This window comes from Seriola dumerili, unplaced genomic scaffold (genome assembly GCF_002260705.1).
Source record: "Seriola dumerili isolate Sdu_G_001 unplaced genomic scaffold, Sdu_1.0 BDQW01000017.1, whole genome shotgun sequence".
Taxonomy (NCBI): domain Eukaryota; kingdom Metazoa; phylum Chordata; class Actinopteri; order Carangiformes; family Carangidae; genus Seriola; species Seriola dumerili.
The window spans coordinates 6,060,039-6,129,478 of record NW_019174272.1 but is presented as its reverse complement, the minus strand read 5'-3'; the positions used below and the strand labels follow the sequence as shown (position 1 = coordinate 6,129,478).

The window sequence follows — 69,440 nt, the reverse complement described above, 5'->3', positions numbered from 1 at the left end:
AGGCTCAAATTATAAACTTGTGATGTCTTACAGCTTGACTGGGTTGCACGGCCTTGGCAGATGATCAGGCCCTTCGTATTGTTGTACACAGATGGGGAGCTTACATAGTCTTGTCAGATCAGTCATGTCAGTCTTGAAAGCACAATGTGTTGTTGAAATCATCATAGATTCTGTTCACTTCAATTCACTTACAGTAAATACAAATGTGCTTCCTGTTTATGCAGAAGAGTCAAGTATAGGCGTATTTAATCAGCAAGCATTAGTTTACTATTAACAACGACAGCCCATCTGATAATACTTCAATCAATTTATCAATGACAATTAAGAGGCCACCTCACACAAATAATATAAAACATATTTTCTCTATCACATTTAGTGGTATCTAGCCATGTAGATAGTTTTGGTTTTAGTTTTCCTGGTTTTGAAATGTTCTTTGAGATTTCTGCCCTCAGCTCCGTTTGTGCCGGTCAAAACATCGATACACAATGTTAAAATATTTCAGCAGCATCTTTAGAGAAATAATGTCCACATCACTTTGGATAATCCATGGAACTCCCTGTCAATAGTTTTCTTTGGGACAATTTTTTTCAGTGGAAAGTCAGAGTAACCATTGTTATTGGAAAGACGCTTCTTAAAGCTGTAAGAATGGATCCTAGGGTCAGTGGAAATAAGACGTATTACTACAACACTAACAGATTATCACCTTGGAAAGGGGAACATTGATTTTATTCATCAAAGTTTGTTTACAGGTCTTGTAAAGTGCTACTGTATATGTGAAAAAAGTTATATAAAGCCTTACGTGGCTCCAGAGGAAGCTGCATGAAATTGCCTCAGTCTGCGTTGGTTGGGTCTGAAGTTTGAAAATGAAACAAACCCGAGGGCGAGGAGTGAGAAAGAAGTGAACTTACCAGACCTCTGCAGCCAGCTCTTCATCTCTGATTGAGGCTCATTGCTCAAGGTTACAGTAGCCACTATGAGCACAACACCCGAACCACTGACGTTGTGGGTAATGTAGGTGCCAGGTTTTACTAGGGGAGGGAAAAAAAAAAAGCATGAAATAAAATAAAAAAACTCAGATTTTGCTGCATCGATTTTTATCCTTTTTTGTAACTGTGCTGTGCTAAATCTGTTAAGTTTTTTTTTTCATAACTGAAAAATGTAAGTCCAATATTCACCCTCCTTTTTGCTGTTTTTGTCACCACCAACTCTGGCTCTTTAGCTGCTAAGTTCTCTTGCTAGTTTCTGTCTTTGTCTGCAGTGTGGAGAGGGCTGTTAGCTTACAGTGGGTCTATTTGGAAAGCAGCTGCCTGCTGCGGCCTAAAACAACACAATGAGAGCAGTGAGACTGAACTATAATATTACAATTGCGGGCCAGACAGTAACCGGCCAAACAATGATCTGTAAAGCGATGGGGGGCTCACTATGATTGCCCCCTTTCATATTGGACAGACTCATTTGACCCATTGTAAATACAAACTTACTGATAGGGGCTTTTATTCAAGTTTTCATAGCTTCAAACACCATAAACTTTATATTTTTCATGACCATTTATTGGGATAAAGGCAGAAATGTCATAGAACATTATCTCAAACAAAACTATAACTGTCTGCATGGCTAGATGTTACTAGAGGTAAGTGAAATCTTTTAGCCCTTTAATGCAATGCAAAACTTATCTAAGTAATCATTGTCAGATGCATCTTATTGTGTCATTAATGCGATGCAAATCTGTTTATTTTTTCCTTCAAATTAGGATGGCAGTCTTCAGTGCCCAACATGCAAAACCATCTATGGGGAGAAAACAGGCACTCAGCCTCCTGGGAAGATGGAGTACCACGTCATCCCCCACTGCCTGCCCGGCTACCCAGACTCCAAGACCATCCGAATCGTCTACGACATTCCTGCCGGGATCCAGGTCAGAACCGTTTCACTTCACTACATCTACCATGCTGCTCTTGTGGCCTGATCCACTGTCTCTCCTTCTCTAAATCTGTGCCCTCTCTACAACTGCTGCCGCTTATCTGCTTAAGTCTGATGGACGGTTATTCGTGCAGGAAGGCGAAGTGTCGGGGCTGTGTGAGTCACTGACGAAACAGCATTTTCAGGAATCACACAGTAGTTCTGGGCAAAGACAGACAATTCAGGGTCTGAAATATGTGAGAGATATTATGACCATATAAGGTCATTTTCATCATCTTTTCATTTGCTTTTTTTGAGTCATTTATATAGATAAATAAAACCGAGCCTAATCCAATAAAGGCTGCTTCAAATTTACGCCACATGTGCCGTGGAGAGGAGAGGGTGTTTTGCAGTCTGGTTTTGTGTTGGTGGAGATGAGAGTGCTACATATTTTAATAGAGTCAATAAACTGACCCTTTTCCACCAGAGGAGCAGGCTTATTCTCCCAGGGGGAAGAGTATACTGGGGGGGAGGGGGGTCACCTGACCATGCAGGTCAGCACAGCAGCACAGCAACACTATTGTCAGTGAGCATTACTGTAGGTCTCCTGCCTCTATTTTCCTCTCATTCCTCAGTCCACATTATACATCCTAACAGTTTTAGCCAAGTTTAAAAAGGTACAGCAGGGTAATGGGCTTGATGGACAACAGTAAAATAACATTGGGATGTGTTGATTGGTTACAAAGCACCTTTTCAAGGTTCAGTATTTAACGATGTAATAGGATATTTACAGAAGCATATCTCTCCGATGTTTTTTTTACAAAGGGTCATTGCAAGCAACGTGAAGAGTAAAGCTCTCCCTGTGGTTGCTGTTGACATTTCTCCTACAATGAAGTCATAATTGGAAGAGAAGCAGTCATAACATTTGTTTTTTTTCTTGACATTTTCTCCAGACCAATGAGCACCCCAACCCCGGGAAGAAGTTCAGTGCGCGAGGGTTCCCTCGACACTGCTACCTCCCCGACAACGAGAAAGGCAGGAAGGTAAGCACTCACGCCTCTCTCCCAGAAAACAGTGAGCTGGTGAGAAAGCTAAAAACACGCTGGGAGTTTCTTAATTCAAAGAGGAATATTTCTCACTGTCTCTGCAGTCTGTGCTGCACAAACTGTTTGTGCTTTGAAAGATTTTGCCTGCTGATATTGTAATCAAGGCTGTTTCACCCCTGACGTTTTGTCACTGGACCATGACTGTTTTGGTTTGTTGTCATAGGAAATCATATCATTAAATGGATTAAAGTAACACAATCATGTATTACTTTCTGTCAGCAATGGTAAAATGTTTATATACTACATCTACAATTACCACAAAATCAGCTGTTAAGGCTTTGTTTACCTTCAGGAACAGGAACTGTGATGCCCAGCATTATTGTATTTCTTCTTTTCAGTGAAATAAAATGTTCTTCCACAGACTTCTACTTTCTCTGACACAAATAAACTGGATGACTCAACTTCAGTCTGATGTTCACATATTTGTTTCATTATTTTTACTTGTGTAACCCGAGTTCTCAGAGTAGCACATATGAGATGTCTAACCAGTCAACAGTGAGACATCAAAACAATGAAAGACATTATGAAAGACTAACGTTATTATAAATTACTATCGACATTACTCACCCAGATGTGCTTCATACCCTCTAGTCCTGCATGTGGGTTCTTGCTTCCTTCTTGCGGTAGAGAGATTATCATAACCCGTCCTTCCTCTCTTTTTTTTTTTTTTTTTTTTTTTGTCTCCAGGTCCTGAAGCTTCTGATCATGGCCTGGGACCGACGCCTCATCTTCACCATCGGCACGTCCAGCACCACGGGTGAGTCGGACACAGTGGTGTGGAACGAGATTCACCACAAGACAGAATTCGGCTCCAACCTGACCGGCCACGGCTACCCCGACCCCAATTACCTGGACAACGTCCTGACAGAGCTGTCGGCCCAGGGGGTCGGCGAGGACAACCTGAAGGACTGATGGCCGGCTGAGCTGGTGCACAGGAACACAACCCTACCATGCCCCGCCATCTCCCAGAGAACAGGGACACTGCATGACGGGCCAACATGCAGCCGACAACTCTTTACTCCAACACAAAAACAAAAATATCCGACAGAAGTGGTGGCACGAGAGCAACGGAGGCAGAGTAGATGACCTGATTATGATCAACATTTTGATTTGTATAAGCTAAGACCCCCTCCACACGCCCCCACCCCTCCGTGCTGTCTCTTGATCTCTTGATCCATGCCTTGAGCATGTTGTGTTGATGCCAAATTTTCTCAGAGGTTTGAGGAATGTAAAGAAAAGGTGTGGTTTCTGTCTTGATGTTGGCTGCAGGTCAATGGTATTTAACCCCTTTTAGATTCAAACTAAAGCTGTTCCTCTGCACTTGGAGTAAAATGACGAGGGGCCACAACTATACAAAGGCATCTTTGTAAATGCTGAACTCCAGAATGCATGGCCCAGACTAACGCTGCATAATGAATGTTGAGCGAATATCTGCGATGGGGTGGGCTGTCAATGGATCAGTTGCTGTTTGATATTGTGATGATACATTTAAGAGAATTTCAGCTTTACAAGTTAATCAAAATGAATTGATTGTTTGCTTCCTCCTTTTACTCTTAATAATGAATCGTGGCCCTGCAACGAGTGGTCGCACTTGGTTTTGTGATTTGAAGGAGAGGATTTTGACTCTGGTGATGTCATTGTAAGGCTGCACTGGACGTTTCCCACCTCTGACTCTACAGATCAGTTGTTCTGTAAAGTGGAAGTGCGTGATGCAGTGCATGAAGTGGATTCCAGAGAGCTATGAAATATTAGTGTTTGGTAATAAATGTATGTTGTATGGTTAACCTTGTGGACTGTCTATGAGAGGAGACATGAAATAGATAAAACAAGCATCTCACCGTTCAGTTTGACGCTTGTTGCGAGGTGTTGTAGCTTGAAAGGCTGCGGTTGTGGAGCGGGATTTGCTGCGCTCCCAAGGTTAAACTCATTTGTTTAGTTGACACATGGATGATGCTGACCTTCGTGAATATAAAGCCCACATTATTATTCTCCCTGTTGGAGTAAACCTAGGCATTGGCGTGATCCATTATGCTGACCAAACATGAGCGGTGAGTGTGTGATTGCGTGCTCTGAGGCATTAATACGCTGGCTTCAAGTCTGTGAGGGGAACAGCTGAAAAAACGCGTCTCACAGACGGACGTTCCCCTTTCAAACACCAACAGTTTTTCCCGTGGAGATCCACCTTGTGGCGCCACTCCTGCTCGCCTGCAAACTACAAGTCTCTCATGAGCTTGTTTGCTGCGAGGCAGTGCGCTGGGCTCTACTGCTTGTATAGTGAGCAGTGAAACATTTCATGTCCTGCGTGAGCTCACTCTGAGTTGTTTGGGCCGATCCTGATGTATGGCCTTGCTTCAACAACTCTCCTCCTCCTCCTCAGCAGCAGAGCATGTCATTCTAGGAACCACGCAAATGTTGGTCTAGTTTGTGGTTCACTGGGAAATGCCCCCACCCCCACCCCCCACCCACAGATTTTATGCCTGTGAGCTGAAGACTTTTTGAAGGTCCTTGGTGGAGATCTTGTGATGTTTCTTTACTCTGAGATAAAAGATAAGCCAGTGCTGCATAATTCTCCATAAATATATCTGATCAATTTTAATGAGCGGGGGTGTTGATGTTGGGTTTATCGTGTGGGCGCCCAGCTGTGGGCTTGATTTTGGAGTGAATCATAGTCTTCCATAGCACTTTGAGGCAACAGTTTTGTTTAATCAGTTGTTTAATTTTTAGGAAAATGTCTTAAATTGCAACTAAATCTGTCTTTTTTAAGTTGATGTTTATAAACTGGCTTGCAATGCTTTGAAAAATATATATATGATATACATTTGCAGATGTGATATACCTTTAAATTCAAGCTCATTTTGAGTCAATGGTGTAAGTTTAATTTATTTTTATACTCTTCTATATAGAAAATATAAAGACTGGCCCACATATCTATACACAGGCACATATTAACATGAATACATAAAATCTGGCAAAATCTGTCAGTATGTCAGGGACTGTTGAAATATGTATGACATGTTATGGACGTCTTATATTACAAGTAGTCTTAGCGTATGCTGCTGTTGTTACCTTAATGTAGAATCTGTGTAGTTGATCTCCTGTGGGACTCCAATAAATACAGTAAATGTGTCTTTATTATTGGTGGGGGAGCCTTAGCAGCATGAAGATGGCCACCCCCTCCCCCCAAATGGGCCATTTCTCTTTTTCTACTTGTCCAGAACATGGGAATGGATGCAGTCAGCAGGTTTTTTGTTTTTTGTTTTTTTCAGTCAGAAGATGAGAACAACCTGGGTCAAATATTATCTGCAAATATTCATAGAGTTTGTTTTAGTAACTGAAGCAACAGATGGGGTGGGGTTCAACTCAAGTCAGGAGGTGTTTTTTTTGATCAGCTTCACTATGTTGTTACATCAACACACAGTCAAAGTTGTTTGCAAAAAGTTTGAACTGCTGTGGTTCTTTAACGTGACTTTTTTTTTTTGTGTTGTGGATTTTCGCCGCTCATTATCCATGTAAATTCCACCGCTGGACGTTTAGTGCAGTCCATGTTGATTCGTCTCAAACAGCCAGTGTCTGAAGGTAGCGAGTTCTTTATGTTGCTACTTAACCCCAACTCCAAATTAATGAGCATGTTGCTTCATAACAGCTGGGTGTCTAAATAAGCAACTTTTTGGTGTCAAGTCCACCCTGTCAATTTTTTTAATAGGTAGTGATATGTCAGTGTTGTGTTTTTTCTTTTTTTTGTAAAGTTTATTTATTTATTTGATAGGGACAATGCAATTTAACATAGTTTCATAGCAGGGTATGAAACTATGTGTTGCACAGAGAGTTTATAGCCATTGCTAATTCTCGACATGTGTAATGGAATCAAAACTGTCAATAGCAAAAACAACACAAAAAAGACAACACAATTGATAATACCTTACAATTAGCTAAAAACATACACAACAACAGTCTAAATAGAGACAACAACAGCACAAGAAGCTACAAGTAGTCAACACAAAAAACAACTCTGGATACAACTATCACAACTTGTTTCCACTGCCCCCTAGTGGCCAAAAACATCAGTTCACGCAGGGTTAAGTGCACAACTACTTTTCTGTTTAGTTTTTCAGTTTTTTTTTTTCTATCTCACCTTTCTGGCACCTACACAAGGTAAAACAAACCACTAAAAGTATTTGCGAGTGTGATTTTGACTCAGGTGTTGAAAACAGTCATTGTTTAGCCTGTTCCATTTCCTGTTTTTCTCCTTCACACCTTTTTGACATCCTTTATAAAGTGGGACGGCAAGAGAGGATGCTTCCGATCTATCAGGGAATTTCTTCCATGTTGACTGAATTACTAGAGAAATCCAAATGTTTGCTTCTTCGACTTTTTCTTTCCACGTCCCGGTCTTGTAGTGTGAACGATGCAGGCCCTTTAGACTTTTCAGGTGTGTACAGACTTATATGGGAATGACGAATTTAAAAAAAAGAAAGAAAAAAAAGGTATTTGTCTGATTAAGGAAGAGAGAGATGGTGTTTATGCAATTTACTATTTTTAAGATCTAATACATGATTTCTGTGTAGCAAGAAGGCTGGCTTATGGTTTAACAGATGTTTTCTTTGTAGGGGTGCTACCTCCTTGTTTCTAAACAAAGGGGTTGCGATCTGAGGATGTTCACATGCTATGTATTAGAAAACATATATTTTTGATGTCTTTTTTTTGAATGATGATTGTCTCTAAAAGAACTATTACATAACATTTTGCTGTATTACTATTATTAAAACTCATTCCATACTATTTTCCATTTGATTAGAAGTGGGATGAAGGACGAAATTACTTTTTGTCCGCACATATGAAGTATTTACAGTTGTACTCTCTCGTAGTGTCCACTGCAAACTGTACTTCTCTCTCTAAATGATACCCTAACATTGTGTGTGGCTATACTGTTTGTTTGTGTCTGTTTGTCTGTGCGAGTGTGTGTGAATGTGTGCCGAGCGAGTGTCTAGTAGACGAAGCTTAGGTTCATGTCCTTTAAAGATACAGTAATGTTCTCCTAGAGGTGCATGTTAACCAAACTGTGAGCAAGTTTATTGACAATGTGTAGCTTTTTTTGTGTATGAAAACATCATAGCTACTCTAGAAACATCACCCAGGTCTTCTGGTGATTTAGCACTGTGGTTTTGCATCTTACTCCAGTTAGTTAGGAAGGATATTTTTCCTCAATCAGATTTGATTTATCCAGATGGGGACGAGACAGCGTTTGGCCGCTCTCCCCACTCTTTTGAAAATGTGTAAAACATCTGAATGTTTTGCATTTTAAGTGCCCATTTTAATTGACATCTTCAAATCATGATTTGTGTGGTTTGATTTCTCTGAAGTGGTGTCTACATATTGCTATTTAAAATGGTTCACAACGAGCAACTGAGATAAACAAAAAGTAAGACATAGAGAGACATTGATTAAACTATAAAGGGCTTCTTAATCTATCGGTCTTTATTGAATTGTGATGACCTTGTTGCATGTTTGTGTGTTTCTTGTGGAAAAATAAATGTGCCCTCGACGGGTAGTTTGTTTGACCTTTTGTCACCTTGGCTCTTCCTGTTTTTGTTTCCCTCCACTCGGTGGCGCGTCCTCCTTCATTCAGCTCCACCATTTCCTTCTCCCTGGGCAGCTGCTCTGTGCCTTGTTATATGGATATAAATGAGCTTTGCTTGAGCTGTGGAGTGCAGCAGAAACACTTCTCACTGCCAGTAAATTTGCTTTATGGTCATTTTTTGTCAGTGGCTTCTGTATGTTGGTGCTGTGGTTGAAGAGCTGTGGTGGGCGCATACTAAAGCAGCCTGTTCACCGAGCTTCCCCTTCAGAACACCCCTCTTCCTTCCAGCACTGACCCAGCAGCTCAGGGGTCAGTCTGCTCTGAATTCTGGTACCTAACCCCCAACACCACACCCACCACCCCACCTTGCTCTGCCTCCTCTCATCACTCACCTTTCATCCCTAATGAGAGAGCCAGGGAGACTGTGCTGCATCACTGCAGGTAGGTCTGTTCTCATTAGCATTTAAATAAGGCCGGGAGGAGGAACAGATGCAAACATTGTTTGTGTGGCACGATTTAACATTAGATTCTGACTCCTGTTGGTTTGTACAGTCTGCGGTTATGGTGGTTTGATTAAATTATTCATTTGAACAAAGGGGTGGTGCGGTAACCATGACACTGAGGCTGCTCTGGGATCTGTCAGACACGTAATGACATTTCCGGTAATATCGTGAATGAATGAATGTCACTTCATGCACTGACTCAGACCTTCCACATTAAAACTAAGAGTGGAATGGGCATAATACAGAAAATTAGATACTTAGTATTAATAATTTCTGCACTTCATTCAACCCAGGTTAACTAGAATGGAAAAAGCAATTACTGCGGTTACTGTGCAGGGACATTTTTTTTTCTGAGCACAAATTTGACACTAGACTTGTTAGGTGAAATAAGAGTTTACTGAATAATACAGTTGTGTTTAGTTCACAGTAACAATCCACTTGGAACAAACCATCATGGTGTATTTGCAAAATAAAGTACAGGCAGTGTGTTTTTCCTTTTTTCTTGTCATAATAAGAGCCCTCATTCAGGGAATATAAAGTTCACAAACAACAGCTGATGTGTGAAGTGGCAAATCAATAAAACCAATTTTGGAAAGCAGCAAATACAAAAACACTTAGGAAATAACTCTGTATCAATGTAGCCTATTGATTGTCGTGTCTGGCATGTGTACTGTAGTTAATGTGGGAGGAACGTTTACTCCATACAGCTGGACCAGAATAAAATCTAAACGGCTCCAGAGGCAGGGTGACATGCTGAGGCTATCTGAGCGATCACAGATCTGATCGCCATTACACTCAGTGACCTTCTGTGTTTCAGGGAAAGACACTGAACACTACTCCCTCTATGGGAAATGGCTTTACAACATGTTCGTGTACAGTTTCTGTGTGTCTCACTGATACAGAAAATGGAATCAAAATTCTACTTTTTTTCATTTTCTAAAAACTAATTTGGCATCTCAAAAATATCCTGACACGTGTGAGCCAAATGTAGTGGCACCAAAATCTCAAGAAAATGTAAACTCATCAAATGGGACTATCTCACATAATTGTTACCTCTATTGTCTCAGTTATATCAAAGACTGATCTTTTATGTGTATGGACATTATATTTTCAAACAGGTAAATATTACCCATATGACTTCAGGAATGGCTACATCAAGTGTTTTTAAATATGCAGATTACATCAGAACCAAACATTTAAGTTGACTGGCCATAGCACCGAACAAAAGCACATTGTTTTGTATAAAGGGACCAAAGCAACACTTAAAATAATATTCATTTTGCTCACTGTACAGGCAGCGTTATACTGTGGCATGTGCACCAGCATTTCATAAACTCATGTTGGAATGACCTATAATGTTAATGTCACTGCTACATTACGGCCACGGTGATAAATTGCCTCAATAAAATACAAAACGTTGATAAAAGCAATATCAAAACAGCTTACATTCAGGTACCGTAGATGACACTACAACAAGCTCTTTGCATAAAAATGTGTGACCGAGGTCCTGTACAGTATCTCAAAATATAAAAAGCTTCTTTTCACATTTCACAACAAGTGGATGCAGGCCATGCAACAGATTGCTTGTTATCTACATAAAAAATATGAAGTCAGATCATGCTTTAAAAGTCCCTCGGCCCCCCTTTATCGTCAAGTATTATAATCTCTCCCTGGCGCTATTGAAGTCAGTGGCATTCAGAGAATACAAAAAGATTCAAAGTGGCGGAATTTCCTGTGCTCTTTACAGCAGGGAATGGACTAAAAGGCTGGAAGAGGTTGCACCCTGTGGCCACTTTTTCTCCCTGACTATCAAGAGAGTGAATATCTGATGCTCACTTGTGTTGGTACAGGATGCCCCCCCCCCCCAGGCATTAGTGGATCCTAGTCCAATGTCGAGTCTAGGGATTCAGAATGACACCGGTGGCGTCCTCCTTTTCTCTGCACTGGAATGTGGCGTGAGCCTGCTCCAGATCCTCTGTGACCGCCAACAGCCGAGCAGCGACACTCTGACCTGGCTTCAGAGGCTGAACGTTGCATTCTGCACCATCTGTGAGACAGGAAGTGTGCAGTGTTATCAAACTAAATATATGTAACCATGATGATAACAGGAACAGAACTGAAAATGTACAGCTTAGACGCAGCAGCTGCAGCCTCACCTGGGCGATGGTCAGAGCTGATCTTCTTTTCTTTATTGCTCGGTGTCTGATCAGTGTCTGGCACCTCCAGATATTTTTTCCTGCAGTAACAGTCAGAGACATTAATCATATGATCACTCACCATTCTTCAAAAGCTGCTTTGTATTTTCACGCAGTGACAGTTCAACATTTGATAGTAATGTCAAGACGCATCAGCAGCAGCAGCAGCAGCAGTCGAGCAGTGTACTCCTGTGTTGCAACATAGCCCTCTAGTGTCAGGTAACTGAACTACACCCAGGCTACTTCCTCTACTGACCTGAGTTTATCTCTGCCCTGGAGAAGCTGCTTGTATATGGTCTGAGTCTCAACGTCAGGGTCCAGCGGGTCACTCCAATCACCCAGAGTCACAGCTGAGTGGGTTCGACTGCAGCCTGTAACTAAGAACCAACCTTTTATTGAGCAGTGGTGCTCTACATATGAACCTCAAACAAATATCCTTCAACTTGACAATTTGATGGAGGTCTCATAGTACTACAAGTTTGAGTGCAAATAGCTGCAGTTGCAATCAAAAAATACCATGCAAGAAATAAAATCATGCAGCTTTCAGACAGTGACTAAATGTAATTGGTCAGACAAAATCACATTATGATTCTCAGAGCTCGTTCTCCACTCAAGCAGCAAAGACATGGCAGCTACAAATGGAGGGTTTAGTCATTAAATATGGATCGCCAGGAGCTCATTCACTCTTTGAAACCAGCTACAAGTAAAGTAAGAGAGTGTAATGTTGTGAATTAGATGTAAACCTGCATGTTCATGGAAAATACTGCTTATGCTCTGGGATGCTTTCAATTCACGAGCATCCTTCTGGGGGCGCCTTGGGGGTAATTCGACACATTCGACACACAAATCTGAGCTACATTTTCATATATACCCACAAAACGCACAATAAAAACTGGTTAGATAGTTACGCCACACACTGGGTCCCTGTAGAGGGATTTCTAAGTTTGTGCAGCGTCAGAAGTAATAAAAGCAGGATTACCAGGACGATCTGCCTGCAGGCAGCAAGTCCACTTGCCGCTGCGATGAGCCCCTGGGTGGAAAGAGGGCAGCATGCGCTCATTGTAGATGCTGACTTTCCTGATCGCTGATAGCCACTGGTTCAGCTCATTAACGTTCTATTCAGAGGGGGGGAAATGAGTTTAGTGGCCCCTGAAAGTCATACTGAAATCAAAGCAGGGGGGAAATATATCATTTAAATGAAAAATAAAACAATTCCTTTACTTTTTCTAATAAAAGACAATCATCATCAGTGTTTATTTGATCATAACTCTAATCTAAAAATCCAGCAAACTGTCACCAAAATCAAGGAAATGATGCTTTTCAAATTTTTTCAAACTGAAAAAGGTCATGAACTTGTTTGGTGACTGGCTGGTGTCAGTACCAATGCACCTTGCACTGGATGTACATGGTGTGCAGCTGTCCGTCGTTGTCCTGGGAGATGACCTGCATTACATTCTGCTGTTGAAAGGCATTTTCATCCACCCTCTCCACGGCGCACACACATTGAATAGGGATTGAGGAGCGCACCTGCAACAATTCAGTCACAAACCACAGCACCAATTAACACAAGTATGCATAGGCCAGTGATGAGGGATCATGCTTTTTGCCTCAGGCAGTTTAGACTGAGGTCTAAGTGAAATAAAAGAGACATTTGATCAAAGGGCAAATTACTTGAGCAGTGTACTGATACTGAAATATTTTTCACACATTAGGCCAGAGAGGAACAGTGTGAGGCAAGGAGGAAGTGAAGATGAGATCAGCGTGGCAGCAAAGGCCACTTTTAAGTGTAAATCAGCCACTTCCAATGGGAGCTCGCTTCACTGAGACTGGAGTGCTCCAACATGGAGGAAAGGGGCCAGGACATTGTCTGCAATCTGATTTGCAATGTTAGCATGAATATCCACAGCCTTCAATTAACCCTCGCCTTTATTCCAGTCGCACAAAGCAGAGACTGGCTCAAAGAGAGAGCTTTTTACTGGGAGAGCCTGCTCCCCTCTCTGTCTCCCTCTCTCTCTCTCTCTCTCTCTCTCTCTCTCAGTCTCTGGTTGGTGAATGAGAGGAGATCATTATCACAAGGCTAGGCACCACATGGTAATAACACTAATGATGTTCTCACAAGGAGATCAACACAAATACATTAAAGCAAGCTGGAGATGACTAAAATGTTTCCTCTTTTTATGAGCCAAGTTGATAAACGTCCTTCAAAGGACAGACACAGTGACTGATTCATCATCACAAGACCTATCAGCTTCTAATAATGGATGAGTCACTTTCACATGACTTTGATTCAAGTTTACTCATCTATTTTGTGGTCTGTATATAAGAGAAAGAAAATGATTAATCATATATATGGCATATATGCAGTAGAAGACAAATTCAAAAACACAGCTGGTAAAGTGGAAAAAAAATCACACATCAATATATATTGGTGGAATGTGGCCTTTAGCTTACTGGTTTAGTACCGACCTGCCAATCAGGGGTCTTGGCGTAGGACAGTGTCTCACTAGTCAACCAGAAGTAGCGTTTCTTGAAGGCAAAGCGGGACAACAGTTGAGGTCCCTCTGCTTTGTGTTTGTGGAGGTACCCCTCTTTAACTGTGACAGAGGGCATGAATACAGCCCTCTGAGGCACCTCGGACACTGCAGGGAGAACAGGAAATGTAAAGAAGAACTGTATTTGTAATGTACATGTGAAGGCATGTTCATCCATATAGACACAAGGTGGTGCTGTGACAATAAGCAAACAAGAGTACATTGAGTTGTTTAACTACAGTACATGTCTTTATCTTCAGCACTTTGCTATCGATGGCACCTCAGCCCTCCTTCCATCACCACATGAAGAACAGCTTCAAAGAGGAATAACAAGCATCCACTTCTGTCTAACAAATCCACCTGAAGAGCATTAAATGTCAAACTGGCCTTTAAGAAAAAAGAGTGGGTGTGATGTGCAGAAGGAGGCTGAAACATGATACGTCAGAGGGGGAAGATGTTTCACAACAACCACCTCACTGACACATGACGCTAAGAAAGCAGCCCAGACAAGTTGGGCAACCAGTGTGGCGTGTACAAGCGCCTGTAGCTTCTCACTCCAGCTCCCCGCCAGCTCATTAACCATGTCATTTCTTTTCTAAACTCCAAGCTGCTTATGAATATTTCATCACAGGGCTACAGTATTGTTTTGCCTAATCCTGATATCAGCTGGAAGCCACTAGCAGCTGGCCTGTGGTTGATTACCTCAACAGCTTGACCTCTGAACTTTCCTTGTGATTACAAGTTTAACGGTGTATCCACTGTTATCAGCCTTACCAATGTCATGATCTATGTCGATCAACTTGTCAAGGAAGTCTTTCACAGAGGCCACACTGCGAAGGATGATGGGATGAAGAGGCGCCATCCACTGCTCCTTTCCGTGACCCAGCTGAAGGCCCAAGTTCCCGACACTTTGTAATGCCTGGCAACCACAAAAAGACACAACACCCACTCAACGCTCACACCTTCAGCACATCAACTCTCTGGCAAGTGACAGAACTCAGTGTGAGTGACTGCATATCTCAAAGTCAGAGATCAAAAGGGTCCATGAGGCCAAGCATGCTGTGAGGCCCTTTGTCCGGCCCACACCTGGCCTAGGGCGAGGAGGAAGTCCCTCTCGACACCCCTCTCTGATGCTCGGCTTTGAACCGTAGTCTGGTCGCAGTACACACAAAGGTAAAAATAGCCTGTTCCCTCTCTCTGTAGAGGACCCATGGCAACAGCCCTTCAGCACCACGGACAGCAACCACAGTAGCCACACGTGGGAGAGGAACGAGGTTTCACTTTTCTTCTAATATGTGACCATGACACCGTTGCTTTTAATGACATCAAGGTTGTTTTCTACAGTTGGTGGTCTCTTCAATTCAAAAGCATGGTGAGCTCTTTGTTCCTTGTTACTGGCCTTTCTTGCCAGTAACAAGGAAATGTTTCTTTGGTGTCTTTCCTTTGCAATTTGATCTATTTCCGGTTGTAGCAGGATGTTTGAGCATGTCACAATGTGTGAAGGTCTTCTTCAGGTCTTGTTAAATCATGACAGACAATCACACTGAAAACCACTGCATACCTGGTGTAGTTAGTCAAACAATCCACTGCAAGGTGTGTTGTGTGTGATTTTGAGTTGTCATGAATTTACTACACACATAGAATAAACACTGTATGTTGTATTCCTGCTTCATATTTATTTGTTTTGCACAAAATTAAAAATCCTCACTGCTGGCAAACATGCAGCGTCACGTCCAGTTGCATCCACCTCTTTGCTGTTTGTTTTTCCTTCATTTAACTGTGATGACTGAAAATGAATAAATTATTCATAGCAGTATCTGCGTGTATGTCTGTGTTGTGCATCGTACCTTGGCCAGTAGTAACAGTGTTCTGCTTGTACGCGTGTCAGCGTGCTGGTCTCTCAGCTGGAACAGTTTAGGTGTGAGGATTGCAGGAGCAAAAAAACGCAGGAAGAAGAACCCACTGATGGCCAGATACTTCACATCCTGTAAAAAAAGGGGGGTAAATTTGACAGGAAAGTTAATGAACCTTAGGACTGGCTCTTAGGATAAGAGTGGTAGCTGAATGTGTAACATGCAAAGATGATGTAAAAATGATTAAATCTAAAATATGCAAGACCTACAAATACATACAAATATACTGGCAGGTTTAGAGAAGGTGTTTCCATTTTCAGTGTGTTTTGCTCCAGACTGACCTCATTCTCAGGTTCAGCAAATTGCTCCTCTACTCTCTTGTGCAGCTGTTTGAAGGCCACTCTCATGACAGGAGGACACTGATCGACTGAGCCCACGATTGATTCAGTGATGCTTGTTAAGTAGCCCTGCAGCATCTCCACACTGCTGTCCCGTACCTCTGCCTCTGACACTGCTCCCTTGAATGAAATTCGTCTTTGGAGACAAAGAAAGATTTTGTCAGTCATTGTCAGTACACAGTCCTAAGACAAGGTACCAGCCATGTTGTATATAGATTTGGTTGAATCATGTAAGGGCCATACTCAATTAAGCATATTAATCAAATATACTCAAATATACAGTGTCTTTTTTAATATAACTGATAATGTAGTCGCATGTTAGAGCATGCAGTTTCATTAATTGGACAGCGTATAGACAGGGAGTGGTGACAACTAATAAGGTGATGGCAGGCAGATGTACTGCAGATGTAGAGGATGTTAGATCCTGGATCTCCCTCCATGTCAGAGACATCTCAGGGGGCTCATGGCAGTTGCCAAGCAACAGCCTTCCCCCTTTTCACATTCCTTTTTTCCGTTTTTTTTATCACAGTAATGTCTTCCTCTCAGGGGAGAAGTGTAAAAGAAGCGGGCAGTCTCCTGTGGCAGCATTTCCATTTGACCATTTCAACACATAGGACTGTGAACTACACAGGTGAACCTACAACCCGAAATCCCCACTAGTCATTTGTGGCTTAAGACAAGCATCTGTGAAACAGATCTGGACTAGTTTAAGTCAGAATATGTTTGTAGTAATGTGAGCTCCAGGAGGATTATGTTTGAGGTGTGTTTTACCTTGTGCGGTTCAGGTCAATCTTACATGGGTCCAGCTCGATGTATTTCTTCTCTTCAAAGATGCGGTTGATGATGGGCTTCAACACCTCATGCAGATACAGCATGCCAACAGCCTGACAGCAAAACAATACCATATGTTTAAGACTTCTCATTTGCATCTATACTACAGCAATTATTTTCTAAATGTGTAAATCTGCATAATACAAAGAGTAAACAAGGTGCAGTGTGATGCAGGAGGGGTGCATAAGACATGTCAGTAACTAAGTATACATTTAATAGCAATAGGGAATGTTCAGGGGGAAAAAGATTGACCAAAATGTTGCAAAACATATCATATCATGCTGAAAAATCTATTACTTACAATTCCTCATAAAACAAAACAAGAGATACGTCAACACACCTTCATGAACTGTTCCATGGCCTTTGAGGCAAGTGAGTTAGAGCGAAATAAAGTGTTGGGATCAGCTGTGACAGCAGAACAGAAAAGAGACTAGGTTAGATTTATAGTAAATAATAACATCATTTAACCTAAATATACATTATGTAATACTACATATTAAATTATAACAGGGATGCAGCATCTTACATTTTAGGGAAACATGAACATGATCAATTTAAAGAACAAGGAAAGTGTCTGTTGTACAGAAAGATCAATTCATGTAACATCTATCATATGTATGTCTACTCTTTGCAATGTTTATTTTTAAGTTTTTTTTTTTCAAAGAAAATCTTCCACAAAACATTTTCTTTCTGTGTGATTTTGGAGTAAAAATCTTTTTGGACTAAACTTGACTTGATTTTACTTGAGTAAGTTCACTGAGTCAGCTTTCTCCACATTAAAAAATAAGAAGAAGAAACAGGGGTTAAGGTGCTGAACATGAACCACAATGTCCCTGCTTTGCCTCTGGCCAGAGGCCCTTTGTTGCATGTCATTCCCCATCTGCATCTCTCATCATTTCCTGTCTCTCTCTACTGTTGTCTGTCTAACAAAGGCAATCAATAAATGCCTAAAAAAACACACTGAGTTTGATGTATATGTGAGGGCAGAAACAGGAAAAGGATCCCACCACTGTATTAATAGCTCCCAATGAATGTAATGAGGCAGCTTTCACAGAGACCCTCATCAGGCACATAATCGTGCTTGATGAGAATCTCTGAGATTGAAACATCGCCTCATTAAATTCATTGGAAGCCATTAATACAGTGTGTGGATCCTTTGTCTGTTTCTGACCTCAGTTCAGGCGTCTGGTCTGGTGCACGACGTAAATGTTTTTGTATGTGTATGAAGTGATCTGCTTCAGAGACACACAGCTCAGAGCCACACATGAGGGCAGACTGACCTTGCTGCAACAACGCTTAAATCCTTCAAGGTGGCAATGCTAAAATATCCATGGTGACAGGACTGGGTTTCCAGGTAAAATATGTAATATATTAAATGATGAGGACCTATGGGAAAGGCTGAGTTTTCATTGCAACCCAATGGGAGTACAGTACATGTGCACAACTTTAATGTCTGGCTGCTCACTGCATCTATTCTTGATCAAGCAGTTACCGTTATAGGATCGTGTGGAGTTGCTATGGAAACTTAGGCACTATGCTTATTATCTCAAACTACACCAACAGAACCCAAAGACCAGAGCACAACTCTGTGTAATCATGGGAATGTGGTGCGGAGGCAAAAACATGACTAATCCAGACCAAAGAAGAGCCATGAAAAGACTGTAGGGTGAGTAAATAATTGGCATTGGGGTAGTAAATATAGTGCTGGTGGGCTTTAAATGCCCACACACAGACCACAGCGTTCAGAGACCTTAATGTCATTTCAGAGATAAATAGCTGCAGCCCTCAGAAGTGCTCTCCAGAGTGGAGCAATTACAGCAAACTGGCATGTCCCAAACTCTGACTAATACAAATACTGACTAAAAGAGATAAATAAAGATCTTATGCCGAATGTGTATTGTGTGGTCACAGTTGTCACAGATATGTAGGCATTATTCTATTCCCTATCTATTCTATCAGTTCATATAATAAATACAATGCAGCCCTTGAAATCATGAATATCTGAACTGCCACTGAAGACAGTTTTAATGTCTTGACATGTTGTCCCTTTAATCTTACTAGTGTGGTTGACCTCCCGGGTGTTAAGGTAATCCAGGAAGGGCACCACCAGGCCCTGGCCCAGGTAGATCTTCACCAGGGTCATTGCCACATCTTGACGGCTCTCAACAGTGGTCACCTCCTCCAGCATGGTCAGAGCGCTGCTATCCTCCACCTGGTTAGAGAGGACGGCTCAGGTTATGGGCAGAGCATCTGTGTCACTTGGATGTCAACACAGGATAAATGAGTCAAGATCTCTGTGAATTAGGTCAAAACACTACATATATACAGCAGTCTCCTGACAAAGAGCAGCATTCATCATACAGTTGAGCACATGAATATCAGTGCTCAGGAGGAGTGGTGAAGCTGACCTCTATAGGGGAGATGACCGACTCAACCAGAAGGTCAATGAGAGGCTGATAGTACACAGATGGCAGGATCCGATCCTCCACCAAACGCACCTTCAGACGCAGCGCTCCCAGCTTGCCACTGGAAAGCGAAGGAAAATAGAGTCTGAGAAAGAGGAGTTTTCCTGCACACTTTGATCTTATGCTGAGGTATGCCTCCATTAAAGATCTCCTGGTAGAGAAGGAAAAAGTGTCTGACAGCTCCCAGCACCAATTTTAAATAGTAAATTCTTAAAAAATAGAAGTTTTATGGCTTTTTTGAATGGACTGCTCCTGAATTTGTTTTTCTGTACGTGAAGATAACCAATCACTTGATTTTCCATGGCTCTGTCTACAAACTGCAATATAATTTGCCATGTTTTTGTGTGTGTGAAATCCAGAGGACATTGTAAATAAAAAGGCTGAAACCTTATTAATGATTAAAGTGTAAGTGAAACTCTTTTAAATGATCTTGTAACATGTCTATGTTATTGCAAGGTGAAACACTGATAATATCAGATAAAAGGGTCATTTGGCAAATGTCAGATTTGATATTATACCAGACTTTTATTAATGTGGGAATAACATCTCTAAACACATGTTAAGGAGTCCACATGATTTTAAAAAAACATTAAAAAAAAAACATCAGTTGAATCAAATTGTCCCAGAGGGAATATCTTTTGCTATTACGTCTCTTTTTTGTGAAAGTAGGTCTCTACCTACCACTTTCTACACAGAAGTGTGCAGTCCTAAATACAAAAAGGCTTTAACTGTGAGTCATTTCCTAATGAACCTCTGGGATTTGCTTCACTTTGACGCTATCCTTTCGCAGTTCACTCAGCCCTCTTTGTTCTAAAATTATCTCAAGGAACAGATGCTGTCACAGACCTGGCTATACACCTGCGAGTGTTCATTTAAATGCATGAAAGGGAGCATTGAGGAGAACAAATACTTTCCTTGGAAGCATTTAAAATAAAACACACACAGCGATTGCTACTCAGTTTGAGTCTTGAGAGGTTTCCAAAAACAAAATGCTTGCCTGAGTTATATAAGCACCACAAACTTATCACATTGTACAAATAAGCACACCCATAATCCTCACCCAGCATCCACCTCATTGTTTCCCAAGGGTAGCAAACGAAACCAGCCCTCTAACAGAGGTGTTTTGTGCAAACAAGCAAAAGGGATTTCCACCTGTGGAAAGAAAATCGCAAACAAGGATACAATATCATGTAAGAACAATAACTTGGAATCTCATGGTGGGTGATACTGTGTTCACAGACAAAACATTTTTTTTTAAGTAATCCTGTAATGAAATCTATAAATCTAATATGTAATATTATATTCATGGCATCCTCACCTTTCCCAGAAAGTCATTCTTTCCCACCATGTCCCAGTCCCAGACCTCCACAGTGACAGTTCCTTCCTCACTCAGCTCCTCTGGATCAAAGTCCAGCTCCAGAGTCTCTCCCCAATGAGGGAAACGAGTTTTCTTGATAATCTAAGACGCAGCATTTGGGATGATAAGAAATCCACAATACACTTCTTGTCACCTCAGCTCACACATAAATATGGTAACATCAAATAAAATGACAGACGGCTCCATTGAAACCAATACATACTGTACATGCAATGCACAGAGAGCTCACCGAGGTCTCTGCACTGTGGTTGTTGAAAATAACTCTTGCAAATGGATCAGAGGTGCCAGAGATGTCTCTTGGAGCCAAGTCTCTGTGGGCATCACCAGACCAAAAGACAAAACAACTGATCAATACTTTAAAACACTCAACAAATTCTGCAAATCAAATTAGTCGGTGAGGTGCCGCAAAGAAAAACAACCAAACCACCACTTTCCATTTGACCTTATTCTTTCAAAGTTAATTCACATTCATGGGAGCATGCCATGTCAAGCCCTGATTGACAGGCTCATTAGTGCCCTGCCTGAGAGGGAGAGATTGTAGCCTGGGCCGCACAGATGGGACAGTGAGTGGTGTGATAGTGGCAGTATGACTCAGGACGGGAGTGTGGAGGCCTGCGGGGTGATGGTAATAACATTTCAGCTCAGAAATAATGATGGCACTGCCAGGTCTAAGCTGCAGAAACTTAACTTTAATCACCACTTTAATCATCTTAAATTTGCATATAAAGTATATAGTTTCCTCACATGCAACTACTGTAGATGTACACATGCTTTTATAGTCTATCTAACCTCCTGGTGAAAAGCCTGCTGCTCTAATGTTGAGGTCATCACTGTCCTTTGTTATCTCTAAATGACATTTTCTCCGCAGTGGCTAGATTTAAAGCTCCCAATTATTCTACCTGGCTTCAATGACTTGACATCGCAGACTGATCTTCTCTGTATCTTTCAGCAGCTCCAGACTCAGATGGATCTCCCCCTGGACTTCTTCATCAGGGTTGACCCTTGTCAGGTTCAGCCAACTGTCTAACCCTGACCGTACCACACGGAGAGATTTTATTAATCAAAACAACAATCTTCAATTCTAGTGCACTAAATGTTAAGAAACAGGCACAGAAACTAGGGATGAAAATCATATTTTTCAACTAATTGTTTTCTGTCAATCGGGAAATTGATGAATGAACTATTCATTTCTGCCATAATGTCGAAGTAACATTGTTCTAAACTTAATAAAGACAGTTAAAGTAAAACCTAGATATGTCCTATGGCAGGAATTCGTTAGAGCTGAAACAATCAGTCGATTAAATAGTCTATTAGTCTATTGACAAAAAATAATCTGCAACAATTCTGATTCACTGTTTTACATTATTTTTCAAACAAAAAAATGCAAAATATTCCTTTGTCCAAGGTTTGAGGATTTTCATCTTTTCTCTTTATTCAATAGTAAACTGAATATTTTTAGGATTCAGAGTTTTGATGGACATCACACTGAGCTTTAAGAAATTCTGCTGGCCATTCTTTTACTACATTCTCACATTTCATGGTCCAATCAAATAATAAAGGACCACAATTATGCATTTGAGTAAGTTCACATTTTAAAATAGCAGATTTTGTGCAAAAAATGTCTATAATGCTAACAATTACATGACAAGGTGAAGAAATGCACAGTCAAAAAAAACTACAATATTGTTTTGATAGTCTAAACAATCTGTAAATTATGTGATATCGTTTACATGTCACGTTTCGATGTGCTCTGTTTTCATCATTTTCAGAAAAATCAGACATAAGCGAGGGCACGATGTCAAGGGCAGACTGTGAGAAGATTCCTGCGAGGGAGTAACTGACTCAGTACCACCGCATGAATCACTCGAAGCCATGCCAGGTGGCTTTCAAGAGAGGCATCATTATGCAGCAAACATACCCTGATAAACGCTTTGAGCAATTTAATAAAACTACAGCAGCATCAAGCAATACCATATTTTAAATGTCCTCTGTCTGGCCGAGACAGCGGAGCAAGTGCCTGAGTTCATGCCGAGGTAAACAATGTGTCTAATTTCTTGAATGTGAAGGCGTCAGTAAGAGAGCCAGACATTAAACGGTTTGTGGCCGTTTGAAATGCTTTGGTTGTTCTCCTCATTTTACAGCGCTGTGGGTTTCCACACAAACAGATGGTTTATCACGCACAATGAAAAATACCAGAGTTTATGCTGACAAGCGCCAGGAGCGTCAACATAATAACACATTTATCGGTGTGAATGCTGATTTCACTGCCGCTGAGTTAGAGTTTACACAACTGAAACAGATTCCAAGTGACTGATAAATGTTCAAATGTGTGCAAATCTCAGTAAATGTGTGAGAGTTCTCTAAGAACCGTTCCCAGAGTTTCTGTCTAAAAAAAAAAAAAAAAGCATGCCTTAGACTTAGGCCTTTGACTCGGTCATGGGAATCCATGTAAGTTTAACCTCTGAGCTCCGGTCATTCACCCATCCTGACACAGACTGACGCAGATCTGTTCAGTCATACCTTTAGCTTGAGATCCAATGGCTTCTTTGCTCAGAGTAATCTTTCCAATAACATCATCGTGCCTGCAGAAGAAGATAAAAGAAGAGATTGTCAGACAGAAGCTATTGAAGACACTATCACAGTTGTTTGATCTTGTTGGAGTAAAACAGGGGGTGAATTTGAAGACACACTGATTAGAAAACTGGTGGTCACGAGAAGAGGAGAAAAAAACAAAAAAAAACAACCTTTAATCACTCAATCTGAGCGACCATCTGTCTGATGATGTTTGTTTATTCAAAGCTTGGTTAGGTTTTAACCCAAATATATCAATTCATGAACCAAGTTAAGCAAACACCGATGGCTTGGAGGACCATAAATCTACTGCCAAGCTCCTTCAGTAAAGAGCAATGGTTGAATGTGGACTCATTTTGGAACAGCTTTGAATGACAGTGTTACCCAATGGTGTCCTCATCCATGACATGAAAGGAGAGTGAATGGAAACCCGTGGGGAGGTGCAGTGTATACTCTTCACCCCAGAAAGGATTGAGGTTCTTCCACACTGTGGCAGTCCTGAAAAGAGAGGTTTTACATGTTAGCTTTAACCAGACCTTGCACATCACATGAACGTATGCAATAGCAACCAGTACATTAATAGCATGAGTCAGGAACCACTGCTAAAGCGGCAGCAGTATAAGCCCTCACTTACCCGCATCTTAAGTGTACCTGAGGGTACACAGATCATGTGCTTTGCAACTAATGCGTAAAAGCTACTGGGGTTCACAATCTCTGCAAGCGATTGCAAGATAAATTGATTAATGGAATAGGAAAGAATAAAAAAAACAGGGCTGCTACACAAAATAATATTCATTTTTCTGACTTCTATCTAAATTTTGCTTTTTTTGTGATATACTGGATTCATTCCCTTGCCTTGGCTGTTAAAATTATGCAAATGAAACATTCTGCAAAATTCCTCTCTGATGGATCTGCTCGCAACTTACTTACATATGCAATGGTGTAAACATGCATTGCTTCATTTTCAGGGATCATACTTGGTAAAAATGTTAGGAATCACTGCTCTACACCATCAAGTTAAAATGTCCTGCTTAAAAACTTTAGGCTCCTGGTAGGATTCAGTATATTTTCTGGATATTTCATTTTGTACAGGATAAGGATTATAATTTAAGGATTTTAAGGAGGATCTTTAAGATTTAAGGATTTTATACAAAAACTATTTTACATTCCTTCGAGTAAAGTATTGAAAAAGCAATGCTGTCAGTGCCAGTCATACTGTATATCGTATTGTCAATAGTAACAAAAGCTTTCAGGATACCCTACCCTAGAGATAATTTTAGATCTCTGTATGGTTTTGAGTTTCTAATAGTGTAGTGTGCCCATTATTTCCCACCACAATCTACCAGCTACATCATCCATGAACATCACACTCCAGGAGTCAGTTGGCCAGTAAAACTACAAGTACAAGATAATTAGCATGAGTGTCTGCAGTGAATCATTGTGCCATTTTCCCTCAACATGCCAGATGGAACAATAGCCACTGAGTTCGCCCCATGTTCTTGTTAGAGACAACAACAAACATTTCTTTTAAAGCTCCCTGGGTTGCTGTCAAAGAGCACCACTTGGAGACAATGTACTGTGTTGTATAGTATAGATGCTGTTGAAAATAAGCACATTTTCTTTGAATTCTTTGGAGGATGAAATCATCTGTACTTTAGCACTCATATGGAGAACACCTCTGAACTGTTCTGCTCCCAGCTCTCAGCATTCTCCTTGCTTACACCGGGAGCCCCCTGCAATAATTGATGCGCCCTCTCCATGGTTACCTGCGGGTGTTTTAAAGGCCAGACCAGTATCAGGTTCTCAATGTTGGAGGGGCCACGCTGTGGGCACCACCGCCCTGATCACACACACTTCACCCCGGTTTACATGTGCATAGTAGCGGGAGCACAGCCAGAAAACGAAATTAATGCAAATATTTAAACTGTGATGAAGAATATTCAATATCCTCCAGCTGTAGCTCTACATTAACCAAGACATTTTTTCATGAACATATTATGCACATCTTCATTTATAATTGGAGGGGACTCACCTGGCCACAACTTCATTGTCAACTTTTACAATGCAGTATGGATCACTGGTTCCGGAGCTTCAGATGACAAGAAAAATAAATGTCAGCATGAGACATATTAGGACAAGCAATTTGTCTGATGGTAAACTTCATCTAATTTTCAACTGTCTGTATTTAAATATGCTGAGTTAATTTGAGTACATAGCCCTATCTCACACCTGATTCCTTCAACTAATTTACAGTAGACCGTTTCAAATGTAGGCTGAACTTTTTACTTATCTAACCAAACTGATAAGTAGCTACTAAACAATGTTGCAGTTGTATATATGCTGCCAGCTGAGACTTGAGCACAGCGGCACATGCCAATCAGGAATTACTTACACGTCTTTGGCCGGGAGGTTCCTGCCCTCGACAATTCGAAAATAAAGAGACGTGTTTTTGGCCATTTTGAGTCGAGTGAGCTATTAATCCAGTTTCTCCTATGTTCCCATACGCGCTCTTATAAATAGTGCTCTTCCCCTCCGTAACTGAGTTTTCTTCATTTCATGGCACCTTCAGCGCGTGACGGCGCGCAGCTCACCAGTAGCGCGCGACACAGGCGCGCATCCAGCCCAGTTAGCCCAGCAGGTGAAACACTGTGGGCCACGGTGTGGGCAGCTACACTGCGCTCTGGCGTTGTCAGTCTTATTCCAGCTCTTCTTCTTTTAGACGTGTCTCGTGGATGAAGCATCAGACATGTCCATTCTGAAATGCACGCGACATGGCATTAATACATTACATTCAACAGGACTAAAAATCGCTTACATTCATATCTGACATTGCTCACCAATCTATTTGTAACTGACGTTATGCCCTGTGTTATATATACATACATACCCTGTCGTACTAATTTGTACCACCCGTAAATGTATTGTTACACCTGGTCCTCAGGAGCGTCTCTTCTTTGACACAACGCGCCACCTTGCGAGCATATTGAGCTACTGCATGCACCTTTACAGACAGGCACCTTAGCAGGCAGCTGCTCGGGGTCCTCATTGTAGTGCATGTAAGCTAATAAACAAAACGTTACAACCGCTCAGCTTAAAAACAGCACGTTTTTCCTACAACTTGTTTTTGTCACTTTAACCGTTAACTGACGGACATCGTTAGATGCAGGCTAGTCTCCAAAAGATAACACATTGTCTTCTCTCTGGGAACTGTTTACTATAAAAACAGTGAAGTTAGCCTAAACTGCTAGCTAGCCGAGTGTGTTGACTAGCAGCGTCCTGTTGTTGTTCTCGTCTTTCCAGTTAAGGAGATGGATGGTTATCCCGGAGTCATTGGCGGTGATTCTACAAAACAACAAGAAAGGCATTACTACCTGTTGTCTGAACTGCAAACATTAGTCAAAGACTTACCAAGGTAATGTTGCCTTACCTTCAGGGAGGACTTCCTTCACAGAATTCAGACAAATGATTATAGCAGTGAATGTCTCAGGTTTAGCTGTATGGACGATTTATTGACTACATCTTAATGATTACTGTTGTTTTTCTCCACGGTTAGCTCCTTCCAGCAGCGCCTATCCTACAACACGCTGAGTGACCTGGCTCAAGCACTCATAGATGGGACCGTTTATGAGATTGTGCAGGGGCTCCTGGATATTCAGCATCTGACAGAGAAAAATCTGTACAACCAGAGGCAAAAGCTGCACTGTGAACACCAAGGTCAGTGCTGTGCTTAACAGAAAACATGCAGTGACTAATGGTCATGCTTGCTTGACTGGTTATTTTTCTGTGTGTGTGTTTGTAGCACTCAAGCAAGATCTTGCACGAAAACACAAAGACGCTCTGCAGTCATGCAAGTCCCACAATCTTGCACTTCTTAAATCAAACCAACAAACAGAACTAGAGGTAAGAGAATTACCTCTGATCACTTAAAGGGCTGTTGTTATTGCCATATGCGTTTTTATTTCTTAATAGTTGTGTGTTGTGCCATCAGGCTCTGGACATTCGTGTGCGAGAAGAACAAAGAATGATGGATAAGAAGATTGTAGCGGAAATGGATCAAAAAGTGATAGACCAGCAGAACACCCTAGAGAAGGCGGGAGTCCCGGGGTTTTACATCACCACTAATCCTCAGGTTGACCTCTATACCTGTTCACTTACTGTATTGAAAGAGCCCAGCAAGACCACAAATAGTAGGATAGCATAGCAAACATACACTGTGTGATGCAGACAAATGTCCAGCAGGTGGCAATGTAAGTCCTCACTGCTCTTCAACCACTTTGTGTTTCAGGAGCTGACAATGCAGATGAACCTACTTGAATTGATCCTCAAGCTTCAGCAGAAGGAGTCACAATCTGGACTACTATGAGAAAGATGATACGGAAGCTCCATCGTGCCAAAAGAAACAGACGGTGTACGCTCATGATCCAGTGACTGTGAGATTCACCGTGCTTCAGTCGACATGTAACATTGTTGTGTAAGAAGCAACAAGTTGAGAAAAAGTTGAACATGTGTTGTCCCGAGTCTAATTGGCATCACCATCATAAACCTGTAATACAAGGCTGGTTCTAATGTATACAAGTAAGTTTCAAGAAGTGAAGGAGAGCAGTAGCAGGTTGTGACATAATAAAGCGCTTAAATGCCATGTCACACATTGTGCAATTAAGTAGTTGTTTTGTTGCAAATCCTTTGAAGACACGTTGAAGGACTTCTTAAGGACACAAAGAAATGAACAGATGGCTGTAACTGGAGGTAATGCTGTGACCGTTCTGCACTGAGATGTTCTCTTCGCAAGTGCCTCTTGATACTTTTGGAGCAGTTGGCGACATTTGAGGTGAAAAGGAAAGTTTTATCCTTTGTGTGTGCACAAAGACCCAACTCTGAGCAGCAGTAGTGTATAAAGCTGAATTCTGTAACTTTCCACATGTCATTGCTTTCTGCAATGGTGAAAGTGTCTTGGGAGGTTGTGTGTGAACCTGCTGTTTATTTAAAGCAGCCACTGGACACTTAAAAAATGGACCAGCTCCTACTTGCCCCACCTCAGGATGTTGATCTCAAATGTGTAAAACAGAAACAAGGTGTGAAATGTGTCAGTTGTGTTCTGGCTCTGAACAGACTTTATTCGTGGTTAGGTGTTGAGCTAACCTCAGTGCGTTTACATTGATATTTTTTAAATGTAAATGTTGGTTAATGTTAACTGTTTAACATAAAAAAAACAATTCAGTAAATACCAATAAGCAATTCATTACTGCTTTGATATACAGTGTGAACAAAATCTGATATGGACAGTAGCATTAAATATTTTGATGTGATTTTCCATTACACAAATATCTGCCTTCATAAAACAAATGTTATTAAATGTTTCTCAAAGCATCATTGTGTTTTGTAAATAATTTGAAAAATTTAGTTCTGCAGACACTGATGTAAATATTTTTCACCACTATAATTTGTGTAGTCCTTTGTTCCAAATTATTTCACTTTACTGGGATGCAGCTAGAGTGGCAACACATTTCTGGTTTTTAAAGACCACTTTCAAAGTTAGGCTTATTGAGTGTCACACTGAGACAGATATGATGATATATGTGTGTTAATTTTATCCCACTCTGACTAATTTCCCTATTATATACGTCCTTAAGTCATACACACACCTACTGTTAGTGGTCCAGATTGTTACAAGCCCTCTGACCAGGTCCAACAGCAGGTCTCATATCACATCCATCTTTTTTTACACCGACTACTTACCAAATGCAAGATTTTTATGATTACATGTAAAGGCCCCAAGGTCACAAGATTGTGATTTACTGCACCTCTATTCCCAATATGGTGTCTTGGGTCTCCTAGCATGGTTTTAATGGCCATCCCTTGATACAAAAACTAAAGGTGATCAAGCATGCTTGCCTCTCACATCTTTCAGGGTTGGCACTTGAACCAATTCTGTGTTGCATTCGTACTGCTCGATTTTCTATGACATCCATTTGTCATTTAAACTGTTTAAATATACAGCAAATTGTTTTTGGTTTTTTTTGTTTTTTTCTTACTTTAGCTTCATGCTTGTCTTACATACTTATGATTCTCAAACACGTTCACATTTATATTCATGTAGTCAGGGCGCAGGGACCCCCTCTGAGACCACCGACTCCGGATAATCTCCTATTCTGCTGTAATATGGGTGGGGCGCAGTGGGGAAGCCCTTTCAGCTGAGTATAAAGGTGACTGCGCCTTTAAGAAGCAGTCCTGGCAGCGCATGATAGTTTTATTCCTCGGCGCACCTTCTGCTCCATCACTAGACGATGCACCCCGGTAACTTCTAACAGCACCGGACCTGCCGCACACATGAGACACCCTGGACTACTAAGGTAACGCGATCATTTGATTTCTCGTGTTATTATTGACGTTTCTCCTCCAGTGGATGCAGAGCGGATCATGTTAAATCATCACACATCCCCCACGATCGAAAAGTGCGATGTCGCTCTCCAGTCGGCTCCATCCAGGAGAGAGGAAGTGTAATGCACTAACGGGCTCCACTTTGCGTCCGTTTCCATGTTGTTATAAAATATTAATTTGGCTTTAAAACGACGCTTATTCCGCTCTTCTTCTGTTGTGTGCACGGTCCGTCATGTGGTAACGGATAGGTATACTTAAGATAGATATAACAGTGTAAACGAGTCGCCTATTTTATGGCTCTGGGTTTATTTCTAGAGGGGAATAAGGCGTTACGTAATTATAACAGAGGCATCCTGTTGTCGCCATATGCCTATCGAGGGCAGGAATCAGATGTTGCACCGCCCGGACCAGGAGGATGGATACTAGGTGTTCCTGATGAAAAGACCACACACATTGTTTTACAGTTAAACAAACAAAATAAATCTTAATCTGCATCGCATCTTCTAACGTTAGTGCATTTCCAGCTTTATTTACACATCAGCGATGCCTTTTAGATGACGTGGTCTGGCTTCACACTGAGTGATGAGTGTCCATCGGTGCCACACGTTAAGGCCTCATTGCAAAATCTCGATAAAACATATATTTACAGGTGGGAACAGCCAAATAGATCACATCACAAATTGACCCGTGGGACCTCCTTACAAAGTTAAATGTTACTGCTGTGTTTCTGTTACAAAGAGCAGCATTTGGGTCTACTGTAAGAATTCAGGAGATCCTATTTAACTGACTTACTATTTCCTTTATGTCCATGACTATCACTAAAGCTTAACAAAATGTGCATTTATTTCTTTGTGCTATAAGAATGAAAATATTTCAAACTACTACTAATATACTGAGCATTTTCATGCTGTCATTGTTGTCATTACACAATTATTTATTCATAGTATTCTTAAATATGGAGGCCAAGCTTGGAAGATAATTCTTTGTGCAGAGTGACTAGTACAGATTGGTTCTTCACATTACACTACAGTAGCCTATATGTCCACCAACAGCTCTAAATAATTTTTTTTGAGCCAAACACCAGACCCCAACTTCAGACTTACAACAATATGTCAAACTATACAGCCAAATTATGAACACACAGTATAATGCATTAAGTTTAACCATCATCCTGTGGCTCTGTCCTGAATGTGCACACACAGTACACTCAGTATGGAGGTTAAACAAGTCTGGCTGCGGGAGCTTTTCCTGTTCTGACACTTGTGTCAACACCATGCTTGTTCTCTGTCTCTTGCAGGTCATCTTCATAGACAGGTAATGGATCCAGTGTGACTGCTACAACACCATCCTGCCCAGCTGGCCTGTATAACTCTGTAGCTATGGCAACTTGTCCAAGAGGCTGCGCACCAGCGGTGCGCCTTTGTCAGAGACTGAATCGACTCAAGACACTGGATGATGACATGATGGCCACGTCGCTGAAACGCTGCCTCTCCACCCTGGACCTGACTATGTTGGGTGTTGGTGGCATGGTGGGCTCTGGGCTTTATGTCCTGACAGGAACAGTGGCTAAAGACATGGTTGGGCCTGCTGTCATCATATCCTTCCTTTTTGCAGGTTTTGCTTCTCTATTGGCTGCCTTTTGTTATGCAGAGTTTGGAGCACGCATTCCCAAAACAGGATCTGCCTACATGTTTACCTACGTGTCTGTGGGAGAGGTCTGGGCTTTTCTCATTGGTTGGAATGTGATTCTGGAGAACATGATCGGTGGCGCTGCTGTGGCACGTGCCTGGAGTGGCTATCTGGACTCCATTTTTAACCATGCTATCCAGAACTTCACAGAGACACACATTATGCAGTGGGACGTGCCCTTTCTTGCCCATTATCCTGACGTACTTGCAGCAGGGATTCTAGTAGTTGCCTCGTTCTTCATTTCCTTTGGAGTTCAAGTGTCCTCTTACCTCAACCACATCTTCTCCACCATTAGTATGGGTGTCATCGTCTTCATACTGGTGTTTGGCTTTGTGCTGGCTGAACCAGCCAATTGGAGCCAGAAAGAAGGAGGCTTCGCACCTTTCGGGTTGTCTGGAATACTGGCAGGCTCGGCCACGTGCTTCTACGCGTTTGTGGGCTTTGATGTAATCGCATCCTCAAGTGAGGAGGCAAAGAATCCGCAGAAAGCTGTTCCCATTGCCACCGCGATCTCTCTTGGACTGGCAGCAACAGCTTACATCCTGGTCTCCACAGTGCTCACACTAATGGTACCCTGGCATACACTGGACCCCAACTCAGCTCTGGCAGATGCTTTCTTCCGCCGTGGTTACAGTTGGGCTGGAGTGGTTGTGGCAGTAGGTTCTATCTGTGGTGAGTGTCAACCTTAAATTGAGAAATACAGCTGTTTGTGCATTATGTTTAGCAGTAGCATTGTCTGCACATTGCTATTTCTTGTGTTACCTTCTGATAATGAGTCTCTGTCTCTCTCATTTCCAGCCATGAACACTGTGCTGCTCTGTAATCTCTTCTCCCTCCCTCGGATTGTTTACGCCATGGCAGAGGATGGATTGTTCTTCTCCTTTTTTGCACGCGTCAATCCCGTCACCAAAGTCCCTGTCAATGCTATATTGGTGTTTGGAATCCTCATGGCCACCATGGCTCTCATCTTCGACCTGGAGGCCTTGGTTCAGTTCTTGTCCATCGGCACACTCCTGGCGTACACCTTCGTGGCAGCGAGTGTTATTGTGCTGCGCTTCCAGCCTGAGAAAACCAGCTCCAAGGGAACCGCTTCCACATCTCCCAACCCCAACGCTGAGCCTTCCCCTGCCCCCTCAGAGTCTCAGACCATAACTGAGGACAGCGGGGAGCTGAAGCAGTACGAGTCCTTCTCTGACAAACTCCAGCTGGTGGAGAGGCAGAAGACAAGAGAACGGCGTGGGGTGGGGCAGTTGAAGGCTTACTGGGAACCGTACCTGGGCAAGCTGCTGGGGGACTGTGAGCCGGGCGAGGTGGTGGCCTTCTGTGTGCTGACTCTGATAGTGAGTTCAGTGTCCCTCTGTGCCGTGCTGGAATTTGGTACCAAACAGCTGCAGCTGCCGCTGTGGAGCTTCACCATGCTGCTGGTGATTTTTAGCTTAGCTTACGTCCTCAGCCTGGCGCTCATATGTGTTCATGAGCCGCAGACCGACAGCAAAACATTCCAGGTGAGCTCCTTTATGGGTTTTACTTTATTATACAAGTCTAGGTGTAATATGTTAATTGAACGCTGCTGTCTTTCACTTGGAGCTTCAGATGAACTTGAATTTGCTCATCCTGGCAGCTACATACACTTCAATTATGCTCAAATAAACAAATCTCATTTCAATTTTATTTTCATTTTCATTTTAAGCCATTTGTATGATTGGACTATGACTGGAGTTTTATTGTTGTATAGGTACCTTTGGTTCCATTGACTCCAGGTGCCAGTATCCTCATTAATGTATTCCTCATGATGAAGCTCAGCCCTCTAACCTGGATTCGATTCACCGTGTGGATCGCCATAGGTAAGAAGGCGCTGGATTTAGGTAGAAAACAGCTTCCCAGCTTTTCTATAGTATGTGAAATATATTCCTTAAAAACAGACACATTTGTAGCTCAACAAAGCTACTAAAATGGATTTGTTTCAGTAAGCATCAGGTACAGCCTCTTCTCTACACAAACACAGGCCCTTGATATTATTAGGGTCATTTTGGTTACTTGAAGGCAGTCGAATCCACACATCACATGAAATGAATGTTATCTCAGTAAGTAGTTTGAATACACCATCATAAAACACCTGCCTCGTGTTGCTAGTGAAGGTAATGTACATCAGTGTTACGTCATCAGATGAAACAAACACCTTAAGTCCTTTAAGGAAACAAAAACTTTTCCCTCTGATGATGGTGGTCAAACAGTTTTAAAGCCCTGTCAGAGAAGGGGGGGGGGGGTCATAGGGGAGTTGTGATTAGCTGCATTAGCTTAAGGCTTCTCTGAACCAGTAAACCATTTAAACCCCACTGTCAGGCTGCAGCAAGTTAACAAGATGCACAGTCGTGGAATATTACACTTGACAGGCTGGGCGCTCTCGACTACTTACCCTCCATAATGGCCACTGCAGAAAAAAAAGCATGGGAGTTCTTCATTCGAATCAGAGTAAAGGCAGAGTTAAAGCCAAGTAATGAATATTACACCAGCGTAGCATGGCTGTAAACTGGTCTTGTTGTCTGAGATCTCAAAAATTTGAAAATGGTAACATCAATCTATTAGAAGAGCATGTTTATGGGTTTTTATTACACTAATACATTTATTTTGCTGAATGAAAGATGTTTCCTGCACTAAGAGTTACACAAAACAAGACTCACTTGGAGACACATTTCTCTCTACTCTACTGTGAACAGTGTGTCCTGATTTTACTTCTGAGTCATTTCAGTCACATGTGTGCCGTGCCGTCCCTTTTCTTTTCAGGTCTCTTTGTGTATTTCGGATATGGGATCTGGCACAGTAAGGAGGGCATGCGGGAGCTGCAGCCCAAAGACATGGCCGCCCGGTACGTGGTGCTACCCAGCGGCAGCCTGGTAGAAACAGTGCAGTCTGTCCAGCCCGAAGGTCAAGTGGACACCCCGGCGCACCACATCAACGCCTCCACCGCCTCGACAGCCGAGGAGTACGAAGGAAAGAGATGATGTGTGACCAAACGCGGCCACCATTACAACCGGCTGGTTTCATCTGTTGTCTCCCACTCATAACGCTGTACTATTACTAGTGTACTCTCCGTATCTCACTCCTTTTAGTGTGTGACTGGCCTGCCACAGTCTGTACTCGTTGCTCTGCAAATGTAAGCACACCACAGGATGGGATGCACGCTCTCTGTCTCGTCGTGAAGCATATTTGTATATCTTGTAATACTCGAATGTACAGTAGAGAGCTTTATTACTGTCCTGTAAATTTCTTGCATCAAAGTTGGGTTATATATCCTTTAAGACCAGCTCTTTTCTTGCAAACTTGCCAGTTTGTCAGAATCCACATGCTTATATCCGGTGCTTTCTTTGTGACAAACTGTACTTTTAGTTTGTATATTCAGCGAATAATCATTTTAACACAAACCTGGAGCTGGAAAATCACCATTCACCAAAAATATAATTCTGTTGTTAACAAGGTAAAAGACAACCCACTGCATGATATCATCTTGAGTATGGCAAGCATCCATTTGTTGCATGTTTTTTTTAGTTAAACAGACGAATGCACAGACTTTTGTGAGTTTACATTTTCACTTTTTTACTTCTCCGCTGCCTCAGGAGAAACTGCAGGCTCTTTTAATGTGGATCCACTTATACCTAGACTGCCCTACTTATAGTTTCTACTGTCAAGTTATTTAATCCAATATGTTAATATATGTATTTATTTTTCTATTGTTACTGTTCTTTTATTTTTTTGTGTTTTTGCTCTTATATGGATCCCATGAGCTTTATTTTTTGTGTTTCCTGTTCCTGTTCTTGTGTTTGTGTTATATGAATAAGCACTACGTTTTATATACTTTTAGTATAGGATTAGTCTTCATAAGTCATTTGTGTTCAGCTTTTAGTTGGCTGAGCAACACTTCAGTGCTTCACGTAATCTAAATCTCATCCCGTGACCCTGTTCTCTCTTGTGTCACTGATCTTACACTTGTGCAGGTTTTTTCTCACGCACCTTTAGGAACCAAAACTTTCTCCTCTCTCTCTCTCTCTCTCTCTCTCGCTCTCTCTCTCTCTCTCTCTCTCTCTCTCTCTCTCTCTCTCTCTCTCTCTCTGTTGTCATGAGATTATGAGATGTCAAAGCACATGGATTATTGAGGTTTTATGATATCGTTTTATTTTATTGTCATGTGACTGATTTCCTGAGATAACCTGAGAGATAATTAGATTATTGGATATATAAGTCAAGCACAAACCTACTGATTGACTGGACTCTTCACACACAGGGTAAAATATGGGCAGGCAGGCAGACGTTGATGGGCCTCCGTAATCCCAGCAGATTTGGAGCAGTCCCTGTCGCCAGTCTGCAGCTTGACCTAGATCAGAGAAAGGCACACATGTGAGAACAGCTCATATTATACAGATAACATTCCCACAGCAGCATCCACAGTGACAAAAAATGAACACAAGGATTTTTTTTTTTTTATCACAAATATACATTTTTATTCTGTTTCTCACTTTTTTCATTTCAGTTTGTATTTGCATGTGTTACATAAGAAACCAATGGCCTTAAACATGTTGTAATCAATGCAGACTGACTTCCAAAGCTAAAGTAGTCTGAATGGTTTAGTTGTTTAATTTATGTGTCTGTTAGATAAAAACTCTTATACAGGACGTCATGCTTTCTAATTATGAAACCAAAACACAAACACAGAGGAGAATGTACCGTAAGAGGCATTTTGGCATAGTTACAGAAAGGAGTAGGGTTCAGGAGAATTTTGTACAACTTTGCACACCATTTGAAAACTATCGTCTGGTAATTTTGTGTCACAGTTACGCTTTTGATGTCAGGGCCAGCGACAGATATAAATACTGTGGTGCTTTTTTTAGGCTGATCGTTCTCTCACCTCTTTCTCTGTCTTTTTTGTGCCAGGAAGCACAGTTACAAACGATCCAGTTCTTTTCTTACTACTGAATAGCATTGTACTTGCACATTAAGGTCTCAGATCTTTCTGTTATTGTGTATGTCTGTATAAAATGCAACAACTGTGGTATTAAATAAAAAATAAATGTTTTGAAGCAGCATTTACAAAAATCTAAATTGTGGAGTAGTCCAACTGAAGTTTCCTTCCTGAGAACCAATCATCTCAAATTTAGGAAACATCAATCATGAAAATAATTTCTAAATTGTTGCGGAAAGTCTTATCCTCACATTAGCTTTGAGTTGGTGTAACACACTTATCTTAATATTCACAAAAAGAAGAAGCAGAAAACTATAACAAAGGACACATAATTTCAACTTGTACACACAGGTAATAAAGGAAGGATATAACACAAGGATAAAACCTCTTAAAGTTAATCTAAATTCATATTTCTCATTGGCATGTGTGGCCTGGTGGAGAGAGCTTAAGATCAACTTTGATTACATGCTTGATGACACAGCTGTATCGTTAACCCAATTAAAGGATTAACGCTCAGGTCACGAACTCTCTGTTAAGTGAATGAAATGATCGAGCAGGTGCTTATTCAGGTGGTGCTGCTGAGAGATCAGAGTGTTGGTGCTAAGATGATTACTATTGTTAATCAGGTGTTTGCAAGTGTTTGACTATAACAGCTCTGACACGAGCACCAGTCTCTCGGACTACACTCGGATTACACGACTGAGCTCACGGCATCTAAAATTACCACTGCAAAACACGCCTCATGATGTGGGGTGCATAAACAGAAACAACTGACAACCATCTACAGTGTGCAGTCTAAGTGATAGATTATATTATGTAAGTGACTGAGCAAAAGTACTGGAGTGATTCAGCAGAGCGTGAATGCTGTGAATCCTGGAGGCACTTGTGTTTCCATGGAAACTCCCACCCCCCAACCTTTTCAGATTACACATCTGTCTCCGTGTCATTGTTTGTGGCGACATTAAAGGTTGTACACACCGCCCATTTACTCAGGAGCATGTGAGTCATCTGCTGTGAAGGCCTCCTATTCAGATACTTTTGTTTGCTGAAGAATATCGTGTATCCAGTAACCTGATATGCAATTGCCATCATACACCTAGTTTTAATAGCACTGAAATAGTCTTCCTTCTATATACATAGATCTCTCATAAGTATACACAATGACAAAATGAAATTTCAAAAACATCAGTGTGTTATAATGTACAATAAGACACCATGTAAAAAATAATCATTTTATTAACCACATTGTTTTTGCCAAAAAATCCTTGCACAAAGCTGCGTTCTCTTCGACTGCAAAACTGTCTAGGTGCATTTGTGCCTTCTGGCTTTCATTTTCTCCTCTGATTCAAGCCTCTGGAGTGAGAGAGGAGAGAAGCACTGCGTGTGTCTGTACAGCTTTTAGCAGCAGTGGAGCGTGGAGTGTTGAGGTTAAGGGTTTGAAGGTGAATTTGCAGGGACGAAGGGGGGGCAGCGGCAGGGGACACGCGATCCTCTGACTCCCGACCACTTTCTCCTCCTCTTGCATCCTTCCCTCTGTTACCGTATCCCAGCCGTGCTGCACTGCTGCTCTGCCTGAGGGACGAGGAGGAATGCAACAATGGAAACACAGTATTATGATTAATCATTTATAAAAATGTGTGCTTAGTGCCGCTTGTGCTAGAATGTAACATTTTAACTAATCTAAAGAATAGAGTGCTAACAGTGGGCTGTTTTGCATTAGTGTCAGGTGATTCTGTTGTTTTTCCACTGGTGTGGTTTGCAGAGAGGGGCTCCATGTCTGCTGAGGCCAGGCTTCCTGTTGATGTAAATGCATAGTTTTAATACAATTTTCAATAATCCCAATAACATCCACAAAATCAACATGTGTAATAGACATCAGTTGACATATTTTCACATTTTACAACATTAAAAATTTCCACACAGCCTACCCTTGCAGTGTTATGTTGTGCTCTTTCCCTCAGTTTCTCAAGGCTGCTGTGTAGGGTGGTATTTTCCTGCTCCAGAACTTTTATACGGATGCAATTTGCCTGCAGTTGTTGCTCCATATCCAAGAGCACATTTCCTGTACCTTGTAAAGATGCAAAGAACAATATGTAAGCATTCAAAGTGACGACAGTACTCAAAAACAACAGGCAGCTGGCAAATAAATGGATGGATACAAGATCCACATTTAACTTTTTCCAAGTACTTTTCCAAAGATAGAATAGTGTAGTGTTTTTATGTACATACATTCTGGTTATGCCAGTCAGTATCTTTTAGAAACAAAGGTTAAATAAGTGCCTACTCTGTGGCTGGGCCTGAGCCAGGGGGCTGAGCTCTGGGAAAGCCACCAACAGCCTCTCCCTCTCCTTTAAAGCTTGCACGTATTCCTTCAGCTCAGCCACACTGTTCTTTAGCTCGCCTATGTTTGTTTCTAGCGTCTGCTTCTCCTTTTGAAGCTCTAAATGCAAGTCCTGTTGGGGGAAAAAAAAACATATAATCATGAGCTACTAGGTTTAAAAGTATTTATTATGTGTATGATTATGGGTAAGGGCTCCGACATTACACCTGCTGTTGAGCGAGCTGAGCCTGCAGTTGTTCCTTCTCCTCTGACATCTGTTGCAGCCCATTGTGTAGCTCGATCTGTCTCTCCTCTCTCTCACCCAGCTCCCTCTGCAACTCTTCACACTCTTCATCAAGAGCATCCACCCTCTCCAACAAAGATTTCTGCTTTGCCTGCATCGACTGGATGCACAACAACAACAAAAAAAGAACCACTAACACGTGCATACATCTGTCTGAATACTGTTATGTGATCCATGAGTGAGACTGACAAGGTCTCCAGCTGAAAACAACAAATAATCCAGTGTTTGTCGTGACACTGACCTCTTGCTGACGACAAGCGCTGTGGTACTTGGCATTCTCCTTGTCAAGAAGGACTTGAGTTTCAGAGATCTGACTCTCTAGTTGCTGGATCCTTTGTTGTAGTTTACAACAGGCCTCTTCCTCCAAGTGCAAGGACTCCACTTTTTCCTGCAGTGCCTTCTTTTCACATTCTACCACAATATACAATGATCCATCATACAGCATACACTTATTACATATTACATACATTTATTTTCTGTGTGTAACCAAGCCAGGTCAATTGCATAGTGTAGTATGATGGTAAATTAAATCTTACATGTCCATACCAAGTGCTTGTAATGTATCTTGCTGCACTGCTACTTTCTCCATCAGACTGGAATTACTCTCCTCCAAGGACAAAGTTTCTGTTTCAAAAATATTAAAAAATATAGTAGTGACTGTGATGTCAGTGATTTACCATCACATTCATTTGTCAGTTTACTGCACCTGTCTTGAGTTGTTGTTGCGCCTCTTGTAGCCTCTGCTCTGTTTCTTTCACAGATCTCTGTGCTTTCCGCAGTGAAAACTCCAGCTGGACTATGGTTGCCTGGTGTTTTTCCATGTCTTGCTTGAACTCTTTCCGTGCTCTTTCCAGCTGAGACCTGAATCTCTCCCGCTCTGCCTCTGCTATTGCTAGTCTATCTTTAAGAGGGTGTACTGTACCGCGCACATCTTGCAAATGCTTTGCCAGCCGTCGCATGTCTCTGAGCTGCTCGTTGGCCCACTGGGTGACATCCCCTGCTGTCATGTGTCCCAGCTCCAGGGTTTCCTCCACAGCAGCTAAGAGTGGCTGCAGAGAGGACGGCAGGCCCTCACTCTGAAACAGTTCTACCAAAGCATCTCCTGTCTTTCTCAAAACCAATTGCACTCGATGACAGGCATCACAGGGAATGAGGGATGATTCAACTGTCTGGCAGCTTACAGTGTGACTGTCAGCTTTAGGATGGCACAGGGTGTTGTGGGTAGGACTGGAGGGTACATGATTCTGTGGCAAAAACTTAAAGGAGCTCGTTGAAGAACATGTAGATAAACAACGTCTGCAACTGTCACTCCTTGAGCTCATTTTAGGATAAACAGATGAAACTGTCTCTATTTCATCACTGTCAAATGTCTTTGGATTTGTCTCTTTCTTGATTCCTTGGAAGGTCCCCTAAAAAGAGGAAGAAATAAATGAGATCAATCCATTCTCTGTTTGCATTTTGGCATTCCTTAATATTTTTTATATTAACTTAAATGAACCTCTTTGGCTACCTTAAAGCTGGTAAATTGAACTAAATTACTCCAGTAGGTTCTGACTACAAGACCAACTGACAGGCACCCTTTCTGCTGGGATTGCTCTCTCCTCTGGCTGCTCCTCAATTGCTCAACATAAGAACTGAAGCTTTGTAGAAGAAGCAGTAGTCTTGTTCAGGGAGAGAGGGAGAAAGGATTAATTAGTATCATCATCACCATCCTCATCCTCATCATCATCATCATCATTATCACCATCACCATCATCATCATCATCATCATCATCATCACCATCATCACCATCATCATCATCACCAACATCATATATTACCTGTCAATCATGAGCTCCAGTAAGACAATATGGGAGTGTTGATTGAATGCATCCTCCCCATCCACAAAGTCATATTGCCCTAGCAGAGCCACCATGTCCAGATTACAGGAGAGTTTATCGGGGAACTTCCAGGAGGGGAAGCGGACTGGTCCGGTTCTAGAAAAGACGTCCAGAATCGCACCTTGAAGGTCGACCAGGTCTTTTCGGAGGCTTTCGATACAGTCCTGACGACCCAAGAGCTCACTCATGTCTGCCAGACTAGCGTTTATTTTGTCTGTCTGACACAGCAATGAGGGTGAATGGGTGTCGCTTGTTGACATCGAATCTCCTTGGAAACCTCCACAAGAAAGTACTGCAAGTTCCATAATGCTTTGCGGCTTGTTTCCGGAAGTAATATACCTCCATTGGGTCAACGACACCGCGACGCAGTAGGTGCTCAACTACAGTAAATTTAGGCTTAAAGATTATAGAGACTGCGTTCTTAAAATTATATCTGGTATAATAAGTGTTTTTTTTAAATACATATATTCTTCTTGCCGGGTGTTTGCAGGTAATTTCCTGCGTTAGAGAAAGACGCAGCCATGCCGCCTGGGCCTGTTCAAATAGTTCAACCGGAGGCCAACAATAAGGTAACAACGCCGCTCCGAGTTAGCTAATGTTAGCAATGTAGCTAACATACTGTTTCTGCGGAAAACTAATGAACAATTAACTTACACTTTCCTTTACTGTGAAATGTCGCTGTGAGTGCGAAGTTTAGAGAAGTTAACATCTATTTTGAATAACCACCATAAGACCTAAATCTTGATAGTTTTGTCGTTAGCTCAACTCACCCAAATAACCAAACACACAAGTTAATGGTGAGATAGCCTTTGAGACTTTAGTCAGTACCTCAACAGAACGGAAGAGCAGCGCAATTTGGTTTGTTTGCAAAAACTACTAAAATCTGACATTTGTACTTACTAAGCAGTGATGTTTCTTTCCAGTGGTTACCAAGGATAATACCTAGACTTACTTGTAAGCAGCTATCTTTCCCGTGTGCCATAAGTATACAATAGTTCCCCTTCACGACTTTTACAGTAGAATCTGAAGATTGTTTTCACAGTAACCAACACCAACAATATTGCTGGTGTTCTTGCTATTGACCCACAAACCGACTCCTTTTCACCTCTAATGTATTGGGATGGTCACAGGATTTTATTCAGAATATTCAGATACAAATGCAGTGATTGGGGTGAGCTGACTTTGAGTGAGCTAAAGCTAATGTGTAGTAGGTCAGAGATAATAGATGAGATTTATTGTTTTTTTTATAACATTGCTATAGTAAAGCCCTGGATGCATTATCATCCAGGGCTTTACTATAGCAATGTTATAAAAAAAAAAAAACAATGCTAATTTGGTTGAATTTTATTCAGTTTAAAGTCCCATAACATAAAATGTGAATTTTGTCAACAGAACGATGGAGCAGTAGAAGAAACCCCAGCCACTAAGCCCATCGTTGGCATCATATATCCACCTCCTGAGGTCCGAAACATAGTTGACAAGACAGCCAGCTTTGTTGCCAGGTTGGTTACTCCACATGTGTTAATTCTATAATCTTATATATAGCTGTAATCTTAACTGGATTTTATGTCTATGATATAACTAAATTCTTGTAATTTCACAGGAATGGGCCTGAGTTTGAAGCAAGAATCCGTCAAAATGAGATCAACAATCCAAAATTTAATTTCCTCAACCCCAACGACCCCTACCATGCCTACTACCGTCACAAGGTCAATGAATTTAAGGAGGGCAAAGCGCAGGAGCCATCTGCAGCGGTGCCTAAGGTTATGCAGCAGGCCATGCAGCAGGCCCAGCAGCTTCCTCAAAAGGTATGATGTATCATTTCAGTCAGCTGTTTCTGTAGTTTTTTCATTGATTATAACTGGTAGTATTTGATCATAATAACTAATATGTTGTGTTTGTCAATAGGTGCAGTCACAGGTGATTCAGGAGACAGTGGTCCCCAAAGAACCACCACCTGAGTTTGAGTTCATTGCAGATCCTCCGTCAATCTCAGCATTTGACCTGGATGTTGTCAAGCTCACTGCCCAGTTTGTTGCTCGCAATGGGCGCCAGTTTCTCACTCAGCTCATGCAGAAAGAACAGAGGAACTACCAGTTTGACTTTCTGCGACCGCAGCACAGCCTTTTCAACTACTTCACCAAACTGGTTGAGCAATACACTAAGGTGACCTAACAAATACCTCCTCTCTGATATTAATGTTATTCTTTTTTTGTGTGGTGCTAAAATCTATCTTCACCTCAACATTTTAGATTCTGATCCCTCCCAAAGGCTTGCTGACCAAGCTGAAGAGAGAGGCGGAGAATCCAAGAGAGGTTATGGACCAGGTAATCTTTTTAATTGTGACTGTTTCTCGGTGTAAGTATTTAATAGCATGTTGCCCATGTTAATCAGCGGTCCCACTGCTCAACCATCAGGTGAGGTACCGTGTTGAGTGGGCAAAGTTCCAGGAGCGTGAGAGAAAGAAAGAGGAGGAAGAAAGAGAGAAAGAACGAGTGGCATATGCCCAAATCGACTGGCATGACTTTGTAGTGGTTGAGACGGTGGATTTCCAGCCCAACGAACAAGGTAATATTACCACAATAGTTATCATCTTAAAACCTGCAAGCCCTGAAATGTAGATAGAAAAATTTATCTTTATTTGTAACTCTGTTTCCCTAGGACACTTCCCGCCACCCACCACACCAGAGGAGCTTGGCGCTCGCATCCTGATCCAAGAGCGCTATGAGAAGTATGGAGAAAGTGAGGAGGTAGAGATGGAGGTTGAGAGTGAGGATGAAGAGGATGGTCGGGAGGATCGGGACGAGGGCCATCCCTCACAACCTGATCAAGACACACAAGTGCAGGACATGGATGAGGTAAGAACGGATAAAGGAATTCATCTCTACACCAATTTTAGATTGAATTATTTGTATACTTTTAATTCGTAGGGACATTATTATTATTTTAATTGCCATTTAACTAAATTTCCAACCAATGTTTGCTGACGTTCTGCTGGAAAATGAATAAAAACAATAACTGCTGGTAAAAACATATCATTCTTTACCTCCTGATTTCTTCAGGGATCTGATGACGATGATGACCATATGAAGGCTCCACTCCCACCAGACAACCCTATGCCACCCCCACTGCCCCCTACTCCAGACCAGGTTATTATTCGCAAAGACTACGACCCCAAAGGTAACTCATGCTTCCTTAAGGAAGGTAACCTTCTGCATAACAAGCTATCAATATGTACAATGTGTGCTGGTCTAATGCTATCTTTTCCTCCCAGCTTCCAAGCCTCAGCCCTCAATTGCAGTTCCAGATGAGTACCTCATCTCACCAATTACTGGTGAGAAGATCCCGGCCAGTAAGATGCAAGAGCACATGCGTATTGGTCTGCTGGATCCGCGCTGGCTGGAGCAAAGAGACCGCATAATCAAAGAGAGGCAGACAGAGGATGAAGTATATGCTCCTGGATTGGATATCGAGAGCAGCCTGAAACAGCTGGCTGAGAGGCGTACTGATATCTTCGGTGTGGAAGAGACAGCCATCGGTAAGAAGATCGGTGAAGAAGAAATACAGAAGCCAGAGGAGAAGGTGAGAAGAGTTATGGATCAAAAGAATCTCTTGTTGTTGAGTCAGTACAGTTTTGATAATCAAAGATTACACATAATGCAATACCAATGGCTTGTTTTCATTAATTTTGTATTTTTGTGCCTGCAACATTTGTGTTCTTCCTCCCCTCACCAGGTTACCTGGGATGGCCACTCTGGAAGCATGGCTCGTACACAGCAGGCAGCACAAGCCAACATCACACTGCAAGAGCAGATCGAAGCAATTCACAAGGCCAAAGGACTGGTGGGAGAGGATGATACTAAGGAGAAAATTGGCCCAAGCAAGCCGAGTGAAATTCATCACCAGCCTCCCATCCCCTCCTCTGCATCCAATTTGCCTAAACCCAGTCCTCCTGTCACTGCAGTTCCTCGCCCACCCTCTTCTGTGAGTTATTATCTTTAAAATAATATTTTATTGTGAATAAAATTTTGTCTGTACATATGTAACTCATGAACCAGTAATGTGCTTGTTAAACAGGTGGCACCCCCAGTGCGCACCACTCTCCTGTCTGCTGTACCTGTGATTCCAAGACCGCCTGTGGCTCCTGTGGTGCGACTTGCACCGGGACAAGTTATAACACCAATGCCACCCATGATTCCTGCTCCCCGCATCAATGTGGTCCCCATGCCACCATCAGCACCCCACATCATGGCTCCTAGACCACCCCCCATGGTTGTTCCAGCTGGTAAGCGAAAGGTTTCCAAACCCCGTCACTGACATTCAAAATAAATATGCATTGTTTAGGAAATGAATACTTTTTACTTTGTGCTAATTTGGTAACTGAATCTTTTTAACATATGCTTCCTCTTTTTATCATTTTAAATTCAAATCCTTCTTCCAGCATTCGTCCCAGCTCCTCCAGTACCACAACCACCAAGCTCTGCTCCTGCCCCACCGTCCCACCCACCGCCACCTCATGAGGATGAGCCAGTCACCAAGAAGATGAAGACAGAGGATAACCTTATTCCAGAGGAGGAGTTTCTTCGTAGAAATAAGGTTTGTTAGAGCAGTGTAATATAATTTTGTTTCTTTCTAAAGGTAATCACAATGTATGATCTGCATCTAGGCAAAATTCAAAATGCAGGATTCAAACTTTCTGTTATAGCTGAGACTATTGGCAGGTCTTATGTATACATAAAATACATACATTATATATACAGAATAAGAAAAGACAACAACCAAATTAAAGTTATGAATTGTTTCAGGTTTTTATATGAGAAATGTTTGTGAACACACAAGTAGATGTGTTTACTCATATTTGTGATGGCTGAGATTTCTGTTCATTGATAAGCCAACCTTATCAGTTTTTTCTACTGTCTTGCTGCAAGTTGCTCTTTCTTAATTAGATTTTTTTTCCTTTCCAGGGTCCTGTGGCAGTAAAAGTACAGGTTCCCAACATGCAGGACAAGACTGAATGGAAGCTGAATGGCCAAGTACTGAATTTCACTGTCCCACTCACAGACCAGGTATGCAGATGTCGGCTTGTTGTTTCTCTCTTTTTAGTGAGTGTATTTTAGTTCACATACTGCATTCTCATGGATGTGCAAATGCAATGTCTCCACAGGTGTCTGTTATTAAAGTCAAAATCCATGAAGCGACGGGCATGCCAGCAGGAAAACAGAAGTTACAGTATGAGGTAAACTTTCCTTTTATGCTTATTTAAACACGTGATGTCTCATCTGCATTAATCAAAACTGACTAATTGAGTAATATTATGTTTTTGTGTTCGATTTTAGGGCATTTTCATCAAGGATTCAAACTCCCTGGCTTATTACAACATGAGCAACGGTTCAATCATTCATTTGGCACTGAAGGAAAGAGGTGGAAGAAAGAAGTGAGCCATGCAGCAAGGAGGAAGAGATTTTTCTCATGGGTGATTTGTCACTCAGTGCTGTCATGTCATTTTAGTTAAATGATCATTATCAGAATATTATATTGCACTTTTCATACAATTTTGTGTGAAGAGCATGTTGTTCTTAAATGTTAACCTTGTTACTCAGATTGCAAAAAAAATTATACACTGTCTGGTTGGCATGGCTTCAACTCTTGATTTGTTCTTGATGATATATGGAGTTTGGTAAGTGTAGAGCCCCATAATGTTCATCCATTTAAATAAAGAAATAAAACATCTGTTTTTGTTGTTTCATAAGGATGTGTTAGATGAAAAACTGGTTAATAATGTGATTAAAAAACAGAAAATTGATTAATGTAGGCCACATGCTGTGATGCCCAAAATCCCAGGGTTGGTAGGTTAATAGTGTTGACTAAATTCCTGGTTTACAAGGAAATTTGCTCTGTGGTAGACTTAGATTTAGATGGATTCTAGTGCAGGAGAGAGGCACTGCCTTTAGTGAGTTGTTTTCTTTTTCCAGACATAAGAGTCACTTCCCAAGGCAGCCGCTAGGGGTAGCCGTGGCATTAAGACGCGGAAACCAGCCCAGGACGACAGACTGAGTCGCTCACTAGCCCAGTACAGCAAAGTACACTCGGGATGACAGAACGGCGAGCCAAGCTACCGTTAACCCGAGGGCGTGAAACCAGCCGGCTAACGAGCTAACGGAGTTAGTTAAAGGCTAACTATGAAAACCAAGATTGCAACATAGCGTTAGTTAGTTGAAGGTAGGGTCATTGTAGAAATACTTTTGGAGTTAAGGCTAACTTTACGTTACCAACCGAAGCATTGGCTAGCTAATGTTAAATCTGATTAAGCCTTCAAGTTAACGCAGCTTGCTAACGCATTAACCTATTTGATGTGGCCTGACAGTGGTAGCCCAAGGTTAGATAACATTTACTGAGAAATCTGTTGTTGGAAAGTTGAAATCACGTCGAGAAATCATGGCGTCGATGCTGTTTGATTCGACAACATATGCAGAGGAGCAGTTTTGACTTAGGGCTGTCAACAAGCTCGCTGACGTTAGCTATCCTGGCTAGCCAGCTAGCTCTCTTGCTAACATGGCCAAAATAGAAAACGGCCGTCAATCAGTGGACACAAGGAGTATCCGGACTATTAGCAGCACCCACATAGACGATGAAAGCTCTTTGGGATCCGACTCAGAGATCAACGGTTTCACCAGCGACAGACAAACCGATAAATATGGATTTATTGGTGGGGCACAGCAGTACTCGGAACAGTCGTAAGTTTGTTTCAACTCTCTCAGTCATTAATTTTCATTGACTTCATCATTGTACTCTCGGCAAACTAAAATATGGCCAGTTACATTTTATTCCACTTGAGCCAAAGTTGAGAACAAGGTTGTAGTGTTGCAGTTAATCTAGCTGTGATGACATATCACAAGTTGTGCTAGTGTTGTTGTCTGGACAGCAGAGCTCCCAACCAGCTGCGTGGCACAGTGTGTTTGCATGCCCACTCTTTGCCTCCTAACCCTAACCCTCAACATGGCAAATATAAAGGCAAGACGATCAAGCTGGATCAATAGCAAGTAGCTTTCTTCTTCATTCTGTCACGCAAATCATTTCATATACAGATATTATTTACCACACACACTATTTGTGGAGAAAGCCGAAAAAATGTTCTTCTTGCCAGGTTTTCATTTGAATCATATGAATGGATTTATTCATAGCCATTGAGGCGAGTTGCAGTGTTTTTTCAATGAAGGCCTTTCTTTCCTTCTTTCTTTCTTCCCTCTTTACTAGGGGCCCAAAGCCTACATTACAGCGCTAAAATAGTGGTAGGAGTGAGAGAAAGTTGTGCCAAGCACTGGCTGTTTGGGAGCTTCCTGTTTTCTGAAGTTTTGGCAGACTTGGAGCCATAGCTCCGGTGCCCCGTTACTAGAGGGCCTCTTTTGGCTCACAGTTTTATAGGTAGTCACGAATCCAGGATTTAACTTACAGTATTTGGCAGTGAAAGTAACTCATCAGTGTTTTAAGGTCTTTGGAAGCTGAGGCTGGAGTGTAACATATTGTTGCACTGATCCACAACATAAGCAGCCCACAACTTCTTCTTTTTTTTTTCTTTTTTTTTTTTTCTTTTATAAGAAAGAGGGCTGTCCAAAGTTAAAAAAAAACCCTCTTTGAAGACAATTGAACCCTACAATTACAGGCTTGTGCTGATGAGATAATTGCATAGCTTAGTAAAGCATCAGACCTCATTCATAATGTAGGTTAGACTTGCCTGCATTTTCTTTTTCTGCAGGAGAATATAATGTGAAGTCTTTAAGTTTTCTTGCCTGTAAATGTTTTGCAGTTAAATAACATCATAAGGCAGACAATCCTTGACTGCAGCACTTTGGGGTTAAACAGGCTTTACCATTAAATTGGCCACATCTGAGTTTGTATCTTTAGTCTTATAGTCTCTTCAAAAGACGTCTAGCAGTTGTTATTTTTGAGGCATTGCACAGTTTACTGGTTTCATATGAGTGATGCCCACACACAGATCTGATTGCACATGCGGAAAGATGAACAACCTCTCTGCTGTTTTCATGTTTTTGTTACACTGTCCCATCATGTTTATGCAATTTTGAGGTTAATTTCTATCTGACCTAATTGAAAAATATACACACCTTTTTTTACCTGACACATGCTTTCCCTCCAAAATTAAGAATAGATTTAGATGTCGTCCAGTCTCATTTGGTTTGATATTGATTTTAAAGTGCAAAATATGAAATGTATCTTTCCTGTCATTTCTCCGTTGTGTCTCCAGAGCTCAGGATGTGCCTCCAGAAGTGCTCAGGCAAAGGGAGGTGAAGTGGTTGGACATGCTCAACCACTGGGACAAGTGGATGATCAAGAGATTCGATAAGGTCAGTGTTCACTCAAGTAACACAAAACGTCAAGTGGCTTGTTTTGATTGGCCAGATTTAAATAAGTTGTATTTTTCTAACAGTTTTTTAAGGTTTGTGTCTGAGCTTTACCACCATTGTCTACACATAGCGGTCTTTCAGACACATGATCAAACAAGGTAAATAGCATTGCTCAAGTATTTGATTGCACAAGGATGAGACTTTTGTGGACACATTGTTTGCAGCTTCACTTGTCTAGCTGGTTCTCTGCGAAATGCTCTGTGCAATTCAACACAGAGCTGTAACTTCACCTCATTTCCATGAGTCAGCAGCAGGGCGGGACACGACACATCCCTATCGTCCCATGCACCGTGTGACAAATTCACAGCCTCAGATTCAGGGTGGGGCTCTTCTGACTTCCTGTGAGAAAACTATAATAAAGGTGCTGTGAATATAAACTATAGCTGTAGTCAAGTGCAAGTCAGCTCTTCAGAATGAAAAGCAGTGAACTGAGCAGAAGCCAGCTTTCACTTGCATGTTGTGCAGGTAGGTTCAAAGGTCATGCAGGGAAGGTCAGGGTTTTCCCACCCCTCGTTGTGACCCTTTGTTTTGTTTTACACAAGCTTCACAGCAGAAATCTCCTTGGGGAAGTGTGCCAGCTTCATATCAGACAAAGCAAATAAAAATGACCAGAAATGGTTAGGCAAGCAGAGCTAACTTCTATGTGATAAACAATTTTTATTTCAGTTTAATCAGCCCACTGTATAAACAGTGTCTCGTCACTATGCACGAAAGGTCTGAGTTGCATCCCTACTTTGACACATCACATGACTTGCGCTTAAGGTTTTACAAGTTGATATTTAGTTGTGTAGCACTGGGTGCATTAAGGCTGCTGTATTCCTGTTCCATTCAGAGTCAGTGCCATGCAAAAAGTGGTTTTCCTGAGTTAGCATCTCTGTGTATAGTGTTTACATAAATGATGTAGTGTTTAGGTATCTTTGGCTGAACATGCTTAACTCCTATTTACTACAGTATATATGAATTTATAACTTATTTGTGAAGCCCTTCTTATTGAGCTACACATTGTTAAAAAAAAAAAAGATGTTCTGTAACATAACATTGCTGCTGTCAATAGTTTTTGGCCAATAGCTTGTAGCGAAGTTGGACTGAAACAAAATACAGTACCAAAGTATACATCACATGACAGATTTGCAATGGATGTGTACAATTGAGACTTTAATAAGATAATAATGTTGATATCCCAGGAATACTGACTTATTATACTTATAGATACTTATTAGATTCTCTCAGGAGTGCAAGAACTTTGTAGTAATTTTTATTTACTGTCAAATGTCAAATTGTCTGCTGTGAGCAAGGCCCATAGATGACAGTGACATGACAGTGAGGCGTTAGTGTTTTGAACAGATGGGTACATTTTGCATGAATTCAGGAAGCGGAACCAAGACCAAGTGTCAGGTCTACTGTACATACCAGCTGGCATAATGCCTTTCTTGGCTTGCAGTAAGCCTTGGTCACACTTTTTCCGTTTGCATCTTCCTGTTTTTGGTGAACCCTGGTTTCTCTGTGGCACAGGTGAGGCTGAGGTGCCAGAAAGGAATCCCTCCTGCCCTCCGAGGCCGTGCATGGCTCTATCTGTCAGGGGGGAAGGTGAAGAAAGAGCAGAACCAAGGAAAGTTTCAGGTGAGAGAGCTTCTTCTTTCACTTCCTCCTCACAGCTCTCATTATGCTTTATTTTTGGGGTCATTTCATTTTTAAATTTCATTTGAATTTGTTACTGAAACTGCGGGTGTGCACCAGGGTTACTTCTTCCGTTGAGAACCTTGATGTTTTGTGCACAGGGCTGGATGCATTTCACCTTTAGATCAGTTTACAACGGGAAACGACCTGCTGTTTAATGGCTAATAATACATTACTTTTATAACTTTCAACCTCAGTCAACCTTTTCAGGATAATAAATTACAATTCTTTTAACACTACACTTATTACTGTGATAACTGAATCTCATAGGATGTCCACTTTCTAAATTGTTTTGATTTGAAACGCCACACTGCTCTTACTGTGCACCAAAGAGATCTCACGTCTCGTCCATGTGTTTTGAAAGGAGCTGGATAGTCAGCCAGGGGACCCCAAATGGCTTGATGTGATTGAGAAAGACCTCCATCGACAGTTCCCTTTCCATGAGATGTTTGTGTCACGGGGAGGACACGGGTAAGCTGTGAGACGTGATGTGACTTTACAGACTGACATTGATGACCGTGACTTGTTTGGCATTTCATTTGTCTAACTGCTCTGTGCGTCTGTATCTTGATTCTTCACAGGCAGCAGGACCTGTTTCGTGTTCTTAAGGCCTACACTCTCTTCAGACCAGAGGAGGGATACTGCCAGGCTCAGGCTCCCATTGCTGCTGTGTTGCTCATGCACATGCCTGCTGAGGTACTGTTTACTTTCCCTCCACCACAAACATTTAAACTGTCTCCTTTGGTGTAAATGTGCTGTCACCATACAGTGCTTACTGTGGAGTTATTGGTTGTCTGCACCAGTTCTGAAGGCTTGTTATTACTTCTATCTTTAAACTAGAAATCGTGTGCGTTATCTTATACTGCTCAGTTTTAATTTGTGACCTTGGACAAGTCTATTTTTAAGCTGAACAGCAGAGAGACTCACAGATGATGTCATCTGGAGCTGCTGCAGAGAGTGAATAATAGATCAACAGCAGCCATGGTGACCTAACAAGGGTTTATGCAGATTTTTTGACTTCATGCTCAGCCGGTTTTATCATCATAAGTCAGAATTTCTGGTATTATGTGACTTCCATGTGAAGACAGAAATGTCTTGTCAATGAACAGTCAGTGTCCTGACATCATGTACGTTTGTTTCTGCAGGATGCATTCTGGGGGCTGGTCCAAATTTGTGAGAAGTATCTTCCTGGCTACTACAGTCCTGGCCTGGTGAGACTGAATTCACGTGCAAGCACGCTTGATGAGATAACCAGGCTTTGCAAATGCAGAGAGAATACTTCACCTGACACTTCTGTTAAAAGAGCTATAATCCGCATTAACTAACAGAGCTTTCTCTGTGATTACAGTGCAATTTTGTTTTTGCAGACACAGGGATTCTGTGGTTATAAGTTACTGATGAAACCAGTGAGGCGTCGTTAGACCATAGTTTAACATTGGGTTATGTATTTGCCCAGCAACACAAGTAAACTATCTTCTGTAATTAATTTTGGCTGACGGTTATTGTTCAACATTGTTGTTTTCATATTATATAATTCTTTGTGGAAAATAGATTTAGGGATAAGATGTTTCCTCATGAAATTATAACATGGAGCTACAAAAGAAGATGTTACAACATCATCTGATAAGTCATGCATAGTGGGAAACAGTTTACACTTGGAGCAACATGCTGCATTTGGACTTGTTTTGTTTTTTTAATACATGAACATCCACATACATATCATGTTTCTGCCCAGACAATCCACAAGTACAATAGCTTTTGTCTCCTCTGTTAATGCTTTCCTACCTGTGTCTCTTTCAGGAAGCTATACAGTTAGATGGAGAGATCCTGTTCGCTCTGTTGCGACGTGTCTCCCCACTAGCCTTCCGCCATCTGGAGAAACACAAGATTGACCCCATCCTCTACATGACTGAATGGTTTATGTGTGCCTTCTCCAGAACGCTGCCTTGGGCCTCAGTGCTGCGTGTCTGGGACATGTTCCTCTGTGACGGTAAACAGTGGCTTACAGAGCTGTACTTTCAGTGGTGTCAGGTGTTGTAGACAAGCAGTACATTAGAACCTCTTAACTACTGAAACTCTTCTCCCTCTTTCAGGAGTAAAGATAATCTTCCGTGTGGGTTTGGTGCTACTTAAGTGCATGCTGGGGACCCGGGAGAAGCTGAAGGCCTGTCAGGGCCAGTATGAGACCATGGAGCTTCTCAGGGCCATAGAGCCTCGATACATGCAGGAGGGCTACCTCGTCCGGGAGGTAAGAGCAGAGGAGCCGCTAGGGAAACAATCCTTCAACAAGTGTGCAACAGGAGGAGTTAAGTTAATTGAACAAGATTCATTCAAATTACACTCTTCGGGTGCAGGCTTTTCATTAACTGACTCGTCGCCTGTTAAAGGTCATATATTGTATATTTAGTATGTTTTTCTTTCAGATGTTGGTGGCTGTTCACTCATATGAACTGCCTAAATCTGATATAATTGTGATGTAATAAAACTACATCATGTAGTTTGGGGTTTTTTGGGGTTTTTTTTGGCTTTACAAAGATATTTGGCCTTACTTACACTTTGGTTAAATATTCGTTCGTAGCTTGTCCAGTCAGAACTATGCACAGACAGAGTGGTATATGGAGTTTATTTGCATGGAAACAGTAGTACATGCAAATAACTACAAAGTTCAGTAGGTTGTAGTGAAGTGTTTTAGCATTGCACGTGTATGACTGCAATGTACAAAAGGTCATATTAAGCTGGCATGATCCTGTAATGATGTAGTGGAGGGTTATGTCACTCATTGAGGAGATGGAATTGATAGAGAACAATAAGTGTTCACAAATGTAGCCAAGGGAACCGCACAGAGTCTGAGACAGTGAATTAAGTCGACCAGAGCGCTGGCTGGCCAGTGTCTGCTTTCTGTGTGTGAGTCTTGTGTGAAGGTCTGTGCATGTTAACAATACCCCCTCTTATACACAGGGCTGTCTTGACCGTGAGTGACGGTGCATCCACAGCAGCCCCAAGGCCCTTTGGCATTTACTGACAAAGTTCACATTTTTAACACAATGGACAAACATGGAAGGAACATATTTTCCAGCAAGGGCTGGTCTTGTTGCTTCACATTTCCCTGATTATGATCTGTATGACTCCAGCTGTGACCTGATGACGTGTCTCTTCCTGTTGCAGATCCTGGAGGTGCAAGTGACCGCACGAGATGTGGAAAGAGAGCATCACACCCAGCTGAAGCGCTGGAAGAAGAACCGCGGAGAGCTGAATTTCAAGCCGCCTCCGAGGATGCACGGTGCGCGGCTCATCATGTTGGCCGAGCCGCCCAGGCGCCAGGACCTGCAGCAGAACCCCACCATTTTACTGGAGGTGCCTCAGCCCACCGCGCAGCTGAAAAAGGGCAAAGAGGAGAGGAAGAGCAAGAAGAAGAAGAGCATTAAGAAATCCCAGCCCACTATGGAGATCCCTAACCCTTACCCTCTTCTAAACGACCCTCCTCCTCCTCCTCCACCCTCAGATCCACCTGCTCCACCTCCTGTCAGGGACGAGACACCAGAGGCCGTGCCACAAACTGACACAGACTCACCTCACCAGCAGCAAGCGCCTCCTACAGACCTTCCCCCTGCCAAAGAATCTCCTCTTCAGCGATCCACACAAAGCCTTAGCAGCACAGAGCAGGATACATACCTGTAGCTCCACAGCAGTGTGTGTGTGTGTGTGTGTTGTGTGTGTGTGTGTGTGTCTGTGTCTGTGTGTGTCTGTGTGTGTGTGTGTCTGTGTGTCTATGTGTGTCTGTGTCTGTGTGTGTCTGTGTGTGTGTGTGTCTGTGTCTGTGTCTGTGTGTGTGTCTGTGTGTCTATGTGTGTCTTAGTGTGTGTCTGTCTGTGTGTGTGTACACGAAGCACCAGCACCCTCAGCCAACAACCAGCTGGCTTTGCCAAGGTCTCTGACTGGCCAGCATCGCTATTATTCTACTGTTGGACTGTTTTGTATTCATTTTAGACACCATTTTGCCTATGATATTATTGGTATACACTAAAGCAACATTGCTGAGTGTAAAACTACTTTGATGCTTGTGCCATTTCTCCACATGAAGCTGATGTTACCTCCTCTTAATGCTTGATGCTCTCATTTAGACCCTTAGTCTTAGTATCCTATTCACCAGGGAGACACGTTACTGAGTTTTTTGGGAGCAAAGACAATTCTTCAGACAATTGTGGTTTAAATGAAACTCAAGGAATAATGAGATGCCACAGCTTCTGCAGTTTTTTTCCTATACATTTCCACTCTAATTCAACACTATTGAGTTCACCTGTAATACTGTGCAGCAGTGACTATAAACCGCTGATACTAACTCCATGCTTTTGAGCCTCTTAAGCCATTATCTTTCATTAGGGGTGTTGTGCACTAGAGGGCAGCCTCGCAGAGGCTCCAGCCATAATTCCTGTTACATTACTTGTTAGTAAAGCTGATCACAGCAGGGAGGATTCGCTCAGTTTGGGAGGTATTTTTCTGAGGAGTTTGCATTTTTGCATTCCAGTAGGAAAACTTGCATTTCATGTTTCACATTCTTACATTTGAACTGAAAATAATCTTCTGAATCAGTGAAATTGAGTCACGCCACATTATGTTCATGCAAGTCTTTTTCTACAAGCACTATTTATTTAAAGAACAGTTCAAACATGAAATTTGTTGTTTGTGCATGTGCTGCTAGTGCACAAATGATCACATTTTTTCAGAGTCTGTTTAACTGATGTGGTTAAACTCTGTATGAAATATAATACTCACTGTGCCAGGCACTTCCAGCCACTTAAGAGCAGCATTAATTCATGTTACTTGGGCAGCAGAGAGGAGAACACTGGACATTCCTCACCATATGACACATTCCTGCCTTTTTAAAAGCTAATCAGTCTGAAAGCTGTCTCTTGCCAAATGCAAATCTGTGTAATCGATGTACAGTATTTGTCTATGTGTTTCCTGTCACAATTTGGGACAGTGATTGATTGCAAATTACCTAATGGTGCTGACCTTCCACTTGGCATAGCTCAAGTATCCAGTTGGGGGCCAAGCAGATCTTGCTGTGTAGTATGTTGGGTCATTTTTTTAATATATATATTTTGCTAGCATTTCCAAAGCAAATCAAGACTGTTGTTTTGAGACGATCTTCGACCAGTACCTGTGACCAAGCTTATTCCATTAGTACAGTTGAGGGATCATGAGATTTCAACATTTATTGGGATGTTTGTAGCATTTCTCTCAAGAGAACTTGCCTTGTTTCTTTGGGAAAGGTGGAGACAAGTGGGGGTTTGAGGCCTTTTTTTTTTTTTTTTTTTTTTTTTTTCCAAAAACATGTTGGACAATCTTTATTGCGATGGTCCAAGTTTGTTTTCTCACTTTCATCACAATGGTAAATGACAAAGGGAGTTTTGACAAGCATATGCACACGTGTGGGAAGTGTTTGTGTGTATCATTATCAAGAAAAGTCTTTGCTTAAACAAATGCATGTGTAGGTCAGTTATTATAAAAACAAAATGGGGTTTCAGATGATAACACATTGTCAAGCAGTCACTCGCCTGTATGCAATAGTTCTTTAGTTGCTTGTATTACACACCTCACATTCCGCTGACGTTATATTTTAATTTAATGCTGTTTGTGTAGATATGACATGTAAAATAACAATTTGTTTCGTAATGAAATCTATTTTTCAATGTATAATGCCATATTTTATTGAGCAGTTACAGAAACTGCAGAGGGGACATCTTTAAATCAGTTGCAGTCTCAGACGATATATTTTAGATCAGCATTTGTAACACTAGGAAAAAAAAAAAAACTTGTTCATCTGGAATTTGGGAGGTGACCTTTGACGCTTCAAATGACGGATTGGTATTTTACCATTCACAACAGGTTTATAAAAGAGATGAACCAATGGGCAGTATGCATCATCATGAATTTAAATTTTACAAATAAAATTTTGTTTAAACCAAACTTGCATCATTGCTGTTGCATTTTTACTGTCACTCTGTCATATAACCTGAGCTAATGTATTTTGACACATTGATCTGTCTGCATGTTTGTATGCAATGTGTTACAATATCCAGCAGATGGGGCACCAGAGTCATCACCTTGAAATGAAGCGGTGCTTTCCAATGTGGGTGTCATAAGGAAAGGCCAAGGGTGTCCCAAGATGTGTTCATTTCCATTTTTTGCAGTACATTTTTAATAATGCTGCACTGCGTAAAGCATGTGAAAAAATGACATAACTGCTCCACTTTTAAACAAAAATATAGAAAACTATTTAACCAGCAAGCATATATATTTGTTAGTTTATTTTAAGTTTAGTATTAATCTGCAAATTTGTGTGTGTGTGTGTGTGTGTGTGTGTGTGTGTGTGTGTGTGTGCGCGCGCGCACATGAGGAATGCCATGAAAACAAATACCTATAAAGGGAGTGTCACTGCTTCAAGCAATCGCTTGATGTTTTGTGAGATGAGCTTATTTATCTGAGAAGATTAATACCACTCTTGTGCTTAGACTAATTAGCACATTATATCTTATTATCTACACAAAAACACTTGATAATGTGTTGGACTATTTCTCTGCCTTACAGTGAGCTTTAGGTGTGCTGAGAGGTGTTTCCCCATGTTTCCAGTATTTATGGTAAGCTAAGCTACCCGGCAGCTGGCTTCACCTACATATTTAACGTAGAGGTATGACAGTGGTATCAACCTCCTCAAAACTGTATCCCTCTGCAAAAAAAGCGAATAAGCATATATCTCAAACTATTCCTTTAAAACAAAAGTTTGGGAACTTTTTACTTTGGTAAAGCAGTTGTTGAGTGAGGTTAAAGAGATTTGAAAGCTTCCTAAATACAGTGAAGATTAGTTAACATTCACTATCACTGATAGTGTAATAACCTAAATTTACACACCACCATAGATTTTCTCTTCTTTCACAATGTAATTCTGCACTATGTCAAATCTATCATCTCAGATCAGACGCCACAGTACAAAATCTTATCAAGTCCATGGTCTGGTGTCTGTCTGTCTCTCTGAGCATCTGGAAATGAAAAGAAGATTTGTGAAGGTGCTGTAGGAGTGTATCCATTCATTATTATTATTCAAATGATTTTATTGAACTTTTCCAAAAAAGAACAAAAAAAAAAACACGTAACATAAACTATCATCACTAAATACATGAACCAAACCAAGACACAGAGACCTGAAAAAAACAAAAAACAAAACTCGTCTAACAGGCGATAGCTACTTCATAAGATTCGCATCATAATCTCATTATGGAAACTGAAAATACAGGCAGGTCATTTTACTCTGTAGCAGGATAAATGGAATCAAAATGATCCAAGAATGGTTGCCAGACATAAAAAAATTTCTGGACAGATCCCAGAGTTAAATATTTAAGCTTTTCCGCTTATCACCTCCCTGACCCATTGTTTATGCGAAGGAGGTGTGTGTATCCATTCATGACAGAAGTATTTAACCTTTCTCCTGTCGGGTTTTCACCTCGGCTTGAACAACTTCCCCCCCTAAAGAGATCATCCCTGCTCCCTCTCCTCGTTTAGACTAATGACAGGTTACTATTCTTTTCTTAATTCACTGTTTGACTTGCCAAATGCCTCTTTTCTCCACCTTGAGGTGTGGGATATTTGAAGTTGGCCCTAGGCTTTAAAGAGCTCATTGTAAATTGTTACCTTGATGACCTCAGTGAGCCTGCTAACTCATTTCTAATCGTCCAGCAAGGCGTGAGCTGCAGCTGTTGACCTCTGGTCATCGGGGGCTAGGCGTAGTGATTAAAAGAGAAGGCAGCAACTTGCAGGTAATTTGAGAATGGTCATTGTCTTTAAAATAACAATTTAATACATTTTACATTGTCATTATATAACTGTAGGTAGGCAAGGTGTGTGTAGATATGATTCATCTTCCTTGGAAAGGGAGTACCTGTCAATATCTATTAATCATACTAACCCATTATGTCATACCACCAAGGCCATTACGGACCATTATGGGGTCTGTTGATGTTTGCCCACATGAGGCACAGCAACAGTTAATGGTCTAGGTCCCTGAGGAATGCATGCACCGTCACGCTTTCCCTCTTTGCATCAGACACCTGGCCCTCTTTCAGTGCCACCGTGCCATTTACATCTCAAAGGGGGACGACCAAGAAGGCTCTCTCTGTGCTCCCTTCCTTACTCCAGAAATGATCTGATTTATCTCTTCATCAACGGAAATATATGCCTTTAGAGAGCCATCCCGCCTCTCTCATCCCCAGCTAATAGAGATGGGAGAGAGAGCAGTAAAAAGAGAGACTTGTGATCCTCCGTGTGATCCCAGACCCAACGGACCCCTGTCACAGTGCTTGATTCATGTGATGCGGGTGACTTTCTTTCTGCTCCCAGGCTCAATGTGTTAAGGCATGGGAAGGGGGGTGAGGGGGGCGGGTGGGGTGGCATAACGCAAAGCAAAGGCGCCTGTGTTCCTGAGGTATCCGATTCCCACGTTTGATGGAGCATGACAGGTTGGCTCAGGTCAAATTAAAAGGCCACAGTAACAAATATGAGGGCAGACATTGTGATCGTCTGTGCAGGTGAACTCTCCATGGCAGTGGGAATAAAAAGTTATTTATTGCACTGAGGGAAAACATTAGTGCAAGAGGCATTAAGAGGGGGGATCCCTGTGAGGGGGGCCGGGGTGGATAATTGAATCATCCCTGTGTTGTTGTTTTTTTTTCTGTGTGGACCTCTTAAGTTCATCTGCCAAAGGAAAAGCCCTCACTTTTCCCTCTCTTAGCATTTTGGATGACTGTGTTCTTTTCCACATCCAGACCTTTAAACCGAATGACATACAGTGTACCTGCCTTTTATTTCTACAGTATAGTATGTACAGTATGTCATGAATACTAATGGTCTGCAGTCTGCTCTCCGGCCCTGCAGGTTTCGTCTTGGATGTCGTCTCTTTCCAGACATAGCTTTGTAAATATTCTCCGTCCTCTGGCTCCTCTGAGCTATTTCTGTCCACCCCAAACAAAGACTACTGTAAAATAATGTTATAAATGCCTGCTAATGTTTTAAATCTGGAGCAGTGCCTGCAGCCTCAACTATTCCATCATGTGTTATACAAGGGTCTGTCTATCTTGGAAAATGTAGTTTTGGCACCTAGGTTGTTTCCATTGTGTCATTTTGCTTCCACAGATGGCTACATGTATGGTAAATACTCAGCAGGTAAATTTAACATAGAATAACACTCAAAAATTCTCACGGGTGCATTTAGCGAAGTACTTTAAATGTCATCACAGTTCTCATTCCAGCTACTCCCAGTGGACAGGCCGGCCTGCATTAGGGAGGGTATGAAAATTATTGAGGTGTGACAGAAATACAGTGTTTGTGGATCTCTATATTTGAACCAAGAGCTGCTAAATGAACAATTATGACCACTCTGACTGAATAAGCTAATGGCTCACAGGCTGAGGGGCTTCAGCATTTTCTCTACACCCAGTTTGGGTTGTGCTGAATATGCATTATATTGTAGGTTAACATTATATGATATATTTAACTTTAGCATAATTCTGTTATGATGCAAAATAAAGTGAAGGTGACTGTTTGAAATGAAATACAAATTTGGTGCATGGAAAAATTTAAACCCTTCCATGCTCTCCCAAAAATTTGAAACCACTCTCCCTAAAGCAAAAAGAAATGAAACCTACCCATACCTCTTCTGTGACCACCACCAGGTCCAACACACACACACACACACACACACACAATGATTTTCATATGATCCCTTAGCAGCTTAGCAGATGTTAAAAAAACATTGAAAACTACAGCCACTTACTGGTTTTAAGGGGTTCAAATCACATGAAGCAACAAGGCTGTGTCTGTCAAGTGAGATTCAAACATGCGGGTGAAATGGTGAAAAGGTAAGTGAGGCATAGTAATTGTGTCTGCTAATCACCTGCCGGCTGCTACGCCTACAGGATATTTTAGCTCAAGGGGGGGGTAAGGACTGCACACCTGTGTGGCTGTCATACTCCTTGAGGAGTTTTAGGCGTTTCATTTAATCTCCATCAGTTGTTCCCCCCTCTCTGCACCCATCCTTCTGACCTCTTAACCCCTCAACATCCCCTGGCTCAGTAGAGCCAGAGGCTTGCGCAATTACGGCTGTGAAATCTTGTCAAGTAAATGAAGCATGAGGAGCAGCCACATTTTTCCTGACACTGCTGACGTCTGTTGACTTCAGTCAGTCTTCCCTCTCTGCTTGTGGCGATTAAAGCTGTCATGATAGTTTTTCACATCTTTATATTCTGATTGAGCTTTTGTTCCTCATTTGTCTGACACAAATCCCCTCTGTAATGAGGACTGTGAAACCTGAAGTTTCAACCTGAAGTTACTGGGACCATAGTCATAGCTTGCTCCTGATTACCTCCCTCCTCTGGCTCCTGTCCTCTGCTTTTCAGCCAGCACTGATAATCAGTAATTAACAGAGCCAGGTAGAGAATTAGCTGCTAAATGGCTCTCTCTCTCTCTCTGGGTGTTTGTTTACTCGTGTGTGTGCCTGCGGAGGCTCCTGGCCGTTGGGTGATGAGTTACAGACACAGATGGTGGGCATCAGCAGGCTGGCTGGGGGCAGATTAGCAGCCTCCCATGTCTGAGCAGCCCCGTCCCAGCCCGCTCCCACTCCCACTGAGCCCCAGAGGAGGGCCTGTCTGTAACTCTACTCACTTTGGCAAGCCTCATGTGTTGACGGAGGCCGACCATGGGCTTATCTCGTCTCATTCCACCACCAGTGGGCCAAGCAGGCTCGGGGCTCCCAGAGAGAAGGGGCGGGGGGGTCTGGTGGGGATGTCTGTGTGAAAACAGCCTTGTTTTGAAAAGGTAATGCTGCTGCCTCTAAGTGGCACAGATTTTGTAATTAGAAGTAACTCTACACCACTAAATGGAGCCTTATCTAAATGTATGCACATTTTCACCTTTATAGCATGGCATCTAGGTGTTGAGCTTTAGGTGTGTCTTCATTAACCACTGAGTTATTGGCTTTAACCCTCTATGGCCTCATGTGTGTGGCACATGGCACCTTCCATGGGGATGTGTTGGTAATTCCCTCTTCCGCTGCATGAAAAACACCTACAGTGCAAATTTTGCCATTAAGCCATATTCACATTGCACTGGGCAGGAAGCATAGTTCAAACAGTCCATGTCAAAGGTCAGCCAGATGCAATGTAGAGGCCGCAGGAGGCGGGGAAACTGGGCAGCCCATAGGTTAGCATCGGGGGTGTGTTTATTTTATAAACAGTGGGAGCAGATTAGTACTGGAGCCAGGCTCCCTCAACCATATGGGGAGGATGTCCTCTGTGTTAGGAGGCTCTTAATAAACCATTGTGTTCATAGCTGGAGACACACAGGCACTGGCATCATTTCTGGTCACCACTAATGATGAGATGATGTTGTTGCCAATACACATGTGTGGACCCAGGGATGCTTGGTCTGCACCACTTCCATTCTGGGCATAATAGAGTATTGAATGATTGTGTTTGTAGCAGCTCTCAAGTTTTGAGTCATCAGGGTGTTGGCACATGCAGGCCCTCATCACCGCTTAGCTGGGAGGTAAAAACAGGAAATGAATGGACCCCCCCAACCTTAGCGCCAGTCTAATGAATCCTGCTTGAAGATGTTTGTGTGTGGCTCATCTCCTGAAGACTTGCAGCCCCTTTTCCTGCCATTGTTTGGGGTTTTTGTGAGATGCAGTAGCAGTAGAGTCTCTTTGATGACTCAAACTGTCAACACTGTCAAGATGGACTGATGGGTTTCCATCGACACTTAAAGATTTACGCAAACACACTCCTGTTTGATGGTTTAAGCGCTCTCATCCGAAGTGCCTTACTGTATCATGAAGAATCACATTTTAGGATGAGGTATCAAACCTGAAATATGGCCATGTTTGATTTGTGCATACCCACTGACCCATGCACAGTGTAACATCACTGACTTTTACTTAAAATACAAATGCGCAATAGATGAATTCTGACTTTCAACACACCATTCAGATGATTTATCAAAACTTTGAGCAGAAAAGTGTCTCCAGGGCCTTCTGCTGGAGACTGGTACAGACAGTGATGCAGATAAAGTATTCAGCTGTGCCAGGACACTGCAGGGCTGCTGACAAGCTGCAGGGAAACAGAGCATAAGGGGGTGTGCATAATCTACTTCAGTAGCAGCATCATTTACCCTCCTTGCTGAAGCATTTAGATCAGTGTCAGATGAGCTCACTACACCTTCATCCACACCACCCATCAAATTACAAATTATGTTCACTTAATAATAATAACTGTTCATTAATTACTTCTTGAGAACTAACTGTTTATCCATTACATTTAGCTGTTGCAACTCTTTATCCATTACTTTTAGTTAACTATTTCAGCCATTAATCCGTAACTACCTGTTTCAATTTTGTATACTTGCTGTATATTTCTTTTATTAAATAATGATTTCTATGTTTGATGATGATGATGGGGTGATGCTCTGTTTAGTGAAATGCTCTCCTTTCTCCAGCAACCCTCTTTTCCAAATGAGTCAAAGGTCAGGCAGGTCAGTGCTCCTGCAGAGGGTTCAGTGTCTCACTGACACCTCATCACAGCAATAATAAATGAACAACAATCTACTTTTATGTCACTCTGAGCTCTCTTTTTTGTGGATTTACCAATGGACTGATGAAACAGGAGCGTTGTAATAGCTGTGGAGTCTTGGAGCCACTTCTTGGTTCCTCCTAAATCAGACAGTAGAGATTCTCAAGCTAGAGATGAGAATACCCCCTCGCAGCGCTAGTGTTATGTGGACCAGATGAGGAGAAACCTGAGCGTTACAGGGGAGGAACCATAAACTGAACCAGCAATTTTGATGTGTAGCAGTGTAGACGGGGCCCCTCTAAAAGAACCGGCCATGGAGAGGTCCAGTACTGTAAGTAAGACAGGCGTACAGTACTTGAGCAGGGTAAATATACACACTAAGGAACACAAAGCAGGACTTGTTTCACATGGAAAGAGCTCGAACTTGGTTTTTCTGTTATTTACAATGAGCTGTGGGGATGAAACAGCAGCTCATGTATCAGCACAGAGGGCGTTGTGTCTTCAGGGCTGCATGGACAAAGCTCCTTCATCTCCAGGCCGGGGTATGATTGAGGAGGATCAGGGTGCAGCGGTGGGGCTTGTTAGCACTGCTGTTACAGACTGCTGGCTACAGGCTTCAGTGACCTGGATCTGTTTGCAAAATATTGTTGGTTTGCCTGGATTATGACTCAAAAAGATTGACTGTTAATTCTGTTCTGCAAACTCACTCTCATAAATACATAAAGGCGCACATGGGTTCAGCTGCAGGACAGTTCACAACTCTTTAAACACCTAATCCTAAATATAAGCACAATTCACAATATGTGCACACTAAATGCAACACAGGTTTCTTTGTGTAGCGCAAAAGGTGTTAGTTGAGATGGTGGTTCAGAGAGGGATAAGACTGAAAAACAATAATTATAGGGATTTAGCTACATTCAGTTCAGCCCCACTTTTATTCTCTAAAACTTTGTTGTTTTTTATATTGACTTACTTTAGGTCTGTACACTGTAAACTAAAGGCATACCATATAAAGCAGTGTCAACACTACAACAGGTTACATCATACTAAGATGCATTATAAGATTTATTTCAAGAGATAAACAATAATTAACAATGATAGGTTAATGATGACTAATTATCTAATCAGTGAATGTGTAATTACAATGTTTGATTACCCTTTGATACAGTAATTCCTGACTAGTTTAGCCATGTAAAAATTTAATTCTAATGCACGACATCACTGACTTTTGAACTTCACTATGATGAAAATAAACCGACTCCTCACAGAACAAAATATCTTCAATGTAACTGGAGTCAGTGAAGCCACATAAGAGAACATCTGGAGTTTGAGCTTCAGCTGAGGTTTTGTCCATGCATTAATATGAACTCATTATGCCATATCATAAATCTTGCTATGGCCATGATTGCGTGTGTGTGTGTGTGTGTGTGTGTGTGTGTGTGTGTGTGTGCTGTTGTCACCTAAACTCAACCCCAGACTTACATCTGCTCCGAGCCTTAGATCATTGATAGATGTAAGAGCATGATTGCTGCAGATGAGAAGAAAGCACTCATTCTTAATCACTGAGGAACGCATGAACACACGAATGAGTCAGAGATGCCTTTTTTGTTTTTTTCCATTTAACTGCAATTATAAGGAGTACTAACATGTAGATAAAGTGCAATGTTTTTATTAACCAGCAACTGAACAGGGTCAACTGTGATTGCACTCAGTGTACCAAGTCCTTCATTTCTGCTATCTGATCTGAGCTTTTCAATGAATTGCAAGGTTATGTGAGGAGATTGGCCTTGGAAGATGGAGGATGTGTGAGGGAGTAGGGCTCTGAGAAAGAGGAGTTATGCCGGGATGGCGTGCAGACCGCGCCGGCCATATAGATTAGAGAAGAGGCGAGAGCAAGCAGGCGCTGCCAGTGATAACAGCAGGAAAGATAATAAAGCAGAAGGTGTTTCCTGCAAGTCGCCCCCCCCCCCCCAGCAAAGGTCCTCCTCCATCCACCACAAAGCTTTATTGTGGACTATACGTGCAGGCTAAAGTCTTGGTCGCCATCTTGAACTGATTTTGCTGTGTAGGCTTGCAAATCAAATAAAACTTAACTGATCTTTTCTATCACAGGAAAGGAGGCGGTGGCAGTGCATACTGCACACACAGATGGACGTGCGACCATATACACACGCACGTCGAAGCACTCAAGATCCTATTGTGTTTGCTATCCTTAACCCCCTTGAGTCAAACAATGGTCTTGGCTCCTCACTGCCTCAGATGGTCGCTGTCCCCGTCATGATGCTCTCAGCCATTGTCCTGATGTTCCGCTGCTCTCGCTCCGAAGAGGAACTCATGCGTGATTCAGCTTTGGCCTCTTTAGATGTCACAGGTGCACTCAATTTCATCACAAATTAGATGCTCAATCACGTTACTTCGAGCTCCTGTGAACCCCTGTCTGAGAGAAACGTCACCACTAATAGTGTTTAAAGTTTCAGCCCCAACTGCTGAAGAAAGCTTTGTTTGGCTGCGCTGTGTTTCCAAGCTGTTGGTTCCAGCTGAAAGAGCCGCAAGAACCAAAAGCATGCCCCAGCTGACTTTTAATCACACTCACCCAGGCACTGGCTCAGTCACAGAGAGTAGTAGGTCTGTAATTAGATGACAATGGGCCTCTCTCTGGTGCATTGAGGGCTGATGGGTGGCCACAGAATTATTGATCAAAGACATAGGAACAGGAAGCGTAAGGGGGAGCAACAGGCTTGGTATAGATGTTTGGCTGTGTGAGCAACAGGTGACATCTCACAGGCCTGAATCCAGCTCCGGCCTGCTGTGAATAATTATATCCCATAGAGAGGTTGCCACCCAGGAGAAGCTATGCTGGAAGAAAGAAATCTAATGGCAAAGGTCCTTTGAGATGAGAGGAAGCACAACTGGCCATGATTAGTCAGTTGTAACAGAACTGATGGGACAGAGCCCATATTAAAAGTAAGCTGTTAATGCAAGATCGCTTACCCAGAATTGACCATTCACACTAAGCCACAACCTCCTTTATTACTGTTGCTACGCCTACCTGAAAGGCACATAATTCAGTTTACAATGAAAGAGTGGCAGATTTACCATTTAAATTCTTAGTATCATTTGAAACAGTATGGGTGTTTGATTTCAAGCCGAGGTAGACAAAAGCAGACTTTTCAACTATTGTCATTTGTTAGTTTAAAACACTATCTCTAACTGACTTTTTAATGTTTCATGCTCATTCTCTGTATGAGTAAGTCTGATGGACAAAAGACAGCAACTACAGCTGCATGTGCCAGACACAAAATCAGCATCCTCACTAGCAGATGATCCATATAGAAGATGTGGACATAAATACAGTTGTTCTTGTAGAGTGGTACTAGTTAGTTAGTTACTAGTTTTATAAGTATTATAAGGAAAAATAAAACAGTAGACTATTATTTCACTTATTCTCAGTGAACTCTAACTCACATATTACAAACAAGACAGCGATTAATAGATATATACTTAATTGTCCTCTAGATGCGGCTTGTAAATGATGCTTGGCCTAAGTAACAGTGGGATAGGTTACTACGCTGGTAATAACCTTGTTAGCCAGTCATGCAAACAATGTTTAATGCATTTGTTTTGGAAGCCCCTCTGCCCTCCAATCTCATTGTATATTGAGTAATTGCTTTTAGTGCTACCTCATACACCTCAGGCATACGGATAAATCCAAAGCTCACAGCTGTGTTATGGTTGCTAAACTATTGAAAAGTCTCTGTTTGAGACTGCAATTTAGCAAATGGTCAATAGACAAAGAACTTCGTCAACTAAGTATCCTATTTTCAAAGACGTATTAGCTGTGGTCGTGAGTAATTACTTCAGCTAATTCTGGCAAACGAATCACTGCAGGGAGAAAAAAGCATTAATATTTAGTTGTGTGTTATATGATACTTGAAGGGATTTACTAAATTGGCCACACGTAAGTATCCTTTAACTATCATAAATTCCACTTAGAGTCACATCAACATGAACTTTGACCTGTCTGGCAAAAACCCATCAGTTACCACTTGTTCCACAGTCATACATGGGCCAAAATGTGCAAAATGCAGTAGCTCAATCAAGTATGAATAATCCAGTGTTGGTTGGATGGATCCAGGGGCGGCTGCAGCACACGTGTGTGTAGTGTGTGTGTGTGTGTGTGTGTGTAACAAGGCCCCAACCCAGATGGTGGAAGTGGTCCAGCTGCGGCTCCACATCACTGCTGCCCTGACCTCCGTGCTTCAGATATCTCTCTGATGTCATGGGAGGGGCTGTGATGGTCGGACCAGGAGGCCCTCGTCACCTCTGAGAGGAGGTGAAACTATCACAGGTTGCAGAGAGCCGAGTGGGGGAGAAAAAGAAATATGCACCCAGGCTCCTTCTGTCAGCTCTGCTCCTTGCTCCAAAATTAATTTATTAACCGAGAGGATTCCAGGTTATTAAAGTATAATTTTTCTATGTATTTGTTCCTACATTCTCCTGTGCAATCACCTCAGAGAGAGCTGTGTGTTAACATAAGTAAACTGCATCATACGAGAGCTGATACTGTGTGTCTGGTGGGTGTGCTTTTGTGCTCTCACGGCTGAAAGTGTGATGATACTGGCTGTAGAAGATCTCATCAGCGTTGCTCTAAAGATGCAGGGGCCCCTCAGGAAGTCATAGGAACCGGGAATCCATTCGGTGTGACGACAGGAGCCGCCTGTGAAAGACGCTCTCGCTGCTGAATACTGCACTGTACTCTGCTGATTACTCCTCTGCTCGGAGCTCCAGTTTACAGTTTCACATTACAGCAGCTCCCTGTGGACAGGATTTCCCGACAATAAAAAGTTGCGCGTCCCCACAACTTACAACTGAGAAAACAGTAGTGACTTTTTCTCAAGGTCCAGGAAGAGACGAGGTGGCTCTTCTGATTCACACCATGACTAATCCAGTGTTTTTCATGAGAGGAGCTAATAATCTTTGGGTAAGAGGGAGAGTTTTTTTTCCTGAGAGAGCGACAACACAGAGACGCAGCGTCTCACGTGAAAGGCTTTTGAAGTGTCCCTCCTTTCACTTCCCACACTGTCGGACATCAACAACCCTACAGTGTGTCCCCCTCTCGTACATGTACTTCAGCTTGAAGAGCTTTCAAATTGTCTTGTTGAATCCCTTTCAGTGTAAAATACTAGGAAGTTGTAGTTGATGCTCTCTCTCTGATGCCTCGTTGGTAAAAGCCAGTGTTTTCTTCTTTTACTGCTTTTATGTGGAAAAACTATGGGCTTACAATGTCCGACCTTTGGCTCAAGTGTATTGGGACCATTACTCAGGCATAATGTAATGCTCATGAATTCTATCACCCTTATCCGTGTAGACTCACACACTGGTGATTTACACATTCCCTCCCTTTCTGCTTCTTATCCTTAAGCTATAAAACTATTTTATATCTTTGCTGACACTTTGTATTGTCAGGTTTTTCACATTTTACCGGTTAAGTGACGAGAATTTATAACTTCATTCATATATTAAAAGAGAGGTAAAGTCACGACAGGGTGAGTTGTGCTCTGCAGACACCTGAATGTCTTGTGTCCCAGCTCAGGTAAAGCTAATGCTGCAACAAATTATTATTTTCATTCATTAATTAATCTGCAGATTATTATTTCTATTGATTGATTAATCGTGCTTTCTATAAAATGGCAGAAAACAGGTGAAATCTTCACACTGTATGCTTTGTTTTGTACAAGCAACAGTTTAACACCCCAAGAAAATCAGTTTACTGCCATATATGACAAAGGGAACAACAAATTCTTCCAGAAGGTGGGACCAGAGAAAGTTTGACATAATTCTTGAAAAATAACTGAAATTATTACTCGATTATTATAGTAGTGGCAGTTTTTTCTCTCTG

The 69,440-nt window shown here is 41.9% G+C and overlaps 7 protein-coding genes across 10 annotated transcripts in view; 5 read left to right on the top strand and 2 right to left on the bottom strand.

Annotated features, from left to right (window-relative positions):
* LOC111230630 (E3 ubiquitin-protein ligase DTX1-like) overlaps window positions 1–8,561 on the top strand; it is a 56,142-nt gene extending 47,581 nt beyond the window's left edge. Inside the window, exons 7-9 of the mRNA XM_022757418.1 lie at window positions 1,751–1,912; window positions 2,850–2,939; window positions 3,690–8,561. Of these exons, the coding sequence (XP_022613139.1) occupies window positions 1,751–1,912; window positions 2,850–2,939; window positions 3,690–3,914 (477 nt within the window). The 3' untranslated portion in view covers window positions 3,915–8,561. The remainder of the gene's footprint in view (window positions 1–1,750; window positions 1,913–2,849; window positions 2,940–3,689) is intronic.
* Window positions 8,562–10,981: 2,420 nt separating this feature from the next.
* On the bottom strand, window positions 10,982–25,944 carry rasal1 (RAS protein activator like 1). The gene is made up of 21 exons (XM_022752737.1): window positions 25,698–25,944; window positions 25,338–25,394; window positions 23,690–23,803; window positions 23,255–23,316; window positions 21,634–21,763; window positions 20,964–21,045; window positions 20,675–20,815; window positions 20,417–20,508; window positions 19,300–19,417; window positions 18,950–19,103; window positions 17,232–17,296; window positions 16,832–16,944; window positions 16,004–16,196; window positions 15,657–15,794; window positions 14,584–14,728; window positions 13,745–13,917; window positions 12,668–12,805; window positions 12,258–12,393; window positions 11,535–11,655; window positions 11,240–11,319; window positions 10,982–11,130 (listed from the first exon to the last, which is right to left on the bottom strand). The coding sequence occupies exons 1-21, from the start codon at window positions 25,760–25,762 to the stop codon at window positions 10,982–10,984; spliced, it is 2,466 nt and encodes an 821-aa protein (XP_022608458.1). The 5' UTR covers window positions 25,763–25,944.
* Window positions 25,945–26,343: 399 nt separating this feature from the next.
* LOC111230157 (protein DGCR6-like) lies at window positions 26,344–28,672 on the top strand. The gene is made up of 5 exons (XM_022756768.1): window positions 26,344–26,717; window positions 26,859–27,019; window positions 27,105–27,205; window positions 27,294–27,434; window positions 27,591–28,672. Exons 1-5 carry the CDS (start codon window positions 26,614–26,616, stop codon window positions 27,666–27,668), a joined length of 585 nt encoding a protein of 194 aa, XP_022612489.1. The 5' UTR covers window positions 26,344–26,613; the 3' UTR covers window positions 27,669–28,672.
* Window positions 28,673–29,574: 902 nt separating this feature from the next.
* On the top strand, window positions 29,575–35,126 carry slc7a4 (solute carrier family 7 member 4). The gene is made up of 5 exons (XM_022758721.1): window positions 29,575–29,655; window positions 30,981–32,044; window positions 32,171–32,877; window positions 33,108–33,216; window positions 34,157–35,126. Exons 2-5 carry the CDS (start codon window positions 31,063–31,065, stop codon window positions 34,372–34,374), a joined length of 2,016 nt encoding a protein of 671 aa, XP_022614442.1. The 5' UTR covers window positions 29,575–29,655; window positions 30,981–31,062; the 3' UTR covers window positions 34,375–35,126.
* Window positions 35,127–37,570: 2,444 nt separating this feature from the next.
* On the bottom strand, window positions 37,571–41,039 carry ccdc157 (coiled-coil domain containing 157). The gene is made up of 10 exons (XM_022756967.1): window positions 40,771–41,039; window positions 40,461–40,611; window positions 39,657–40,359; window positions 39,497–39,574; window positions 39,192–39,361; window positions 38,874–39,050; window positions 38,611–38,779; window positions 38,255–38,394; window positions 38,027–38,121; window positions 37,571–37,898 (listed from the first exon to the last, which is right to left on the bottom strand). Exons 1-10 carry the CDS (start codon window positions 41,016–41,018, stop codon window positions 37,655–37,657), a joined length of 2,175 nt encoding a protein of 724 aa, XP_022612688.1. The 5' UTR covers window positions 41,019–41,039; the 3' UTR covers window positions 37,571–37,654.
* Window positions 41,040–41,164: 125 nt separating this feature from the next.
* On the top strand, window positions 41,165–46,560 carry sf3a1 (splicing factor 3a subunit 1). Of its 4 annotated transcripts, none has more exons than XM_022756935.1 (16): window positions 41,165–41,215; window positions 41,321–41,399; window positions 42,223–42,332; window positions 42,434–42,638; window positions 42,739–42,996; window positions 43,083–43,157; window positions 43,248–43,398; window positions 43,492–43,688; window positions 43,893–44,010; window positions 44,105–44,412; window positions 44,566–44,814; window positions 44,908–45,115; window positions 45,272–45,426; window positions 45,795–45,896; window positions 45,995–46,066; window positions 46,167–46,560. In XM_022756935.1, the coding sequence occupies exons 2-16, from the start codon at window positions 41,352–41,354 to the stop codon at window positions 46,266–46,268; spliced, it is 2,358 nt and encodes a 785-aa protein (XP_022612656.1). In that variant the 5' UTR covers window positions 41,165–41,215; window positions 41,321–41,351; the 3' UTR covers window positions 46,269–46,560. The 4 variants fall into 4 exon arrangements, with proteins under 4 accessions (XP_022612656.1, XP_022612665.1, XP_022612648.1 ...); XM_022756944.1 differs by having other exon boundaries at window positions 41,170–41,198; XM_022756955.1 differs by having other exon boundaries at window positions 41,179–41,202.
* A 359-nt stretch (window positions 46,561–46,919) lies between these two features.
* On the top strand, window positions 46,920–54,673 carry LOC111230670 (TBC1 domain family member 10A-like). The gene is made up of 9 exons (XM_022757469.1): window positions 46,920–47,564; window positions 49,091–49,190; window positions 50,763–50,870; window positions 51,292–51,398; window positions 51,509–51,623; window positions 52,073–52,138; window positions 52,728–52,917; window positions 53,021–53,175; window positions 54,093–54,673. The coding sequence occupies exons 1-9, from the start codon at window positions 47,383–47,385 to the stop codon at window positions 54,603–54,605; spliced, it is 1,536 nt and encodes a 511-aa protein (XP_022613190.1). The 5' UTR covers window positions 46,920–47,382; the 3' UTR covers window positions 54,606–54,673.
* The last annotated feature ends 14,767 nt before the right edge of the window (window positions 54,674–69,440 follow it).

Bases quoted from the DNA above. Each gene is read 5' to 3' on its own strand.
- rasal1 (XM_022752737.1), bottom strand. From the start codon at position 25,762: ATGGCCAAAAACACGTCTCTTTATTTTCGAATTGTCGAGGGCAGGAAC. The intron at 17,297-18,949 runs GTAAGATTAAAG...CTGCTGTCACAG, and splicing joins CCGGGAGGTCAACCACACTA to CTGATCCCAACACTTTATTT. The intron at 11,656-12,257 runs GTAATCCTGCTT...GTTGGTTCTTAG, and splicing joins CCTGCAGGCAGATCGTCCTG to TTACAGGCTGCAGTCGAACC.
- LOC111230157 (XM_022756768.1), top strand. From the start codon at position 26,614: ATGGATGGTTATCCCGGAGTCATTGGCGGTGATTCTACAAAACAACAA. The intron at 26,718-26,858 runs GTAATGTTGCCT...CTCCACGGTTAG, and splicing joins TTAGTCAAAGACTTACCAAG to CTCCTTCCAGCAGCGCCTAT. The intron at 27,206-27,293 runs GTAAGAGAATTA...TTGTGCCATCAG, and splicing joins ACCAACAAACAGAACTAGAG to GCTCTGGACATTCGTGTGCG.
- slc7a4 (XM_022758721.1), top strand. From the start codon at position 31,063: ATGGCAACTTGTCCAAGAGGCTGCGCACCAGCGGTGCGCCTTTGTCAG. The intron at 32,045-32,170 runs GTGAGTGTCAAC...TCTCATTTCCAG, and splicing joins GGCAGTAGGTTCTATCTGTG to CCATGAACACTGTGCTGCTC. The intron at 33,217-34,156 runs GTAAGAAGGCGC...TTTTCTTTTCAG, and splicing joins CACCGTGTGGATCGCCATAG to GTCTCTTTGTGTATTTCGGA.
- ccdc157 (XM_022756967.1), bottom strand. From the start codon at position 41,018: ATGAGTGAGCTCTTGGGTCGTCAGGACTGTATCGAAAGCCTCCGAAAA. The intron at 39,575-39,656 runs GTGCAGTAAACT...TTTTTGAAACAG, and splicing joins GCAACAACAACTCAAGACAG to AAACTTTGTCCTTGGAGGAG. The intron at 38,122-38,254 runs GTAGGCTGTGTG...TTACATCAACAG, and splicing joins CACAACATAACACTGCAAGG to GAAGCCTGGCCTCAGCAGAC.
- sf3a1 (XM_022756935.1), top strand. From the start codon at position 41,352: ATGCCGCCTGGGCCTGTTCAAATAGTTCAACCGGAGGCCAACAATAAG. The intron at 43,158-43,247 runs GTAATCTTTTTA...CTCAACCATCAG, and splicing joins CAAGAGAGGTTATGGACCAG to GTGAGGTACCGTGTTGAGTG. The intron at 46,067-46,166 runs GTAAACTTTCCT...GTTCGATTTTAG, and splicing joins AACAGAAGTTACAGTATGAG to GGCATTTTCATCAAGGATTC.
- LOC111230670 (XM_022757469.1), top strand. From the start codon at position 47,383: ATGGCCAAAATAGAAAACGGCCGTCAATCAGTGGACACAAGGAGTATC. The intron at 47,565-49,090 runs GTAAGTTTGTTT...TTGTGTCTCCAG, and splicing joins CAGCAGTACTCGGAACAGTC to AGCTCAGGATGTGCCTCCAG. The intron at 51,399-51,508 runs GTAAGCTGTGAG...GATTCTTCACAG, and splicing joins GTGTCACGGGGAGGACACGG to GCAGCAGGACCTGTTTCGTG.